The 64,663-nt window shown below is 41.1% G+C and overlaps 2 protein-coding genes across 2 annotated transcripts; both read left to right on the plus strand.

The window, feature by feature from the left end:
- The first annotated feature begins 1,180 nt into the window (after nucleotides 1–1,180).
- Nucleotides 1,181–4,811, plus strand: pcdh8 (protocadherin 8). The gene is made up of 4 exons (XM_061724445.1): nucleotides 1,181–3,616; nucleotides 3,743–3,813; nucleotides 4,046–4,179; nucleotides 4,335–4,811. The coding sequence occupies exons 1-4, from the start codon at nucleotides 1,259–1,261 to the stop codon at nucleotides 4,664–4,666; spliced, it is 2,895 nt and encodes a 964-aa protein (XP_061580429.1). The 5' UTR covers nucleotides 1,181–1,258; the 3' UTR covers nucleotides 4,667–4,811.
- A 16,905-nt stretch (nucleotides 4,812–21,716) lies between these two features.
- On the plus strand, nucleotides 21,717–38,631 carry LOC133445901 (protocadherin-17-like). Its single transcript, XM_061723425.1, has 4 exons — nucleotides 21,717–25,327; nucleotides 26,464–26,522; nucleotides 26,684–26,853; nucleotides 36,650–38,631. Exons 1-4 carry the CDS (start codon nucleotides 22,859–22,861, stop codon nucleotides 37,225–37,227), a joined length of 3,276 nt encoding a protein of 1,091 aa, XP_061579409.1. The 5' UTR covers nucleotides 21,717–22,858; the 3' UTR covers nucleotides 37,228–38,631.
- Nucleotides 38,632–64,663: the final 26,032 nt, after the last annotated feature.

Raw genomic sequence — 64,663 nt, forward strand, 5'->3', positions numbered from 1 at the left:
CACAGTAACTAATGTCAAATTAATTAGTAACAAAGAGGTTGTGTGATTTTTCAGCATTTTTTAGAATTTATAACCAATCATGAAAAAGGAGCTCAGCACCTTCATCTTTTATCCATACCCACTTGAGATGCTATCTTTCAAATCCAGGGTCACATGGATCTGCCAGAGCTTATCCCAGCTATCTTCCATTAATTTACAGATATTCATTCTCCAATCTTTCTTTATTTAATTCTTTATTAATGTAGGATACACACTCTGTTCTCTAATAAGTCATCATTAATTAACTAATAATTCATTATTAACATAACTCATCTTGATTTTCTATCATTATAGCCTATGATTATTTAATTATTTCCCTATGGATAATAAATGATTTAGATATAGTGAATCCTTCCTCACTCATTTCACATTTAACTGACAGTTAACTTGCCATTAACTAATAATCGTCAGCTATGTGACAAAGCTGGTTTAGGAGTTCCTCGTGTGTTAGGAATCAGTGACTCAGATTTGTTCCTCGTTAGGTACCATGTAATTAAATAAATGTATTTGCCCTTTTTGTTAAGTTTTTCAATGTGGCTTTAAAAAAACAACTTCTGAAGGGTGGTTTTTACTTAATTACTTTACATTTGGATGATACATTCTTTAAATGGCTCAATACTTTCTCAAACACTATATTCACACTTTTTAAAACAGCATCAAAGCAAGGCAGAGTAACATCTAAAGCAAATAAATCTCATGAACGTTCAAAATCCATAACCTCTTGGTAACTTTTGCAGCAGTTCTGATAACACTGCTGAGTTTTTCCTCCTTTTTGCAATGATTTTTTTCTTTTTTTCCCCAGTACGTTTTTCTACATTTTTCGGAATAGATCTCAACTCCATCAAAGCATCTTCTATTACACATTTAGACTATTAGACTACAATCTCTGAAGTAATTCTGTTAATTGGCTGCCATGTGCAATTTAATTCAAGTCGTCTAACAGCTTTATCTGCTTGGTCAAATCAGTTTATCAAATGGGCCATTTGCACCAAAAAGCAGTAAGCTTGAGCTTGTTAAAGTACCAAACGCCTTCCTTTTGGTGCACCTCTGGAAGGTCATTGGTCGAGTGGTCAGACTATTTGCATATCCTAATGCTTATAGGGCCCCAGCTGAGTGGGAGTTGAACGCAGTCCTGATTCGACCTGACTTAGAACAAGAGGTCTCTCATATCATATGCTTTTACCACCCTTATTTTTGCTGCACTTTTTCCTCCTTCAGCATGGGATTTTTTAAGCTTTTAAGTCTTTACCTGGCCCTTCCTGTATTTTTACACACTGTTGAGTGTACAACCACCAGGTATTTCACATATGAGGAAGATGCACCAGGGACGGAGATAGGCAATCTATCTCAAGATCTTAAAATTGATCCTGGCGACGACCCGGACACTTCTTTCCGCTTTATGCAAGAAAGCAACTCTTCTGTGATCCACATGCGGGAGATTGACGGACTGCTGAGCGTCGCAGAGAGGATTGACCGTGAGGATCTGTGTCCCAGGTCCCTGCGCTGCTACATCACCTTCGACATCGTGGCCTTCTCCAGGGAGAAGTTCCAGCTCATCCACGTGGAGATAGAAGTCAAAGACATAAATGACCACTCTCCTCATTTCCCAAGCAACGAGACAAACATGGACATAGTGGAAAACGTTCCACTTGGCTCCAGATTCCCCCTGCAAGTCGCTCTGGACCAGGACGTGGGTGAAAACTACATCCAGACCTACAACATCTCCCGCTGCAGCCACTTTGCCGTGGAAGTCCGCGATGGGGAGAACGGGGTGAAGTTTGCAGAGCTGGTGCTGATGAGGGAGCTGGACAGGGAGGTGGAGGACTCCTACGCCATCGAAGTGACCGCAACCGACGGAGGAGAGCCCGCAAAGTCCGGATGCATGACAGTAAACATCCAGGTGTTGGATTTTAATGACAACAGTCCGGTTTTCGAGCACAGCTCCCTGAAAGTTGAGCTGGATGAAGACTCTCCCGTGGGGCACCGAGTCGTGAGAGTGCATGCATTTGACCCAGATGACGGTATTAACGGAGAAATCACGTATGCTTTTGACGACGGGGTGTCAAAGGAAGCGGTGCGGGTTTTCCACATAGACCCGTACTCGGGGGACGTGACGCTGAAGGCGCTGGTCGACTTTGAGAAGAGGGCGCACTACGAGCTGAGGATCAAAGCCTCGGATTTAGGGGAGAACTCTGTGCCGTCCGTGTGCAAAGTTGTGATAGATGTTGTTGACGTGAATGACAACCCCCCGGAAATCAGCATCAAACCCATGACCTCCAGCAGTGATGGAGTCGCGTACATCACAGAGGCGGCGGCCGCGGAGAGTTTCGTGGCTCTCATCAGCACCGCGGACAGAGACTCCGGCTCCAACGGGTACGTGCGCGTCAGCCTGCTCGGGCACGAGCACTTCACCCTGCAGCAGGCCTATGGGGACACTTTCATGATTGTTACCACTAACACTTTAGATAGAGAGAAAGCCCCAGAGTATAACCTGACTGTAGTGGCAGAAGACCTGGGAAACCCACCTTTTAAAACTGTCAGGCAGTATACTATCAGTGTAACAGATGAGAATGACAACCCCCCCCTCTTCAGTAAGTCGCTCTATGAAGTTTCAGTCCTGGAAAATAACATCCCAGGTTCATATGTTACCACTGTTGTTGCAAGGGATCCCGATGCAGGAAAAAATGCCCAGGTTTCATACAAACTCATAGATTCAGAGGTGCCCGGCGGATCCCAATTGTCCACCTATGTTTCCATAGATTCCCTCTCGGGGTCTTTGTATTCTTTAAGGTCTTTTGACTATGAGACACTCCAGCAGATTGAGCTGGTCATCCAAGCAGAGGACAAAGGCTCCCCCTCTCTTTCAAGCACAACAGCGATCAGAATAAGAGTTGTGGATCAGAATGACAATTATCCATACTTCACCTTCCCCGTCCTCCTGAATGACTCCGCTGACATTCCTCTGCCCTACAATGCACCCTCCGGCTATCTGGCCCTGCGTGTTTCAGCTGAGGATGAGGACGAGGGCGTGAACGGCGAACTTTCCTACCACATTGTGCAAGGTGACCCAAAGCTGTTTACAATGAACAAAGACACCGGAGAGATTGCTTTGAAACAATGGCTGACAGCTGAAATTGGGGACGTGCTGGAAATGAAAATCGCAGTGAGTGACAACGGCAGGTCTCCGCTGTCTAGCGGTGCCACTATCAGGTTTGTCGTCTCAGACACAGAGCCCTCTGAAGACCAAGTCGTCATTGTGCTGCGGTCAAGTGATGAGGAAGGATCCAGCTTTGATGGCTCACTAATTATTATTATTATGCTCAGTGGGGGTTGTGCACTGCTGCTAATTGCAATTGTAGCTGTCGCTGTCACATGCAGACTAAGCTGTGGGGGGAGAGGGCGTGGTAGCAAGAGAGAAGTGTGCCAGAGCCTGTTTGATGGCAGGCCCCTGCCCATGCTCAGTTTAGCAGAGCCAAACATTTACACAGGCCAGCGTGGATTCTTCCATGAGAGGACGTCTTTGTCTCTGGATGACTCCTGCTTATATGAGGAGAGGAGCGGGGACTCAGACACAAAGGTGAGCCAACTCGTATCTTTCAGGGGTTTTCATCTTTTAGTTTCATCATCTTCTATAGTGTTGCAGTGATCTTTGTGCCAGAAATGGAAACTAAGCCTTCCTTTCTCACTCTGTTTGTTCTTTCAGATCTTCCTGCCCTCCAAGCATTTCCAGCCAACGTCTGTGTGGCAAGGTGACAGATACTGCTTGCAAGTGAGGTAAGATTTCTAAAGGACCTTTTATTTTTTCCTCTGATGTAGTGTGCTTTATTAACAGTTGAATCGAGCAGAACAGGAAGTGCACTTTTCGTCCTCCATACTTGTAATTCACTGTTTGGGGCCTGCCCGTAGAATTAGGTTAGAGGGTCATGCCATCGCTGCATGTGGAAAAATGAATATCGATAATCAAGCTAATGTGGTGTAGTCCTCATACTGTATTTGTTGATTACAGTGGCCTCGGCAACAATGACCAGCTGAGCGTGAAGGACAGTGGTAAAGGGGACAGCGACTTCAATGACAGCGATTCCGATATCAGCGGCGACGGAGGAAAGAAGAACTTCAGTACCTTTCAGCCACGATTCAAAAGTAGGTTTTTCATTTGGGAGTTTCATACATCGCTGTATCAAAAAAAAAAAGAAAAAGAAAACGAGATGACTTAAAGGAACAATGGCGTCAACGTCATATCTACACCCAAAAGAAAAAAAAAATCCTTATTTTTATTCATGTCACTTTTATTTCAGGTGCTGCTACGAGCTTATCTGGGGATTGCCAAGGCACCTATAGTGTGATACCATCGCAGAGTTTCCGAGCCCCCAGAGAGCACGGTTATACAATAGGCTTCTCCCCGGTGCCCGTCTTCAACAACCCTCATAGCAACAGGAGGAACTGCGGTTATGGCACAAATCAGCCCAAATCGCGAAGCAGCATGCAGACCTTCAATAAGTCTGGGACTCTTCCTTCCTACTTCACTCAGCAGCAGCATGAGCCTGATGTCGGAGGAGCAACGGAGCTCAAGCACAGTCCAAATATTGTAACTGTGGCTACAGAATTAGAAGTTGCAACCATGTTTTAATGAACTGTGTAGATAAAGTGATTGAGATGTACATTGATGATGTAAATAACTTCTCTTGAGAGCATTAACCGACATGTGTACATATTTACTTATAGACAGATTATCACAATTTTTCATTCATGTTATTTGTATTTCAGTATATTATTTCTATCTCACTTGTGTGTCTTTCTAATAAAAGTCAGACTTAAATTATGAATACTGTCCCTCATTTTTTTTAAATATGGTGATGTGATTAAAATTAATACAATTTGACGAATGCTCATTTTAATTGAGGAAAATTAGATTTTGAAGGCGAGGTAGTGATCCCATGCCACTTTAAACCACCCTGTATTTGTAAACATCGCCCCAGTTTGAATCTTCAGTACACATGATCAAAACTGCAGTCAGAGCTGATCAGATGTAAAAGCTGCCGCTCCTCCATTACCTGCGAGACTCGCTTTGAAGGCTCCCAAGGTTGCTCAGTTAAGTTTCTTGCATGCAAATGAGAGAGTAGGGCTGGTACTCTCACGGAAAATAAAGTAGAAACTATTATTCTGAGAAAACCATGCTGGGTGCTGTCATATTACCTATTCAAAATAATTTACATCACTGTACAAAGTGTAGCACAATCTATTTAGGTTGCTTTACAAATTCCTAGCTGTCAGTCGCTGCTGTGAGGGGCAAAAATTCAGTCTTTATTTAAATTAATCTGAATTTGCATAGTAGACGGAAGACAATATACGATGAAATACAATTTCCTGATACAACCCCTTCTTTAATGCTATTGCACTTGTGAGGGACACCTGATTTTCCAGCTTTACTGTCAGTTGCAGAACCAGTTGCTGGGTTTGAGTTTAAATCAACTGTGAGCATGCAGAGAAAGCGCAAACTGTCTCTTGTACCAAATGATTTATTGATGAGACGCTGATGAGTTTTTAAATCCATAACCAGCACTGGTGACAAACAACACTCTGAATTCTGATAAAGAGTTGTTCATCTAATTGTGGGACATACAGACTCACCAACACTCCACCGTATATTTGTACTTAAACTTGAATTTGAAAAAAATAAAAAAAATCAGGTTCAAAGTCTCAAGAATCAAGAAAGTTTGCAACTAAAATATACAAGACAAACATTAGTTTTATTCATCTTTTAATCATGAACCATGTCAGCCTGGATGTGGGTGTGTTTTCACCAGCAACTTCAAATTAACAAGTTTGCTTTAACATTTCTTCTATCTGCATTTCTTTGGCTTGATTTGTTCCTGGCTAAGTGTATCTGACAGTGAAACAAGAAATGTGTATTTTAAAACATGTACACTGTTTATTCCTGTTGGCCTTCATCTGCTCTTGTATGTTTGTCAAAGTATTCTGTCTTATCATTTTTTTAAGGTCCATTCAAATGTGTGTTTGATTTACGAGCGCAAGTGAGAATAGGAGGCTGTTTCAAATTACATAACCTCCTCGTAAGGAACAGATCCCAGGGGAAAGTCGTTTCCAAACCTTTGGCAGATGAAGAGCTATCAGTGGAATCTGATGGCACACTGAGCCTTTACTTTTATTATTATTTTTATTGTTATTATTTCCAGTTTTCTGTTCATCTGCAGGAAATGGGGGCTAAGAGCAGTGCTCATTTGCATGATCATAAATACACGCTTTTTAAGCTTTTGATTGCTGTGATAAAAGCTGGAATGGAGTGGATTAGACACCTTTTACATAATTGTAAAGCACTAAACAGAGTTCTTGTCCGCGTCATGAATAAAACAGATTCCAAATCTGAGCTGTCCTGCTCCCGTTGCTCATTTAACATTTCAAAGTCGCTACGGGTTGAAAGCAACCGAGATATTAACTTGAGGATTCAATGCCACCCAAAAGACAGTAGAAAAGACAAAGCAATAAGAAAGAAGGTCATATGTGTGCCCCTAGTGATGTTCACAGGTCTGACAGATAGCCAATTGTACACAGAGGGAAAATGCATTTATCAATCAATACAATATGGTTCCCACTGTCATTGCTTTATATTCTCCTTGTAGGTCACAAACGCTGTGCACTGACCTGACAATTTATGCCACAAGGTATATTCATTTACACCAGTTTGGAATAAAATGTGAGTCCTCTGTCGTTGGCAGGCACCATGTTCATTAATTTCCAAATGGACTTCACATTAACGTCCTCCAGCGGCTCTCACAGCACATTTGAAACCTCCCCAGGTAATAGAAAGCACTGTTGAACGTCTTTACAGCTCATCAGCAGTCCGCTCACAAATGAGTCGGGTGTGCTCACGTCATATCCCTCTGCACCCGGGATGTTAGCTTATTTATTTATCTGTTTTTATATATATATATACCTTCTTCAACAACATTCAAACAAATGGGGTAGTGTGTCGAAACTTTTGGTCTGTACTGTATATATGTACTGTATAGGACTGTCTCAGAAAATTAGAATATTGTTATTTTCTGTAATGCAATTAAAAAAACAAAAATGTCATACATTCTGGATTCATTACAAATCAAGTGAAATATTGCAAGCCTTTTATTATTTAAATATTGTTGATCATGGCTTACACTTTAAGAAAACTCAAATATCCTATCTCAAAAAATTTGAATATTCTGGGAATCTTAATCTTAAACTGTAAGCCATAATCAGCAATATTAAAATAATAAAAGGCTTGCAATATTTCAGTTGATTTGTAATGAATCCAGAATGTATGAAATTTTTGTTTTTTTAATTGCATTACAGAAAATAAAGAACTTTATCACAATATTCAAATTTTCTGAGACAGTCCTGTATATTACCTTACAATAAGCTGCCTCTTTGACTCTGATTGTGTTGTTAGAGTCTTTTAAGACCTTAATTTTGAGACCCGGCTCCCCGAAGTGCAGAGCATGTACAGATGGAGCCTCCTTTTAATCGATGGCATGAGGTGCTCCAGGCCCGTTGTACAATGCAATGTTTTGTACATCTTGCTGCTACTCTTCATGTTTGTTTGAAATGCCAAGTGTGAATATTGACTTTTTGGTTGCTTTGAAATGTGTGGTGTGTTTGGAAATATAGCTCTGTTTGTTTTCCTTTGGACAATTTGTCTCAAAGCTTTGTCTTTGTTCATTTACCATTAGGATGTCAGCTGGGTCACCTATAGGTGCACTTCATCAGACAAAGTTCACTCGCGCAATGATGCTCGCTCCCTAAAACACACGAGTACCGGCATAAGCAACAACTTCTGCTTAATTATAGGATGTTATCTAAGATGCTTTGTCATCCCATAGTAATTTTCTCCCATGAATACAAGGGCAGATGGAGCATATCCTCTCTGAGGATCTGTTTTTACTACCTAAGCCTTCTATTGTGTTATAATATGCGCGTAAGTGCTGCAATTAAAGAGAACTTAAAAAGACAAGTTTGTGTTTCATGATCAGTCGGTTCACTGACAAATAAGACATCGCCTGAATGAACCATTATCAAGTCCAGCTCGGATGTTCAAAAGAACCTAACAGCACTAGTGTTGCATCATGTGAAGCACGCTTCTTTGTTCTCCTGTGAAGCTCAGTCCTGCCTATATCTGTGTAGTTTGTTAAGTTAGAAGAGAGTAAGAGAGAGAGAGAAAAAAGGCAAAACAGCCACCGTGTCTCTGAGGTTGTGTGAGGTTGGAATGCTTGTATGCGATTTCAGGAAGTCACGGTTTTCATACCTCAGATACATGTGTTCCAACAAAACATTTATTGCTGCTTTTGTTTGCTTCTTGCTTGAGCCCCTAGAGAGATGCTTCAAATATTTTGATTAAAGTCTGTATTGAGAAAATTGTTTTTCACTATGAATAGCAAGCTCAAGTGTTCAAGTTAAAAAGTTCAAGTATGGACCTTGGTGTCAAACGTTGGATCTCAAGCACTGCGCTGAAGGCTCATGGGAAAAGATGTCAAGATCCGTAGGTTTTCTGAAAAAAGCTTTAATTAATAGCAGGCTACATGTTCATCCCGTAGGTTCATAAATAAACTTAATAGAGAATAAAGCCAGCAGCCCATGGAGAAGGGGTTCCATGACTTAAGAGAAACTCCTGATGACGCGCCAAACGTGGGTTCACCCATCATTAATGTGAGGAGAGTTCAATACTACATGTACAGTAGTATAATATTAATACCCCGAGCGCCTCTGTATATCGATATTTAGTTCACACAATAAACCATTTCAATATAGTCCTGTCACCTGACCAACCAGCAGCCGTTTCAGTGATCAGGAGCTACAATACGTTCTGCTCTCTGCTGGATTAGAGAAGTCACATGATCACGGACTGCTGTCCTCAGGTCAGTGCTGCTGATTCTGCACACATTTCTTTACTCCTGTATTTAATTTAATTTTAAATGTGCAGTGAGTTGTTTTACATTCACATTGTCACCTTCTAACACACGACTTTGTTCATATCGTGTTTTAGATTCATGTTAAGACTCAAATAACACTTTGAAAAGCTATAATTTGGGCTCCGAATAACTCAGTCCAGTTTAAATCCCAGTGTATGACTCTTTGCACCATGTCATCCCTCCTTTCTCTCCACCAAAGTCTATCCTCACTTTCATTGAAGGGCACAAGAACCCCCAAAAGTGGCCCAAGTTGACATGCAAGCATGTTAAAGGACCAAGCTGATTTAATTGTATTGTTTACTTTAGATCAGTCATAGTTTGCATTGGATTCCCTGTGTTATGTCTGCTGTCAGGCAGAGATAGGAATAAAGTACAGAAATGATTTAATGCGAAATAATTTTAGATAATAAAGAACTTGAGATTATTTATCCGTTTGAATTTCCTTTCATCCATCGTAACTAGTTGAGTATGGATATTTTCAAATTCACAAATCTACAAGCAGGGAGGAAATGAGCAAAAACATTTTGTCATTGTCCAAGCAATTTAAGGGAAATTGAGATATTTCAGAGAGATTGTATGCAGGTTGTGTAAATTTCCCTCTTTTATGGACAGTTACCATTAACTGTTTTGTTTCTGTGTTTTGTGTCTCCCAAGCTGTGGAGTAGAAAAAATATAATTGTCTGTTTACAAAAAAGGTTTTACGCCGTTTGTATCCTACAGCCCAGAAAAAAGAGCAGCAGGCCTTCTGTTTTAGTTCTTATACCACTAGGGGGAAACATAATGCTATGAATGCTTATTGAAATTACAGAACCTACAAACATTATTAATACTTGTACAGCATGGATTTAAATATAATGGCCTGGCTGGGTTGAAATGAAAGACATAATATAATAGAGTATTTAATGTGACACTGTTGTAACTGGTTCCCTGGAACTGGAAGTTATTTCTTTGGAAAAAAAAAAAGGGAAGTGTTATTCATGAGCTCTTGCTGTGCTTTTTACCAAACCTCTGTTTTTAATGAAATTCCACTGAGTCTCACAGGAAGCTTCTGTTCGGCAGTAACGCTGCACGATGTGGGAATGATATGTGAGTATTTTTCCTCGTCCTCCCTGTCATTTAGCTTGTGTTCCAGCCCTGTGTGGCTTGGGCTTTTCATGATAAGTTCGACAAACAGAACTATTGTCCTGCTTGGATGCCGTTGTTAAGGGCTTGCTATGGTTTAAATCTCTCCATTCAGTCTGGCATCATCTGGACAGCCAAGGATGTGTTACATTCACGTCTGATGAACAAACAAAGGATGAGTGCATTTTGAGAGCGTTCAGCAATCAGATCATGGAGAGCTCATTTTCGCTGAAGCACATCTGCAAGTAATCCGGTGTCATGAATTCCACATTCATCTGTTTCATCCTTATCTCAAACAAAAACCGTGAACGAAACCCACTCGCAGTATGGAAATACACTGATATTCTGTCTTTTTGCCTTAACTTTAAATCGCATCCACAACTCAGGAGAAACAGCAGGGGGCATCTAATTAACATTCCTAGTGAGCATATTTATAACCTACAAAATAAGCTCAAATCTCCATTGGGTCTGTATTCAGGAGGAGCTGGTATTATCCATCTCACAAACAAACATTGGTGCATGGCCGTAAACAGAATACACACTTATACCTCAGTGACAAAACAATGCAACAAGACATAACAATAAAGCCAAATGAGCTTATTTTAAGCGTCTTAAGGCATTTACATTAAGCATTCCAAAAATGAAATGTTCCATCTGATGCCTGCCTACAACTATTAAATTAGTACATCAGCGAATAAACGTCTGCTTGAATTGACTGCTGCTTCTCCTCTTCGGTTCCAGAGTGGTTGACCTCCGTCTTAAACAGTAATGGCACTCCACGCCTGCGGTTCTCTATCCGCAGTGTGTGAGCTCACACATAAAAGCTCTGGTCCTGAGCTGATGATGATAAATCTGTGCCAGTTGTTCACCAGTTGATTGTAGTTTACAGCCGAGCAGGGAGAGTGTCTCGTTCGTGTCAGTGTGGGCCGTCATGGAGACAGCTGCCAAAGGAAAAACAGCTTTTATGCTGTTCTCTGCTATATGGAAGAACAAATTAGGAACCGAGAGGGGAGAGCGAGAGAGAGAGAGTGAGAGAGAGACAGAGAGAGATATTGAAAGGGAATGAGAGAGAGGGAGGACAGAGTCATATGTTGCATCAATCAGTCTAAATGACTTGCCTATGTAATTAGCTAACAATGTTTTGTTTTTCGACTCCCTGAAGTTATTAGTGCTTCACAGTTAACCTTGAAGTAATTGGAAAGGCTCTGTTGATGTTCTCCTATCTGTATGGGACTGACAGTTTATTTTTCTTCTGTGGATGGCTTCCCTCCTCTTTCATGTCGCTACAGTATTTATAAATTAGTTTCCTGTCACTTTACAGTACAGCCTAATACTAATTGGTAGCGAGATATATGGGTTATTCACATCCCACTAGGTGCCATGGAGTCTTCCTTCCTTCCCGACATTAACATGACTGAAAATTGTCGAAACTAATAACATGGTGTTGCTCTGGTAATGCCGCTCTACAAATTACACCTTCCTTGAAAATGGTAAAAATCTCAAACATAAATTTAAACACGTTAAAGACTCTGCAGCCACTGCCTCTCCAAGCAGCCCCCTGACATTTTAATTTGATGCTTCATCTGCAATTAGGCATGCACTGCACAGACACTGGCTTATTTTTGTTTCCAACATTCACTCCGGACTCTCACTTAGGTTGTTAATTTAAAAGGAGTGACTGAGCCAGACTCCCTGCATGGGTTTTAAACTCAGCTCTTATTAAATATTGATAATTTGGAGGGAGGGGGGGTGGTGTTTCACTGAAAAATGAATCCAGCTGTCATGTTTGTTGATGACTGCCCTGTCAGTGGCTGGCTGAGACACAGTCGCCACAATGCTGGACCTGTTGTCAGTGAAAAGCCAGGGTGGGGTGTGGATCTGCTGGGATTCGCTATATTACATGAAAAATCATCCCAAAAGACAAGAAACTAGTCTGTCAGGAAACATTTTTTTTTTCTCTCCTTAATTTTGTTCTACTTCAGTTTAATTTAAAATTTGGTGCCCTTTTTAATTTTCTGATAGTCCCTTGGCTCTGTGGGCCACTTTCCTGGACAGATATCTGCAGAAGAAGGTAATTTAAATGCCTTTTTGAGAATGGTGATTGATCCGTTGCATACTAAGTATCTTCCCAACCCTGAGATAAGGTGCCACTGCAGAGGGAATAAGGAAACGCCAGAAGCTCTCCCAAATCACGCTCCTATTCTAAATCTAAATGTCTGTTGTTATTGTCTTCATCTAATTACGTAAGCGTTATTCATTCTGTCTTTTCCCTTCCAGTAATCCCCTGTAAGTCAGCCCTATGTATCTTAGAATAAGTGTATTGTATGGTTGTAATTCATCGTGTGCTTTATGCTTTCAAACCATATAAGAATGAAACAGCACCGGCTTGTTCTCATGGTTTTTGCTTTTCATGGCGGTTGGGAGAGGATCATCGAGGCTGAGGCAGGTTTTCTTTTGTTTACCAGAAAGATCACAGCTTGGGTCACATTAGAGATGTTTACTACTCCTGTCAAAGCATAAGTTGTAAATTTTTAGCTCAGAGGAAATGAAAGATGTGGTGCCACGCTGAGTACAAACACTAAAGTAATGTCACCTTGAGTGAGCACTTCTCTTGTCTGGATTGGCAGGCGATATCAGAGGATAAACTCCATTTTGACCTTGCGTTCACTCGTCACAACAAAAACAGAGAAAGAGCAGCAAAGACAGAGAGAGAAAGCGAAAAAGAAGAAAGAGGTGGAAAAAAAAAGAAACACCTGTCACATTTCTAATATTATTGCTCCAGTCAGTTGATATCGCCCCGTGTGGCTGCAGATAACTCTCACTTCATCCTGTGTGGAGTTATGCATGGCTGAGCTTGATGTTAACACTGTTTATTAAAAAATGCAGAGAAAATCAACTAAACATATCTCCATTAATATTCACTGCCATGGAGGTGTGATTGATTCCATCATCAACCAAGTTATTTCCACGACTAGCATGGCAACCTCAAACGCCACGACCTCCATTATTTCCCCTTTGAAATTGCATTCACTTTATTCGCCTCCGTGGCTCTTCAACACCTTGAATCATTTCTCCTGGGAGGTGGTGTTTTTTTTCTAACCTGCTGCTTCTCTGCCAGTCCTAAGAGCAGTATAACCGCCAATTCTCTAACACTGTATGTGGGACACTTGAGCAAAGAGGGAGACGAGGCAGCTGCCACAGCGTCGGGCGAGACGGTGTCTGAAAACCCAGAAACAGAAGGACAGAAGTATTATTCCTCCTCTTGATAACATGCAGATTGTTTCACGCAGGTACCAAACTCACACTTTAATTCTGAACGGGATTCAAGATAAAAAAAATAATACAAAAAATAAGCACAAATAAAATTAAAGATGTACATGTCTTAAATATTATTTTAAGCTTGAGTGCTTCCCAATTCCAGAGAAATAAATTGGAATAAATGAATGCAATAGAACATTCTGTTTGCTTATTTTGCAAGAGCTCAGTGAGAAGATCGTTAGGATCACACTTGAGACACTGCTTTAAGGGTTTGAGGATGCTAACTATGCACACAGACTTGATACTGTCAAATTCATTTCAAAGTTCAAGCAAAGTTCAATACATGCCAGCTCACCTAACTTTTCTGGTTTGAATATTTCGTTTTTTGGAAAATATAAAACACATTGATAATGTAAAATAGTCAAAAGTGAACTGTAGGCAAACTAAATGCATACAGGAACAGTTCAAATGAAACCCAAACAGTTAAAATGTGTCCTCTCTTTACAGAAATGGAAAAGTAAGAGAACCCTGGGAGGTAATAGCTGTTTGAAGCTCCTTTGGCAGCAAAGATATCACGCAAGCTCATTCGGTGGCTCCAGATCAGATATGAGCAGAATTCAGGGGGAAATTTTGACAGTTTCATTTCACAGAACTGATTCAGCCCAGACACATTGCTATGATGTCTACTGAGAATGGCTTTCTTGCGGTCATTCCACAGCATCTCGCCTGGGTTAAGGTCTGGGCTTTGATGGAGCTCCTCCAAAAGACAGATTTCCATTTTCTGAAACCATTCTGTGCCGGATTTACTTCTGTGCTCGTGGTCAATGTGCTCCTGCATCATCAGTTGGCCGACGGCCACCCTGAAGTCATCCTGAAGGATACTTAGGTAAGGTTCCGGGTTTTGTTTTTTTTTCTCCAAGCGATGCCAGCGCTAATGCAGGGAAGCAAGCCCACATCATGATGCCCCCTCCACAAATGGGAAAATACTTTTATGTTGGTAATCTGTGGCATCTTTGACTGATGCTAAGTGCTATTTTTCTTCATTCTTTTCCTTAACGTAACATTTCCCAGTAGGGGTTGTGAATTCCCAAGATACTCTCTGATAAAACTTCAGCATGCATTTATTTATTTATTTTTTCCTGCAGAGACCCTCAGCCTCCTCCCTCGTCCTCTGGACCCTCTTTCCTGTGCAACAATGCTGGTAACCACCACACCCCTGTGCTGCTCCAGAGCATCCAAAACAAACAAATGATTTGGCTATTTGCATAGAAACAACTGCCTGTTGACTCTTTAAAAAACAGATTAAAATTCAAAATTCAAATTGAAAAATACTGCATTTATCCCTGAAGGGAAGTTAATTGTTTCTGTAGTCAGTAAATTATACTCTTATCTTCACCTCAGTCTTTGTTTATTGATAAAAAACAAATAATATAAATTGTTTTGTTCAGAGATATTTAATTTTTATAGCAAAGCTGTACTGTACATTTTTACTTGACTCTGCTCCTAGTGGATTTTATGATATTAACAAAAAAAAAAGACAGTTCTTTTCAATCAGTCATTTCCAAAGTTCCTACAAAAACTCCTACAGTCCTTGAAGCGAAACAGCATCTTGTATGTAACATAAACAATGCGGACTAATGCACTTCAGTCCAAACCATGAATTCTCCCTAATCTTAACTGGATAGTTTAGTCGCTTTTATCTTAAAAAAGACTGAGTGAAGATGAAAGACGAGAACGTGATGTCGGAGATCGCTGCTGAAGTTGAGTGTCCCTGAGTGACAGCTCTCAGACTTCTCCTGTCAGGCGAGGTTGCAGGCTTTGTGATGAAACAGTGGCGCCTCTTGTTCTAGATTTGCTCTTATGCGTCATCATTCGGGGTGCAGCTATAAAATGGCTTATGAGGAGGTTCTATCTTGCAATGAATTTACATGATTAGAGTGAAGGCAGTCTTTTCTGAAACATCTGCAACAGTAAGGCTGATAAAATAGTCTTGGGGCGCTGGAACTAAAATGGCCTTCTTACTTGTTACCTTTTTTTTAAAAACGCCCTTGTACTCTTTCTTTCTATCTACACGGCCGAGTTTGCTCAGCTGTCATCATGTTGGCTCAGTTGTCGTCGAGTGACGAAAGTGTGTAACTTATGGCATCAAACGCATATGGCCTCATTCATCTTACTCTAGCTATCTAATAACTCCTGGGTGATGACCTTTTCCCATTTTGATTTTGATCTAGTGTCCACTGTCAGCAGATTTTATCTGTTCCCAGTATTCATTCGGTCTTTTGTCCTCCGTCCTTGCAATTGCATCAACACAGTGTTCCCCAGAGCTGTCTCATGGAACATTAAGCATCACTTCAATATCTAACTCCAGGACTGCCCCCTCCTCTTGGCTGTTCTGAACTTAGAACCATATTTGGGTGGAACCTCCTTATAGCATTAACTTGTGCCTATGTTTTGACAGGACGATAGGTTTTAGCTCATTCGAGCTTCAAAGATACGTTGAAAGCTTGAATCAAAGTCCTACATGCAAGAAGTTAATGCATATATGTTTGGCTAACGAAGACTGCGAGCACTGGTTGGAAGCTTGTTCTGAAATGTGAGCGTTAAATCGTTACTAGAGTCCGTTAAGTTAGGTGGTTGATTTCAGAGGGCACCAGTCTAACAACTTAGGACATGAGGTCATTTACAGGGATGAATAATCAATGCGTCGTTAGTAGGGGGGTAATTCCTCCTTACGCTTGCAGTTCTGCAGTCACCGAAACTCAGTCTATTTACAATTATATAAGTAATTTGTTTAACAAATTCCAGATTCCGTTATAAAATGTAGTTGATTAAATGGTAAATAGTATGGATTTGCAGCTTTATTCATAATGCATGAGTGCTTAGTCACGCCGACATCACACAGTATATTACCATCTTTCATTGGTGGCTTACCTGGAACCAGAAGGGAGTAATTGGATGTACTGTAATAGGGTGTATTTTAATGCCGTGTTAAACAATTTCAGGCGATCTATGAAGTAATAAAGCAGGAGCTATTCTTGTGAATGGCAGTAAAAGAAAAGGAGAAATGTCAACCAAGTAAAGCCTCGAAAAACCTTTCCAATATGACACACTGGCACTTTGGTTTACTCAGATTTACTTACGATCACTTCAGAAATATGTTTCGGGGCGGTTTTTTGGCACTAACTCCTGAACAAAACTGTACGTTTAGACTTTTACATAGTTGTTGCAACTGAAGAAAGTGAAAATGTGGTTGTCAGCCCTCCTGAGGTTGCATTCATGATTCCTTCCCAAAAGGTTTTATGTGAAAGGAACGGGTATCCTGCTCAAACTACCCATTAGTTTAACAATTCTGATGTGTTTTTGTGCTCGGATATGTCGTGTGTTTCATGCTTTTTTCCCAGCCTCATTGATGCGAAGGGAATTTGAGAGATTTAAGGTGAATATTTGCCCGGAGCATTTGAAATGTGCTTTTTACACACAAACAGTCACTTTCTTAGCTCCTTACCACCATAATGCAAAATTGTGTTTGGAATTTCTGAACGAGAAAAGCGACAAAAACTACACTGAAGTCCAAAATGTTTTCAGTTCACAGGTAAAGTGTTTGGCAGAGATTTTTCTCGACTGCTGGATTCTTTAAAAGTTTCTCTAAAAAATGAATGCAAAAGCATTGACCCTTTAACCCCTACATGCTGGTGAGAAAAAGCCTGACTCCTGAGTTTTGATTCAGAATTGAAATGTTGCAGAACTGGCACATTGACCCTTGAGAAGGTGCATTTACATGCAAATCCACAGATGGTCTGTAACAAAAAAAAAGAAAGAAAGAAAGAAAAATATTTATCCCACGTGTATTATGATATCAAAGCTTTTGAGATGTGCGAGGCGGCTTTTGTTGCACACAGAGGCAGGGAAGCAGTCCTGCTATTTAGCTGGATTTGAGAGCTCCACATGACAATTGTCACTTCACAGAAATGGAAGAAGAAGGGCCAGAAATGAAAAGTCAAGATATGGCTGTGCTAATGTATTCCAATACATATATCAACAAGCAGGCAATGTTTCTATCTTTAATCCATATTAAATTCCAAAACACGATCAAATAATATTTCAATTCCTTTTATGAGCTTGCATTTATTCTACAAGTGCACCCCGAAATAAGCAGAGAAAATGATCAGGGGAATTACAGGAAACAGAGAACTGGCAGCGTCCCCTGAATTTTAACACAAGAGCTACTTTTAAGACTACCTGAGGAAAAATAGCATTTTCTTCTAAAAGATCTGTATCTAAAAGAAACATGTTGAACCTTAAGGAACAAGATATTACACTTGAATGACTCGCCTATATATCAATGTGTACAAATAATGGAGCAAAGTATATGGAATATGGAAAATATGGAACAAAGAATTAACCCAACAGTTTATTTGTGGGAGCTTCTTATAAGAAAATTATCCGGGCAAGAAAAGGTAAAAGAAATATGACAGATATATAAATGACTTATAGTTAAACTCCTCAGTTTAACTACATTGCACTTTGTTATCATTTCTTTTTTATGATTGTACTCCATCTAATACCTTCGCACACTCTCTCCTCCCACTGCTGTTGCACAACACCTGTGCCTCCTCCTCACCGTGACTATCACAGCCGCGTCACACACCACATTCAGGACAGGCCTTTTCTCTTTCTTTCCTCTTTTTTTTTCCACCCCGACTGCGAATTGAGTCTCACCAAGCTAAATAAATAATTATCACACTTTGAATCACTTAAATGGTATTGTACTCGACATTTGTGTGCTCAAAGGCAAACTCCCATAAACTGATGCAGCAGGGTGACTGTGACTTTTTAAATACTGTTAGTACCAATTTGATGGCAAAACGAGTTCTGCGACAGGTGCTAAGTAATAGTTAATATGTGCTTGGAAACCTTAATCCTGAAACAGGAACAAATCTCTTCCACAGCTCCGTCAATTAAACTGCTGCTCTCCACAGTTTATCTGTGGCTCGCCTCCTGTTGCTTAGATGCTTTTATGGTATCAGAGGACCATTTCAAATGACCTATTTGGGCGGTTAGATTGGAGGACTTGTTGATAAATAGGGCATTTCTCGGGGACTATCTTCAGCTGCACATTAATGCACATTTGGCATGCCGGCGAATTATGACAGCAGGGTGGCGTATGTGGGATTGCCTAAAAATAAACCGCTCCCATGTTCCTCTTAATGAAGCAACATGCCATACAGTGCAACAGTGTCAGCCCTGTCTCCTATGAAAATGCATCTATACACTACTAATTACCAACAGCAAAGATGTTTTGAAGGAAACGTAAAGCTGCGTGGATTACAATTCCTATTAATGTAATAAGGATTTTTTTTTTCAAAGAAGGTACTTAGCTGGATGTACAAATGTTCATACTGAGCCTATCAGTAAAATATTTACAGTGTATTTAATATGATTTGATTTGCAACAAATTATTTACCCAGAGTGTCGACAGGATTATTAAACTGTTGTATGGCTATGTTTAGGCACTTGATTAAGATTAGGGGATCAAGCCTATCTTGTTTTGACACAAGAATCACAGTGACTTGAGGCACAGCATGGTTAGAAACATCAAATGAGACCATTTGATGGTGTTTTTTTTGTTTTTTTTTCTCCCCCCTAGCCTTGAAAAAAGTGTATTTGTTGCCTCAATCCAACCAGAAATTGGACTCAAGATGCAAACCTCACTGGAGTAAAAATCCAGTGCTTTGTTCATCTGCTGTACACCACAACAATCTCTCTACTGGACGGATACGGTACCCAAATGAGGCAATTAATTTACTGAGAAAAAGCAAACAAACAAAAAAAAAAAAAGGGAAAACATTGCCTGTTATATTTCAGGCAACAGTCGTTTGTGGGATCAGTTAATTGTCAGTGTTGTTCTTTTTCTCGGATGTGTCGGCAATAAGAAAACACTTATCCTTTAAAAAGAACAAAGTCTACTTCAGAAGCACTTAGAAAACAGCAATAAGATCGTTCTCTACACCCTCTTTCGAATAATGTTTGTTGTACCCGCTGCAGTTTCAAAGATGTCTGCATCCACCCTTACAGAGCAGAAGTGACCTGAATTTTGAATAGTACATGCCAAAGCCAAAGCATCTCTCCCAAAACAATATCCTGATCTCTCCGGAAATATTAACAGTCTTCCATTTCCACAATCTCATCATACTGTGCAGGAACAAGAAGTGTAGAAATTACAGAGGCAGACTTCTCAAAACCTTGACATATGACATTTTTTGCATAGTCAGTTACAACTGTAGGGGAAACGTTTTTGAGGGTAGAATTAATGACGTGTCCCTTTAAGACTTGCACCCTGCTGAGAAGTCATGACACATGGATTATGCAGAGATAGGAATCATTATTACGAGATAAAACTCACATTATGGTGGAGTATTGGAAGCTGTACAGAAAGTTTTCATTTGTCATTGCATTAAAATAGTTTGTAGAGCCGTGCATCCGACTGATCTGTTGTTACGCTTCTGTTTATCCGTTTGCGTCTTGTATTTATTTTTTGCTGTAATACAGCTTCTGTGTGTCAGTATGTTGACGTTTCCTGTGTAAAAGTTTACAACCCCTTTGTTAATATGCATAATTACTATGTTTACAATGTCTCGCAGAGACATTTGTTTACAGCAGCACTCGTTTTTGCATTTATTTATTCTGCAGCAAGCTTCAGTGGTTGGTGCTGATCATCATTCCCACTCACCACCATCAGTATTCCAGTGTGCAATTTGAAGTGTGCTGCAACCAGCGACAGCAGGGGGGGGTGGGGAGAAAAAAACAGAATGATAAACATTTTAATCTCACCTTTAATCATGCTTGTGCAGACTGGTAAGTGAATCACATGAGAGAAATGCCAAGATATTACAAATGTGCCCAAACAGAGTGTCGAGCTGCAGTTTGTCTTTTCCACCTCAAATGACAACAGGTGTGGCTTTACAGGAAAAAAGACTAATGTGCTTGGAGTTAAAATAATAATAGTGATAATAATAATTAAAGAACTAGTGCATCCATGTGTTTTAATGGGCAACAAAGCAAAAGATCTGAGTCCATCAGGGGCTGTGGTCTCATTAGAGAAAGTTATCCATGACAGAGTCATCAGCTTTTAGAGGAACAAGGCAGCCGAGGCCTCACATTAGGTTTTGGCCCATTTATTAAGGACATGAACCACCCCCTCATTTAGAGTTCAGATCATATTAAATAGTATGACTGTGACTATTCAGACACAATTGTCAATAGCAGCTCTTTCCTGAGGTTTTAACATAGACTGAATGATAATTAGTTTCCCTTTGTTGTCCTTATCTCTTACCTGCAGAAATGGGCAATTTATGCAGGCTGCACCCCAGCTAGCCAAAGTTGATGCTCCCCAGAGGAGGAAGGCAGCCATGTTTCAGACAATGAAAATGAACTCAGGAGCAACTCAAGGTTGATTTAGACCCTTGGCTGCGTTGAATTAAACAAGGAAGCGGGCCACGGCGAGCTCGCCCTGGTGTTGACACAGCTTCCTCTCAGAATCACTCTCACAGGGTTCCTGCGTGGCTGAGGAGGCCCGTATGTGTTCCTGAGATCTGGTCAAGTGAGAATAAAAATGCAAATGTCATATTGTTGAAATGTTGAGTGAACTAAATGTCAGTTCATCTTTTCGGTTGGAGATATGAGATTGATATAGATAAGCTATTGAAGGCAAATGTGATGGCTTCATGAGGCAGGTTATAACAACACCTGTGATATTTGAGCTGGGAAATAAGCCTTGTTTCTTTCAGAGGAATAGGCAATCCTATTTTGTCCTTTACTGAGATTATTTAGAAAACACAGTCTGTTTTTTTTCCCTGCCTCTCCTTTATTTTTCTTTATCTTGTGATTGAATTTTCCCAGGACCAGTGATAGAACAAGGCACACGAGACAGGTGCAAGCCTATTGTTTTTAATATTTGATAAGAACTATTGGTCCTGAATACCGAGCTTCATTGAGACTGAGAACATAACCCTGCCAGATACTCTCCAAACATTTTGTCAGCTTTAATATTATATTTTCCACACTACGTTGGCCATCTGTTCCACTTCTCCAGCCAAAAAAGGGACGACTTGTCAAGCCCTTTTTGCAGCTTCTACTACGTTCCAGCCAAACACATTTCATCGATCTTTTATAATCCCTGTAGTTCACATCCACATGTATTGGAGGCAAAATCAAGCGGCACGTTTTTTCCCTGTGATGATGATGATGCTGCCGCTCGGTGCGCTCGCATCAGTAAATGAATCACGTAGCACTAGAACAGCCCTTCTTCATGCGATCTTGCCAGACCTATTGGAGAAAAGCCCCCGAAGGCAAGATCTGTCACTGCTCACTCATTTGCTGGAAGACGATCAGAAAGTATGTTAAATGCACCAAGAAATGCGCCGGAGTCTGTTATAAGGGCGTCGAGAGGTTTGTGGTCAGATCTGCTCTCTGTGAGGAGGGGAGCAGGTTTCAACAGTTGACGCGGAGACAGAACTGAGCGCAGGAGAAGCGATTCATTTTGATTATCTGAAATCTTCCGGCATCCCTGCCCTTTTTTTTCTTCCTTTTCTCCTTTTGTCCTTTTTTCCTCTCTTTCTTTCTTTCTGTTCTTTTTTTTTTTTTGGCGTTGTCTCCCAAACATTTACGGGGGCAGTGCGGAGCAGCATTGTCCGAATGAAGAATGCAAGAGCACCAGGTCCAATTGGACTGGATTATGGGATTACTGGACTGATTATTGGACAATCATCGGGCAAAAGTCGCAGCCGTGCAGTAGATGCTATTGACTGACTGGAACACAAAAGGTTGGACAAACGGGGGTATCAGCTCACCCTCCACATCCTGCTTTTTCTCCCACTTTGTGGCGTGCAGGGGCTGGCGAGCTGAACGCATATGCAACAGTGTGCCGCAAAGGAGAAAAAAGTAAATGCGTGCTGAATGGTAACATCGGGCAATGCTGCATTTTGAATGGCCATGTCAGTATTTGCAGTAGCCTAGGTGTAGATGTCGCATGAGGGCAATGCGCTTTTGTAAGCCGCGGTCTAACCTTCATCACAGAGATTCAAACGCTTTAACCTTGGATGCGGTAGGGAATATTCATACTTTCCGCCTACTGAATAATCATTGATCCGTCACCTTTTTTGGAGAAGAGGAGCGTTTCTTCTGCACTATGTTGGATTTGATGTTTAATTTATACATCAGGTGTCGTCGGGCGGTCATCTTTGTTTATAGAAAGAGTTCCTCGCAGCCGCACGGCATGTGAAAGAGGTTAGGATACTGATTAAAAGGAGACAACGGTTCACAAACTGGTTTAATGCCTAATTAGTGTGATATTGGACCAACCACGCGCCTGGTGTGGGTTTAGTTCTCTAGGTTTTGCCGTAATCAACAGGTTGAAAGTCAACGAGGATTTTTTTTCTTCTCTTTTTTTTCTGTCTATCCCCACTGCACTACTAGTTGAAGGGATGCGTCTCTCTATATCAGTTTTCTTTCTGTTGTGGGTTAAAGCCCTGACATTGAAAAACCTTAATTACTCTGTCCCAGAGGAGCAAGGACCTGGAACTGTTATAGGCAATATAGCAAAAGATGCCGGCTATGGGACCATTGAAAGGGGGAAAAAATCTAACTTTCGAGTGCTGGAGAATTCTGCACCACATCTGGTGGACGTTGACCCCGAGAGTGGACTTATTTTCACCAAACAAAGGATTGACAGGGAGACGTTATGCAGGCGCAACCCAAAGTGCCAGCTGTCTATGGAGGTGTTTGCCAACGACAAGGAAATTTGCATGATCAAGATTGATGTACAGGACATAAACGACAACTCGCCCAGTTTTCCTTCAGATCACGTTAATATTGATATTTCAGAAAACGCAGCTGCTGGGACACGTTTCCCTCTGACTATTGCACATGACTCAGATTCTGGGGAAAATGGGATAAAAACCTATCAGGTAACACGAGATGATTTCAATACTTTCTCCTTGGATTTAAAAGTGAGGGGTGATGGGACTATATATCCAGAGCTGGTGGTTCAGAGACCTCTGGATAGGGAGGATCAGAGTCATCACACCCTTCTCCTCACTGCAATTGACGGTGGGGAGTATCCAAGATCAGGCTCCATGCAGATCAACGTCAGAGTGACTGATTCAAATGACAACAGCCCGGTTTTTGAAAAATCTTCCTATGTGATAGAGATTCCAGAGAATTCACCCCCTGGAAAAGTACTCATAGATCTGAATGCCACCGACCACGATGAAGGAAGCAACGGGCAAGTTGTTTATTCCTTCACTGGATATGCATCTGAGCGAATACAAGATCTGTTCTCAATAGACCCCAATACTGGCGTCATCAAAGTCCAGGGGGAGATTGACTTTGAGGAGAATCCAATCATCGAGTTTGATGTACAGGCTAAGGATCTGGGGCCCAACCCAATACCGGGCCATTGCAAAATTACTGTCAAAGTGCTCGACAAAAATGATAACTCACCGATAATAAGTTTTGTCTCCGTCCGGCAGGGAGCCATCAGTGAGGCAGCTCCTCCAGAATCTGTCATAGCACTCGTCCGAGTGACAGATAAAGACTCTGGGCGTAATGGTCAACTACAGTGCCGGGTGCTAGGAAATGTACCTTTTAGACTGCAGGAAAACAATGACAATTTCTTCACTCTGCTCACAGACAGACCTCTGGACAGAGAGATGAAGGATGAATACAATGTAACAATTGTGGCCAGAGACAACGGGATTCCCTCTTTGAACAACACCAGGTCATTTACTGTGAAAATCTTAGACGAGAACGATAACGCGCCTCGCTTTACAAAGACATTGTACGTCTTACAGGTGCCTGAGAACAACATCCCAGGGGAATACCTGGGCTCCATTTTGGCCCACGACCCAGATGTGGGTCGAAATGGAACTGTGTCGTACTCTATTTTACCTTCACATATCGGGGATGTGTCAGTGTACACTTATGTGTCTGTTAATCCCACCAACGGAGCCATATATGCCTCACGCTCTTTCAATTATGAGCAAACGAAATCCTTCGAGTTCAAAGTTCAGGCTAAAGATGGCGGCTCGCCTCACATGGAGAGCACCTCCACAGTCAGGGTCAATGTTCTTGATGTGAATGACAATCTCCCAGTTATCATTTTACCCCTTCTGCAAAATGACACCGCAGAAATACCAGTGCCTAGAAATGTGGGTATTGGATACATTGTGGCCACGGTGAAAGCAGTGGACCATGACCACGGAGAAAGTGGCCATTTAACCTATGAGATCTCAGAGGGAAATGATGACCACCTGTTTGAGATGGATCCAGTGGGAGGAGAGATCAGAACTACCCATGCTCTTTGGGAGGAGATTTCCCCAGTAGTTGAGCTGGTAGTGAAGGTAACTGACCATGGCAAGCCCCCCTTATCTGCCGTGGCTAAGCTGATCATTAAGGCGAACACAGAAACAGCAGCAGGAGGGGGTTCCAGCGCGAGTGGGGAACAGCAGCACTGGGATGTGTCCCTGCCCCTCATAGTTATCCTCTGCATTATCTCTGTCATGCTCTTAGCCGTCATGACCGCCATCGCTGTCAAGTCCAAGCATCACGATAAGGAGACTGGGAATTATAACTGCCGCATGGCTGAATACTCCAATACTCCGGTGGGGAAAGGAAAAAAGAAAAGGATCAACAAGAGTGACATCATGCTGGTGCAGAGTGAGATGGAGGAAAGGGATTCTGCGAGTCGGATGAATGTGGTGAGCAGTCCTTCTCTCATCACCTCACCAATATGTTTTGACTACCAGAGCCCTCTGCCACTCACACTGCCCAGGTCAGAAGTCATGTACCTGAAAACCACCCCGAACAGCCTGACCGTTCCTAGGTCAGGCTGCCACTCCAGCTTTGCCGGGCTTAGCACAGACACTCCAGCAAATAGGATGTCAGTGATACAGGTAAGGAGGATGCTCCACTATGTTCTTTATCTGTCCATTATTCTCTCTTATCTGCACACAACGCTTTGCCATACAAATCTGACAAAAGAGAAGAGACTGAGAAAAAGAGAAACTCTGGCCTGGGAAAAGACATTATTTTCACTTCTCCCTCTCCCTCTTATGAGACTATGATATATTCTCTGCATATTAAGTGTGATGTGGCAACCTTGCGTTGAACTGTATTCATACATTTTAAATGGCTTTTTTTTCTAAAAGAGAGCCTTTCTTCTGTCTTTATTTGAGAATCATTTTCAAATTTCTCCATTCTGTCTCCTCTTGCAAAATAGCACAGTTGGTCTTCATAATCTGAAAGTCTACTGTGAGTTTTGAACAAGGCCCCTGTGACCCCACCAGTTTCACTTTTTTTAAAGAGTGAAAGAAAAGACCTTGCCTGGAAAACGTGGGATTGGACAGGTGTTTGAGCAGCTTGTCCGATCGCATTACTGAACCGATGTGCAGCAGACAGCTAGATGCACACAGCATAACCTTACAATCGTTATTTTTTTGCTCCCCCCCTCAAATATGGGCCAGATCCACCCATCCGCATCTGAAGTTGGCACTGTAGGACCATTGATGGGTTCCAGCCTTGCCTTGTAGCGATGGCGGGGTTGAGTGCGCGAGCCAGCTAACATGCTAATTTGACAGAATGGGCGTGCGGTGGTGTTTAGCGCAGCAGAATTATCTGCTGTAAATGATGTAAATATCTAGGTCAGTCTCACAGAAAGTCCAATTTAGAGACGATAACACAGATGACAAGGCCTGGCACTGTCACCAGTCACTAGGGTACGTGGGTGTGATCAACAGAAACACTTTACTTCCAAGATAGAATGGGAAGGATGCTGATGACAGCGGCCAGAGCATTTTCTTTGCCTTTTCGAGGAGAACACATATGGTCACAGTGCAGATTCGGTCTTATCCTGTTGCCACCACTGGCAGGTGCCTTGTGTTTCTTTTCTTGTTATCTATAGATAACAGCAAAGATTTTAAGGGCTCAATCCAGATAAAAGCATTTCTTGTCCCGCCTGAACCTCACATTGTCCTTGCTCTCATTATGAATTTCAACTTGATCAGTGAATAATATTGTCTCCCTTTTCTAGACTGAAAATTTCTCTACAGAGCCCAATTATGCAGGCAGCAGGCAGCCATTTGTTCAAAGGTAAGAACAGCGTCCAAATACTTCCTGACCAGTGCATTTTTCTTTTTCATCTCTGCATCAAGCCAACTGACTTTGGCTATCAGAGAGAGGTTTTCACACAGAAGTGGAGCCAAGTAATGTTTCATTTCTCCCTCTCGCTCTCTCTTTCTATTTTGCTGCAGCTCAACATTTAAGGATGCAGAACGAGCCAGCCTAAGAGACAGTGGCCATGGTGATAGTGACCAGGCTGATAGTGACCAGGATACTAATAAAGGCTCACACTGCGACACATCTGCCAGGGAGGCCCTCAAGATGAAAGCAGTGGCAGTTAATGGCCAGACTTTTGAGAGGGGTGAGTGGACATCTTCAAGATGCCTAACTGACTCTTAGTCGCTGACATTGTTTGTACCTAATGCAGTAAGAATGATCCCACAGGTTGCTGGTTTTTAAATGGAGGTTCACCCGCTTCTTGAAACAGCCAATGCAGACATTTATATCATCAACATTATTTAAGGCTCTTGCTGTCCCATGTTACTTTGTTTCACTTTCAACCGCAGACAGCTTAAGCTGCGTTTCAAAGATAACACGAAGGCAGTGGTGTGAAAGGTAGATGGTAGTTTAAAAGGATAAAAGAGTCCATCAGCTGAAAGTAGAGTTTTCAAACACCTTCTGTCTAATTCAGCCATCAAACGGACTCATATGCATGAAAAAGTGTACCACAGTCTGTAGGTCTTTTGATCATGTCATTTGAAGACACATTCATCGCAGGCATGTCTTGAATAACATGACAAAAATGAGAATGTGTGAGCGACAGTTTGCATTGGAAAATGGCAGCTATTTCTGCTGCAACATGACAGAGTGTTTCCTCCTTTTAACTTGGAAATATACCCCAGTTATTGGTTTTGCTGTGGTTACACCGTTTTGAGAGGTGCCTGGTTTTAAAGCTGAGAATGTAAATGTGAAATATTATTACATGTGTTTGATATGATCCAGTCTGCCAGCAGTATTACCACAGATGACTGTCGATCATTTTGCAACCGGACTGACCTGGGCGAGACTGATTATATTTAGCTGCTGTGCATATAAACCGAAAACGCAAAAGGAGATCTCTGCGGAAAGATAAAAGATAATTGGGAACTTGAGTGAAGTGGTGTTTTTCATTTCCTTGTCTGAGCCTTGGAAGGGAATGACCGTGGTCATCATGTCCCCATGCAGCACTTTCCACACCATTTACATTGCCATGAACTGTTTGTGTGCAGCATTCTCAGGAAGGCAGAGATGGAAACACTCTTGTGCCTGCCAGAAGGATGTGCGAATCGCTCTCCATCTCACTTTTATATATGTGTGAGTGTGTGTTTGTGTGTGTGCACTGCAAGGAATTATGGCAGACCAAACTTAACTCTGTGGGAGGTGTAAATTCAATCAAATTTCTCCTCTGTTTCTTTTTTTTTTCAGTACTTTCCAGAATCAGATTCAGCCCAAGTCCTGAGTGCAGTCACATGGAGAGATATTGAAAGAGATGTTTTTGTACATGCAAAATGGAATATTTACTAGTGCAGCACTGACACTTTGTTGACAGCGATGGCGGTTAATTTATACGCCCGCTTTTGTAAGATAAGAGAAATAGAATCAAGTGGGGCATTGCTTTCAACACCAGTATGTTTTGCTAATGCCTTTTTCTGTTTGTGCGTGAGAGCTGTAGTTAAAAATTAAATTGGTTTCTCCCTGAAGGGGTTGGTCAGTTGAAAATTAAATGGTGTCAGTGTCCGCTAACGACAAGATGGAAGACCTATGTTTTGTATTATTCCTTTAGACTTGATGATATAGGAACAAATCCACATGCTACTTTAGTCTCCGTTTCACACACAAATACAGGGAGATATAATGAACAACAAAGCCATTGTATTTCAGATTTAAACAACATAGTGCCATTATCCAAAATAGAGATGCCAGACATTTTTTTTTGTTCCAAATGCACCAGCACAAAAGCTTGCAGGTTAAGTAGAATTGCTTTCATGTTTTTACCTTTACCATCTCTCTAGTCTCCTGGCTGCTTTGATACAGGTAATATATCCACCTGTGCAGCTTCCACTGTCATGCACTCTGAATATTTATTCACTCTCACAGACGCCAGATGCACGATGGGTATGTTGCTAGGGTTTCTCTGATTCTATTTATAATGGGCAAGCACTTTCTTTGCTTTTGTTAATATTTCATTCCACAGTTGCTCATAATATAACCGATATGTGCCTTTTTGTCATCATTTGTTTATATGACTACATAAAACCATAGTGTAACGCTGTCATTTTTAGAAATCTTTTACTAAGGAAAATTTTATTCAGACACAAAATGTAAAACGAGGATGGCAGAAGTAGAAAGAAGTACATCTATATCTAATTTAGTATAATTCCAACAGCTATTGTGCTTAAAGATAAGATTATATATATATATATATATATATATATATATATATATATATATATATATATATATATATATATATATATATATATATATATATATATATATATATATATATATATATATATATATATATATATATATATATATAAAATGAAATGACAAAGATTACAAACATTTAGTTAATAGTTTGCAGTAAGCTGAGATGTAAGCAGAATGAAATGTAATATTTTTGTTAAACTATCCAGCTGTGAGCACAAATAACTGGAAGCTTTGTGTATTCACCGAAAATGAATGGCAATATTGCAAAATATGTTATCTTTTGTCGTGATGTTGAACCAGCAAACAGTAACAGCCTTTTTAGGTGTAATTATAAATGTTGTCAGGTACAATGCACGATGGTCGTTTATCGGTTTAAATGCATTACATTTTATACCTCAACGCTAACCGTTAATGCAAAGTGTTACACTATTGTGAGTAAAACTTTCTGTAAAGATGGTCTTTAATTATGTTTGCTTATTTATCGACAAACATTAATACAAATGCCAGATTTACCTCCTTCTGTGGTAGCTCTACCTTCTTAGCACTTTCATGCTTCTGGATTAGCATTACCTGCAAGCTTCTACACAGACAGCTTCCATAGAAATGAATTCAGCATCTGCTTGTTTCTCCATCCTTATGCTTATTTCTATTGCCTTGTGTGTCTGTGCTTGGAGAGGAAAAAAAAGGAAGAGTCTTTTCTCTGTTCCGCTATAAGAACGATGGAGAAATACAAATGCATGAGGCACAGTGCAAAGCACACAGGATCTCTGTTGTGGTCGTGCCAAATCTAACCATCACTAATGCTAGTTCTCCTTTGAAAATGCATTCAGAGATCAAATGCGAATTTCGATTCTCAGTAAAGATGTTGTATAATTGGTTTATGCATAGAATTTGTCAAATCTGAGCTCTCACGATGTCTTACACGACCGAAAATATTCACTCCGTGCATAAATAAACTGCATTTGTTTTGCAAATCTAAGAGTAAAGTTGTGTTTAATTAGAGACAGTTACAGTTTGGTGCACAACATGGTGACGTCGTTGATAACCGATGGTACTGATGTCAGTAGCCAAGTAATTATTTATGAAGGACGCAAGCTCCATGACGTTAATAATATCTCCAAGTTGTTCCACTAATTACTGAACACAAAATGAAGTCAAATGTAAGATTTAAAAAACAAAATCTAATTGGAAAAATAGCATTGTTACTACAACAACAATAATAAATACAAAACAATTCTGCAATAAAAAAAAACTGTATTACACTAACAAACACCACGATACTGACTTAAAATTAGAAAATAAACAATCACTTTACATAAAATTAGTAATACCCGTGTTCACGCCATTTTCTGTGCATAAAAGGTGTAGACTGTGACGTCAGCAGTTAACTTTGTACTACAAAATACTGTACTGTATTAAAAGTGGTTGACTTGAAGACCTGAGCATATAAACCTCATCAGGAAAACAATCGTGAGAAAAATGTGAATAAAACATTTCCATGTGGATTGGCCTCGGGAGTTTTTAGCTTTGGACATTGTAGGACTTGTATTTTAAGTGTTGTTTGAGACAACAGTTTCCTTTTGCATTTATTTATATGTTTCTGTTTATTCTCATTCTCATTCTCATTGAATGCACACGCAATCACATTAACCTGGATAAGAAGCCGCCTTATAAACCGAATTTTCTGATGACCTTATCATCACATCATGTCGCGCGGTTAAACAAAAACTTCACCAATCTGTGAAGAGCTTTAGTCATACCCTGTAAACATGTATATGCTTCAAATCGTCCCTTCATCGATTAATGTCCTCAGTTCTAGTCAGCGCAAAGTGTGACGGCTGCACAAAAACTTTAAGGACAAGTAAAGACTCAAGTATTGCTTCTTTATTTAAGAAATATGGACATAATGCATAGACTGGCGAGCTGCCAAGCGTGTACGCCTGCCTCTCGCCTGTGGCGAGCTGGGATAGGCTGCGGCAGACCCCCGTGACCCTGCACAGGATTAGACGGATATAGAAATTGATGGATGGATGGGTGGATGGACATAATGCGGTCTTGTGTTTGACATAGAAGTATGAAGTATAAAGAGGAGTATGATTTCAATCATCCATCCAATTTCAGTTCGCGCTTCACCCTCTTCCGAATCACAGGTGGGGCTGGAGCCCATCGCAGCTGTCATCAGGTGTGAGGCAGGATACACCATGTACAGTGAACAGGCCTGGGATGCTGCTATTTGCTATGATAAATAGGAACATGCTCGGAAGATCTGATGTGCAAATTATACAAGCACCTCGGTCCTAGTATCTTCTTTTGAATATTTAGGCAAAATGTCTGAACATTGCTTTTCATGTAAATGTGACCAGTTTTAGGTTTAGACACTAATTACTTGTCTAGATTTAGGAAAAGATTTTAAGTTCACGCAAACTACAACTACTGGACATATACGACTGTGAAGGAGCGGCTCTGCCCCCTGAGAACTGACCTGTGGGCTGAGAGAGCTCGCCTGTGTTGCCTGTGATAACGTCAGTATGTTTTACATGCTGGCGGCTGGGCTGAATGGTTGATTCCAGATTATTTAATTCAGCTATATTTCTTCACAATTATTTGGACGCTGTGTTCATCCTGTTGGGTACAGATACAAAAAAAAACAGGGTTGCGGCACAGGAATGGAAAAGCCTTTCCCTGCACTCTGAAATCTGCAAGCTCCCAAATCTTTGAAGGTCTTTGTCTGAAAAAAAATTCATGTGAAGAAAAATAGTCTGATTTCACAAGAAAAAGTGAAAATCCTGTTTGGTGAAAAGAGGCTATAAGATGATGCCTATTAACCTGTAACACTTCACTATGCACACACCGTAAAAGCAATGTCCTAAAGAAATGGCTGTAACCCGTCTGACATTGTAATATTTTTCATAGAGAAGCGAAAAACATATTTTCCCTTTAACTTTCCAAACCATTAACAGCTCTTGTGTAAAAATTAACATCACATTTTACATCTCTCCAGTCACAGCATAATTAACAGTTTCACTGCATCCTGTGGCTATGAGTGGGTGCTCTGGTGTAGATGTTAAAAGACTTGAGCAGAAGTATGTGGTAGCAGTGGCTTGTACTTTGCAAATGAGCAGGCATGCAAGGCGCGCTGGTGCTGATTTTCACATCTCTTGGGAGTTGTGGCACGGAAAAGGTTTCTGTTTTGTTTTCCTTGGTTCTGTGTGTCCTCCAGCAAACTGGCCAAGGCCGGCACATGACAAAGGTTGGACAGAAAGAGCTCCCCACCTCTTCTGAGAAGGGAACCATTTACTGTTCCAGGCTGACATACTCGTACTCATCAGAGCCGGGTTTTAAAACAAGATCAAATGCCTTGTTCAGGCAGTCACTTGCTTCTGGACTTTAATATCATGGCATGACATGAGAGCAAGACAAAGATGGGCTGATCAGAGCAACATCAAGGGAGTGAATGAAATACTGTGACTGTTTTAATTACAAATGGTTGGATGTGGTTGGAATATTTTGTGACTGTGGATTTATAAAACAGAAGAGATCTCAAATGTTATCTCCTTATGAGGACATTTATATGTTCTGCCATGGTATTCTATTACATTCTGGGTCGTGTGGATGGATGCATCTTGTCAAAAACTGGGGCGCAGAGATATTTATTCATCACTTTGATATTTTAACAGCAAAAAATTCAAATGCATGACTAAATTCAATAAATCCATTCATTATTGTTTTCATTTACTTGAGAATTTAGTCAAAAGCTGTTGCACTCCCATAGAAGTCAGAGCAAAGAAAACACATTTATTAAAGTCAAATCAGCAGACAGTACAACAGGAGGAGGAAACCGCTGTCTCATTTTCAAGTATAACAAATGAAGGAAAACTATTATTTTCCACCAATTTACAAAGACATTTCTGACATTTTGCTTCATGGTTTTTTGCAAAACACCTCACTGTATGATTGTCAAATTAATTTTGATAGCCGAGTGAAATAGCCACAGAGAAGAAAAAAAAAACAAAAAAAAAACACCTTCTACATCACAACACTGTGGAAATTGGCTTTTGGTTTGTGTGGCTGTCTGTGTGCTTATGCTGTGCCTCCAGGATTAGGTGTGCTGTAAAATCTGAAAAAACTGATTTGCAGCAAAAAGATAGTCACACTCATTTTAATGCTTCTTAATACTGACAATTATTTCAAATATTATACATGCATATGACGTCTCGTGTTTACCCCAGTGACATAAACAATCTGATAACAGTAAAGATAACTCCTGCTGCTCTTTCTCACTAAACACACACTTAATAAACATCCTTCAACAGAGAAGCTAAAAAAAAAAACAACAAGAAATGCAGCATTATTCTGAAATATATGCCCTGGAATCCTTTTTAAAATAATAAACAATCAGAAAAAGTGGTTAAAGTAAAACCATGGCATGTTTGTGGTACAAATTGTATTCAAAGTATTTTATTATAGTATTAATCTCCCATGGTTTTATTGCCTTTTTCAAATGTCAGCTGGAATATGCTCCATCGAGGGCGGGGTCAGACTCACCACTCCAGCCTTATCTTACATGATTGCGTGTCTCTTTGAAAAATACCATTATATTGCTGCGATTTCCACTTCCAACGCAGATGCTGCATGACGTGAAGCTGGGGGGAAGTTAAACAATGAGGCTGCTGGATAATTCTGCTCTGATTATATATATATATATATATATATATATATATATATATATATATATATATATTTGAGTATATAGTGGGTACAAAACCCGCTATACTAACTGTCACAGGCGTGGAGGATAGGACCACGTTGCAGGAGACCAGAGGCAATAGTATCAAAAACACTGATTTATTAAATTAAACAAAACCAAAAACGCTGCTGAGCAGGATTGCAAAAAAACCAGAACATGAACATTACAACATCCAAAAACCAGACCTGAAACATGGAGGGACGAAACAGTACGGACCAGCAGGGAGCAAAGGAAAGACAATATATATACACAGAAGGGTTGAAGAGACACAGTTGCAGATGATTAGGGCAGATCGGAACAAGGGAAGTCAAGACAAAACTGAAACAAATACATGGGTTTCAAAATAAAACAGGAGTTAAATAACAAAACTGTGACAACTAACAATACCACTCCCTGACATCAATGAAATACTTTGAGACTCAGCTCCGAACCGCTACAAAAGGCCTTTACATACGGGCATTTCTTTACAGAACATTTCACCCCTTTTCCTGGTCTCGGTGCCTGTATGTAGGAGTCACTTTCTGCAAGGCAGAAAGGCGTAAAATCTGATTCCCTCTTCTTTCTACCTCCCAGGGTAGAAATAAAAAGTTATAAAAAAAGGAGAGACTGCTTGATTATGTAAGGGACATCCCCCTTTCCTTAATTGAGTGAGAAGTGTTTTCTAACACAACTAACTTGCTCAAATCCTTGTTTTTTTTACGTTGTCGTTCACGTCATCATAATAATGCAACCCTAAGTTCTGACTGCGTTCGGATATGGATCCGATTTAGGACCACATATGAAAGTGGCCTGGGTCAGATTTGAAAAAAATCGGATTTGCGCCGTTCAGACTGTCATTAAAAAAAAAACGATCTGGGCAAAAAGCCAGAATTGAGGCTACCTTGGTTGTACATGCACGGCATCTTCACAGTCGACGTAAAAAGAAAAAAAACAGGAAACGTTTTGTCTGCACCGTGCATTATTATTCACTAGCTAAAAATATTACAATAACAATTCTGAAATGGGGAGAAATAATAAGACGCCATCCTTTCATGTCAAGGAATGGATGATGTCACCCATCGTCAGGCTGCAGAAGCCGTCACATTTATTCAGTATGACATTAACTTGGTAAGAAAACGCTGATTAAATCTGCACAAAGTAAACATGAAGAAAGCTGAGGGGCATCGCGTCCCCTGCCATTATTGCTCTGATTTATTGTCATGCACACGTACGCAGTGAACGTGATGCCACGTTTCACACGCACAAAGTTGCGTTGCACTTTGTTTCCGGGATGCCGGTTTCGTGTATGTAACAACATACACATCTGTCTTCCCTGGGCCGGTATGTAATGGCCAATGGAGTAAAATTAGCGGGCCACTTTTACATATTACAAAATGCCAGTATGAAAGTGCAAAAAGTGACAACGGTGTGTCATGTTATAATGTTGATGTAGATATCAGGTCAGACACCCAACTATAAGCTCTAAATCACTGAAAAAATATATTATTTTCACAATATGTGCCTTCTTAAACTGGCGCATAATTTGTGTTCACAAATAAACCCAAGTGAATTATATGAAAGCAAAAATCAGAGCAGTAAGAAAAGTAATATACGAGGAACAGAAGCTTTGCAGGGACGTGGCTGGAAAGTGTTGACAGAGTCAAGCCAGCTGATGTGGATGATGTACCATATATAATTTTATACCTCTGGACTTAAAGGTGCATTAAATTTGCCTGTAAATACCTGATTGGACCCCATTAACCATCAAAATGTTGATAGAGTCTTCTCATCCTCCGCGGCTGCCCTCTAGGCCACATAAACCATTTGATGGACCATTCGCTAATTTCCAGCCAGTGAGAGGAAAAGCTGTCGTCTGCTCTGATACCCATCCTAACAGTGGCAGATTATTAGAGCCCATCCATTTTTACTAGTTTGTTTCATTCTTGTTAACGTGAACCCATTTGTCATCTTCACTGTGGCACGAGTTATCAGAGGCTCGACATGCCTGAATCCCAAAATAGTACAGGAATAGCAAAGAAAATTTGACACAGTGCAAGAACTTAGTGCACATTAGTGTGAAATGAGATGCATATCTTTACACAGATAACAAGCTCGAGTTGGAAAACTGACCAGAAAACTTTAAAGACAGAGCAAAGAAGGAACAGACACACATGTATGCGATTAACAAAATAAAACTGTAAAAAAAACTAAAAAAATAAAAAGTTCTCAAAGTTTGGAAATGATGCCAGAGGGACACGGAGGATCTCTGGTGGGTGGAATGAGTGAACAGGAGAGTCAGCCAAGGAGGATGGCACCCAAAACCGTGGCGAAATCCCTCCAGTGAGCATGAACAACATTGAAAATAATCTCGTCTTGACTGTCTCACCTGTTTGTGGATAGAAATCTAAAAATAGTCATGTACATTTTGGATTAGTCTTCTTTTTTTAAACACAACCTACTTCCGATTGAAATGTAAATGAAAAACATCACTTTCTCTGCACCAGCTGATATTTTCCAGGAAACACCTACACAAGTTGCTGATAATACCAGAGGGAAAATGCCTCATAAGTAGGAGGAATCATTCATGTGCTACATATACAAAAATAATAAGATGGAAAAAAAAGGAAACATTCGTTTTTTCAATGTTGACGTTTTCTGCAGCCGTAGCAGAGTTAATGATAAGGATGCATTCATAAGCAGGACAGATATACTCAAAGAATAAATCATTTTGAAACCTGTTATTACATTAGGTTAATGATGGACTTTTTATACCCAAAATCAGATTAGAATATACAAAATAAAATAGAATAAAATGGGAAGGATTTTAAGGAAAATACCCACGTCTTTGTTATGCTTTAGTATTACTGCTCATCCTTCAAAGTGTCATCTTCATTTTCCTCTTGGTTGTTTATACTTACCCCAGCAGGCTCCAATAACAAATGTTTAACTGTTTTTGCAGAGCAAGACAAATCAGCCCACTGCACCGATGAATGTCGTGCACTGGGACATTCTGACAGATGCTGGATGCCAAAGTTACGGGTAGGAAGCCAAGCAGACAGCGCAGATAATCGCACCAACCTTTTCATCCCTGTGGGAATGGATGCCATGGTAGAGACAGAGATTTATGGCACCATCAGCTGCAACAGCAGAAAAACCCTCAGCACGTTTGGAAAGGAACAGCGGGACAGCACAATCCTTGTGGCCAATGTCAAACCTTACTTAAAATCGCAGCGTGCTCTGAGTCCACCGCTACAGGAGAGTCCGTCCACATCCACCAGTCCCACCAAGAGCAGCGTGCCGCTGGACTTCGCCAACCAAGAGTCCAAGGAGGAGAGGGATGGGGGATCAGACAGCAGTGCCTACGGCCCTCCAGATGGCCAGTGCTCCCCGCAGCACACCGAGCTGGAGGAGCCCTCCTACCTGACCCGCGAGCTCAGGCCCAAGTCCCTGTCAAGCAGCCTCATTCACAGCTCTGTCATCAGCCAGGAGTGCGGGGGGTCGGATTGTGCTCTCGACCCGAGGGACTCTGGTAACTGACAGGTGAGCTGATCACCCTCTCTCTCACCTGCCAGGGGTGTGATGACGATATCTACAGATTAATGGCCAGGAGGTGATTTATTTTGACCCACACAAGAGTGTTCAGACATGCATTGTATAACCAAAAACCATCTGCTTTGTATGTTTTTTCTTTTCTTTTCTTTTCTTTTTTCTGTTTTATTTTGTTGTTTTTCTTTGGGTTCGTGACTTGTTGTGTTTCAGTGAAAATATGTGTCCTTGACTGCTGTGAAGGTTTGGGGCGGGAAAGGGGGATTCAGAGCTTACTTGACTTCAAGTGTTTCCATGGTGTACCGTACATGTCATTTTAAATGTCTGTATTTTACACATTTCAAACTCCAGTTTTGTGAGGCTGTTGGAAAAAAAGAAAACAAAAAACTTGCTACTGTTGCGCTATTGAGTCCTGTCTGCTTTTGTACAGTGAAGCTTTCTGTCCCCATTTAGTGTATTAAGGAGCATCTTTTTGAAATATCACAAACAACTGAAATACATATCAGTCACGTTACATTCAAAAGTGAAGTGTCTTATGAACTGTTAATGGTGGTACAACAGGGAATGTCCCTTTTCATAAAAACCATTTGAAGTTCCTATAAAAAAAACAAAAACAAACAGTTTTTTAAGAATGTATTTGTAATTTTATTGTTGTCCTCTCTGCTGTTTATGTGAAAACAAGCTGACCTTACACGTGAATGTGGGCTACTGTACTCGTTGTGTACTTTATTAAATTTGTATACACTGTGTGCACGGGAGGCGGTTATTTTTGAGCAGCGACAACATCTGAAGATGTCCTGTTTATGTGAGAGAAGTGCATTGATGTGTATCAGGTGCTTTTATGTGTTAATGACAGATAGCACTAGTGACTCTGCAAATGTGCCAACTTTAGATCTACATTGTGTACCAGCACATGTTATTTATCAGTATCTTAGTAAAACCAACTCCTAGAGAAAGTCTCAATCAACATTTTACACAGCTATTTATATTTAATAAATTCAAATAAAAACAGGCACTGTGGATTAGTGCACCCAACGGAAGATGAGTTGACTTCCTCTGCACAATGCTTTTATTAAAAGAATGCATCTCTGCCATGGATATGTTTGTGCTATTTTCAAATGCATTATCATCTGAGTTGGACTGGCTTTGTTTAAATCTGACTGTGTCTGGCGAATGATGAGACACGAAAAAGTTAAGGCTCGACTGCAACTAGCATTTACAGGCAGGGTCTTTTGAAAGAAATTCTTTGATAAGATGAAATTGCATTTTAATGATCCCTATGGGGGAAAGTAGGTCATCGAAGGAGCTCCAGATCGAACAAATTAAAGTGAATTAGAGGTTATGACAGAGAAAGCAAAAAAGAAAGTTGCACAGCAAATAAAAAATGAGAAAGTTTTGAGGCCGTCTGTCTCCAATATGTCCATCATTTGCCGTCAGCCTTATTAGATTTGTGGAAGTGCATGTGCGTATTTGCTGTTTGCATGCATCGAGTGCTGTTTACCATTCAATCAAATGCAAATAAGTTTGATGTGGTGACAGACGGGCCATGGTCTGCAGGCATATTAGAGCAGCTCAAACTGCTGCGATCCATCCATTTGCTCATTTCTGCCCACGTATAACCTGCTTTCCAAACATGGCTGCTGCTTATTCATTCCAGTAGGAGACAGGGATGTAAACACTGCTGCGATATTATTTAGAAGACCGAGAGGCTGTCCGGCACATCTGCTCTTCAGCGTGACATGTTTAAGTACACTCACAGAGGTCTGTTTGCAGAGCCAGATCATGAAGCTGAAGGATGCTGGGAATGTAGGAGCGATTTCTATCATCACTCGAACAAAATCCTGCAAAACTCTGCAGTTTCTTTTCATTTAGTTTAGTTTCGTTTTTCTCCATCTCGAGATAGTGACTTTTGTGCCCTGGCACAGGGAGCAGTTTGAGAATGCCTTGTTTTTCACAAGCTTTGGATAACAGAATCCTGTCATCTACAGAGAGCAGACTATAAGTACGACTCCGTTTCTCCTCAGGGAAAACACATTAATTTGGATTTTTGATTTGCATTTGTTTTGGTGCCGGTATTGACACAATTCCAGACCTAGATGTCTCATCTCAGCAGGCTGCTCTGATGAGCTCATCTGCATAAGTTGAAATACTCTTTGAGAGGGAGATTGCGTGGGTCACAGCAACTCATCCCACTGAAATGCAGACAGAAACATCACATCATTTTATCTGTATCAGTCCCCGGGTTTCAGAACATGGCGGATGGAGACAGGTGAGCAGAATGTCAAGTAGAAAAAGGGGTTGAACCGTTTGCGACATTTACTCCTCCAATTATTTACCACCGTAACACTTAGGGATGTAAAGCAGGTTAAACTTCTGCTTCTGCCATAATTATGCGAAATCTGCTTTGAAGCCAAACCTTTTTCTCTTTTTTTTAATAAATTAACACAGAGCCACAGTACAGATGCTTGACAAGAGGAGTGCAATGTTGTTGAGGGGATCTGAATGCAGATTAAGCACCAGCACGGGCTGTTGGGTGAATATGACTGTCTCTCAGAATGATTACAGTCACAGCAAAAAGGAATTACAGACAATGAAACTGATCTGTGTAATACCTTCATTCTTCTACATTTTACATACACAAATGATCTATTCAGATGAAAATGGAATGAGCACTGTACCATTCAGTTGTGAAAAATTGACATGCTCACCCAGAGTACTTAAGCTTTTAATTCAATAATTCAATAACACAGGCGATTAAGAGCTTGTCTTCCACCTCCACTAAATTCTATGGGAGATGGTTCCACTTGGCTGAGAACTGTTGGTGAGGAAACAAAAGTAAACACAAAACATAAACAATACTGAGAGTGTAGTTTTCTTTTTAACTGGGAGATGTCATTAAACACTGCCTGCGTGGCTTTGGTGAGACTCCTAAAATGCCGCTCTCAGGTTTATTTGCGCGTTCATTTCAAAATGTTCCAAACATAAATAGCTAAAATTGAATGCCATTAGGTAAACCAGGTTTTATGCCTATTTACTTGCTAAAAAACATCAGTTTGAGGGTGACTTTAACTGCATCTGTGGAACAGATGGAGAGTTCATGTGATGTGTGCATTCGTTTTTGATCGGAGAACTGAAAGCAAACCAGAAACAGCGACGGAAAGGATATCCATGTGATCCGGAGATGAAACCAAAAGCAATTTTCTTGCTTTCATGAAGTTAAACCTTGCTTTAAAGTATATTCTGAGGGAACCGCTTGCTTCCCAGAAGTCAGTTTTGATGATAAATGCAACACTCTCTCACATGCATGGGTAGTGTGACACTATAGCTTGAAGCCATTTAACTTAGCTCCGCACAGAGACAGAAAACAGACCCTGGACCTCACTTTGGTTGCAAATTATGCCAACCGCTCCCTCCTGAGCCCTCTAATTCACACAAAATGCCTGTGTTTGTGCTAAATTGCAGAAAAGATTGAAGGTTTCTGTGTCGGGTCTGTGTTTTCAATCTTTAGATGAAATACCTGGCTGCTCGCTGCACTTTTACCAAAAGATCAAAGCATTAAGGATCAATACTCCCAGTCAGACAGTGCAGTGAGTCATATATGAAAACACTAAGATATGATATGCTATAGCTACGTACTCCTTTAAGTGGCCAGCTACTCCCTTTGATTGTACGTGAGTGATCTAAACACCACTCTGCAGTCTAAGACCAAGGAGCACCATCCAAGGATGGTTTACTGATCAAATTCTCCTCTGCCGCCCCAAAACCCCGGTCTAAGCTGTCAGTGGGTTTTAGAAAGCAGAATGCGAGATTAAGAATATTATCCAATATTTTAACCGGTGGTGGAAATCACAGGGAGACAGATGGGTGTCGATCTCCCGCTCTCAGAGAAAAAGAGAGTTTGTCCGTATTTCATGCCAGAAATGTTTAATCTTTTGACGGATTTCCTTCCCTGTTTACCCACCTCATGGCCCAAATTTCTGACTGAAGTCTTCACTTGATTTTTTTACCCATGCAATGTTAATGAGCTAATATAGGTTACCATAGAAATCTGCAGATGAATACTGAACATTGCTGCACCCATTGCTGCTTAACTGGTGTGTTTGTGTTGATGCCCCATGTCCTCGTGTCATCGGTGGGGGCTGAAAACGGTTTTCGGATTTTCAGAAAAACTAAATAGAGCCAATTTTCTGGCTCAACTAAAACTGGCTAAAGGAGATAATTATTCAAAACTTTGTGAAAACACACGGAGAAAAAAGCCAAACAGCATGCCAACGTGATTAATGTCTTGTTAAATTTTTACCAGGCAAAGTGACATGGAAATAAATGCACATGCCAACTTTCACTATTCAGTAATGATTTTCTTAATTTTGTTTTAACACGGCGCTGTAATGATATGCATGTGTGGAAGCAACTGCACTTTCACAATCTGTTTTCCTTTAAAAACAGTAGACAGACTTGACAGTGGTGTCTCCAGGGCTTTTTGTGAAATACTGCCGTTTAAACCATGCTACCCCCATACACACACACACACCATATGTGCTAAATTGTTGACTGCATTTAGCTTCCATTCAGCCCCTCAGTTTACACCCCTCTTTTCCGACCCCTTTCTGACAGAGCACCCCCAACTACCCAACCATCTCATTTTAAGAGCTTGTTAAAAAGGTGTTACTAACCTCATTTTCCTCTGGGAGGAGTTCAAATACACACTAATCTGTCAATCATGATTAATGTTTAACACCAAGAGAGGATATCGCACGAGGAAGTGATCTGGCAGGACTTCACACAGGTTTTTTTGCTATGTGTTACTGGGTCATGACATACTTTCCTCACTTTGAATTGGGCAAAAATAGTCCTCTACGTGCCTTTTTAGTGGCAAAGTGGGCCAATATCTGCATAAAGTGGAAAAGCTAATGCGCTCTGTCATATGCTCAAGAGTCCTGAGTCTAAAAAGCTTCACCCTTTAAGTGCTTTGTCTGCCATCATAAATAAGATGAAAAAGAGAGAAAAAGGCACTGAACGGAGCCAAACAGACTATAGACACCGGCCCAGCCTTTTTAGATTTAATAGACAGTTTATTGAATCAATACACAGTTATTGTAGTGCAAAACCTGTCTTCTGACAAAAGTGGTAGATGAATAAGATAGCAATTAAGTGTCACAAACAAGAGTGAACCATCCTTGGGCTTTTCAGATGCAGCGGGCTCTGCACTGTTGAGCTCTCTGACATTGTTACCGCGGCAGTGAAGGTAAGGACGTCATAAAGCTTCAGTTGAGCACTTTGAATGTTAAGCTTCACGGTCTGCTTTTATAGCTGTTAAAGAGCAGAAGTCTCATTGGCATTCACTGTAAGTTAGCACTGCAGTTAATGATACAGCCACCTTGGCTGGAGGTGGTTTCAGTTTGAGTTAGTTGGATTTTTAAGTTTGCATAAGTTTGCATCTCATTAGCAGACATAAGTATGTGGAGCCCTTCTTCCACAGAAAACCTTTATCTTCTTTCATTTCTTCAGCCGGCATCGTCAAATCTCGTGTCTTTGTGTCTTTCTTTTTTAATTGCCCGTCCATTTTGGTTTCTGTGTGCTTATTAAAGCCATGTTAAACACGCATGACCGTTCGGTTCTGACTGATGCTCCAGAGGCGCACGTTGTCGATGGCACATCGGCCTAATAAAGATGTAGCTAATAAAGTGGCCCATGAGTCCATAAATCACATCGTTAAGCCCGTTATACAACCTCGCTACAAATGCGGACTCTTTTATCATTTATGCATTCAAGTTTCCTAATTCCAGGTCAAATGTGTACGGCCATGTCTAACTCCTCATCATAGCAGGCACTACGAGGTTTACCAGGAGAGAATATTGAGAAAGCGTAATGAGGTGCTTATATGGTACATTAATCTGTCATTGAACACCAGCTAGCATCCACAATGACCTTTCTGAAATGATCCGAAGGTTTTTACTCCTACATCACATAAAAAGGGACGCTCCAAAAGTCAGCTACATTCCGGATGGAAGGTGTAGGTGGAATAAAAGTCTTTATTTACCTGAGATATTGTAGTTGGCCACACGTTGCCCTAACGTTTTCACGCTTTCGACTTGAGGTGCATAAACATCATTTTGAATTGTCTTACACCACTACCTACCCATCTGTGATGTGCAACATGTACTCTCTTTTTGTGCTGTTGCTTTCAGTGTCAACTCACATTAAAAAAAAGAACAAAAAAAAAGAAAAAGAGCAATGGGGTTAGGAGGAGGATTGGTGCAAAGCTACACTGAAAAGTTTACTATTTTGCAGCAGCTTTATTAGTATTAAAGCCCTTAAACACCCATAATCCACCCACACAGATGTTTTCACGTGTTTTAGCTGATTAAACCTCCCCTGAGGACTGTGTGGGTGCGTGTAGATGAGTGCTCAACTGACATCTCCCTCAGTCTCCCGTTAGCTTTACAGTATCTGTAGAGTCAGTCAATTTACACCTTTATAATTATCAGTACACAGAGTTTGGGGACCTCATGCAATTACCAGCCAGGCTCTGGCCATTAGAGGTGTGATACATCAGGATAACAAAAAAATATCTGTTTAAAGACTTGGGAACGTTATCATGAACAAATCATGAATATAGACACAGACCAAACTTAATTTTAATTATTTACCTATCAAGAAGAAGATTTGTGTAAACTGTTATGTTAAATTACTGAACTGTTAGTACTTGTTTTATTTTAAGTTTGAAAAGATGCTATAACCTCGACCGACTTAAAAGGCTATAATCACATTTTGCCTTTGATTGTTTAGAATAGCGGTGAACCTTGAATTTTCCTGATTTACCTTTTTGCCAACAGTCTGCCTCTCTGTTTTGATACAGGTTTTAAAGTAATTTACTAATTTGATGTGATTTTTCTCAGGAAGTTGCAACATGTGTTTTCTATTCTTTATCTTATATATATATATATATATATATATATATATATATATATATATATATATATATATATATATATATATATATATATATAGCTGGATTACCTCAAAGTAAACAGTTTATATTGGCAACCAGGAATTAAACTATGGAGGACAATAAAAGCAGAAATGTCCTTATCTTTATTCGTACATTTTCACGAAGAAGTATATATATTTTCTTTTTCCTCATACAAACATTCCTTGTATTTACTTTTCATACACACACTTACATTTACATTACATACACCTACACTTTACATTCACAAGCTTATTATGGTTAACAAAACACCAAGGACTGTTACGTCGCCCGGATCGGCGTCACCTGGGCCCCTCGATGGAGCCAGGCCTGGGGTTGGGGCTCGAAGGCGAGCACCTGGTGGCGGGGTCTTTGCCGCGCTCAGCCCGAAATGGCGACGTGGGCCCGGCCTCCTGTAGGCCCACCACCCGCAACGGACCGTGATGACCTGGTGCCATGTGGGCTGGGTAGCAGTCGTGGCGGGGGGCCTCGACGACCCAATCCCTGGACTAAAACCCTCTCAGTAGGGACATGGAATGTCACTTGCCGGGGGGGAAGGAGCCGGAGCTTGTGCGTGAGGTTGAGAGATACCGGCTAGAGATAGTCGGGCTCACCTCCACACATAGCTTGGGCTCTGGTAACCAGCTCCTTGAAAGGGGCTGGACCCTCCACTACTCTGGAGTTGCCCAGGGTGAGAGGCGGCGGGCTGGTGTGGGCTTGTTTATAGCCCCTCAGCTCAGTCGCCATGTGTTGGAGTTCACCCCGTTGAACGAGAGGGTCGCTTCCCTGCGCCTTCAGGTGGGGAAACGGTCTCTCACTGTTGTTGTGACTACGGGCCGAACAGCAGTGGGGAGTACCCGGCCTTCTTGGAGTCCCTGGGAGGAGTACTTGATAGTGCTCCAACTGGAGACTCCTTTGTTCTACCGGGGGACTTCAACGCTCACGCGGGCAATGACAGTGATACCTGGAGAGGCGTGATTGGGAGGAACGGCCTCCCCGATCTGAACCCGAACGGTGCTTTGTTGTTGGACTTCTGTGCTAGTCACAGTTTGTCCATAACAAACACCATGTTCAAACATAAGGGTGTCCATCTGTGCACGTGGCACCAGGACACCCTAGGCCGGAGGTCAATGATCGACTTTGTCATCGTTTCATCTGACCTTCGGCCGCATGTCTTGGACACTCGGGTGAAGAGAGGGGCTGAGCTGTCAACAGATCACCACGTGGTGGTGAGTTGGATGCGCTGGTGGAGGAGGAGGTTGGACAGACCGGGCAGACCCAAACGGATTGTGAGGGTCTGTTGGGAATGTCTGGCCGAGCCCTCTGTCAGGGACATCTTCAACTCCCACCTCCGGGAGAGCTTCTCTCAGATCCCGGGGGAGGCGGGGGACATCGAGTCCGAGTGGACCATGTTCTCTGCCTCCATTGTCGACGCGGCGGCTCGAAGTTGTGGACGCAAGGTCTCCGGTGCCCATCGTGGCGGCAATCCTAGAACCTGGTGGTGGACACCGGAAGTACAGGATGCCGTCAGACTGAAGAAGAAGTCCTACCGGGCCATGTAGGCCTGTGGGACTCCTGACGCAGCAGATGGGTACCGGCAGGCCAAGCGAGCCGCGGCTCGGGAGGTCTTGGAGGCAAAAACCCGGGTCTGGGAGGAGTTCGGTGAGGCCATGGAGGAAGACTTTCGGTCGGCCTCGAGGAAATTCTGACGGACCGTTCGGCGCCTCAGAAGGGGGAAGCAGTACTCTGCCGGCACCGTTTATGGTGCGGGTGGGGAGCTGTTGACCTTGACTGGGGACATCGTCGGACGGTGGAAGGAATACTTTAAGGATCTCCTCAACCCGACTGATATGCCTTCCAATGAGAAAGCAGAGAGTGTGGACTCTGGGGCGTGCTCATCCATCACCCGGGCCGAGGTCACTGAGGTAGTTCTTAAGCTCCTCAGTGGCACTGGGGGTGGATGAGATCCGCCCTGAGTACCTCAAGTCTCTGGATGTCGTAGGGCTGTCTTGGTTGACACGCCTCTGCTACATTGCATGGAGGAAGGGGACAGTACCGCTGGAGTGGCAAACCGGGGTGGTGGTCCCTCTGTTTAAAAAGGGGGACCGGAGAGTGTGTTCCAACTATAGGGGGATCACACTTCTCAGCCTCCCCGGAAAAGTCTACGCCAGGGTACTGGAGAGGAGATTACTGCCGATAGTTGAACCTCGGATTCAGGAGGAACAATGCGGTTTTCATCCCGGTCGCGGAACACTGGACCAGCTTTATACCCTCCGCAGGGTGCTCGAGGGTTCATGGGAATTTGCCCAACCAGTCTACATGTGCTTTGTGGATCTGGAGAAGGCATTTGACCGTGTCCCTCGTGCCATTCTGTGGGGGGCGCTCAGTGAATATGGAGTCCGGGGCCCTCTATTAAGGGCTGTCCGGTCTCTGTATGATCGGAGCAGGAGTCTGGTTCGCATTGCAGTAGATCAGACTTGTTCCCGGTGCATGTTGCAGACGATGTTGTCCTGTTGGCTTCATCGGACCGGGACCTTCAGCATGTGCTGGAGCGGTTTGAGGCCGAGTGCGACGAGGCAGGGATGAAAATCAGCACCTCCAAAACCGAGGCCATGGTTCTCCACCGGGAAAGGGTGGCGTGCCTTCTCCGGGTGGGTGGAGAAGTCCTGCCTCAGGTGGAAGAGTTCAAGTATCTCGGGGTCTTGTTCACGAGTGAGGGAACGATGGAGCGTGAGATTGACTGATGGATCACTGCAGCGTCCGCAGTTATGGTGAAGGAAGTCTGGGCATCTCTGTTGAGACTGCTGCCCCCGCGACCCGGGAACGGATAAGCGGAAGAAAATGGATGGATGGATGGATGGATGGATGGATGGATGGATGGATGGATGGATGGATGGATGGATGGATGGATGGATGGATGGATGGATGGATGGATGGATGGATGGATTGATGGATGGATGGATGGATTTACTTTCCCTCGTCTCCTCTTTCTATTTTATCTTAGGCATTTCTGCCTTATTATGCAAATGAGGAGGGCCAGCTCCTCTACTATTGGTCAATAAACAGGAAGGATCCTGCTTCTTCCTGTTTATAAAATATATATAATACACTATATACATGTCATCATGAAAATTCACGTTTAAGGAAAAGGAAAAACAAAATACAGTATATATATATATATATATATATATATATTCTGCTTTTTAGTTTTAATTATGTCAGTTTTTTTTGTCCATATAAAATAGCATTACTTTTGTATCAAACATTGCGGCCAATAACACGTCTCACTGTGAAAAGTAAAAGCATTTTTAAGGTCTTCTGTAGTTTATCAGTATGACCGACAAGAAATTCAAACTAACTTGCTGAGGACCTTTTCGACCTGAAACACCACTACTATGCGGTCTGTTTTGACCTTCTATCCCTTCTTCAATAACCTGTATGAGCTGTTTTTAAGCAGATTTGAACCCTGTGATCAGGAGCACTCTCATCATGAATGCAGCAAGTATGAAACTATCCACATCCAACAACATGCTGTTTCTTACCCAAAGATGGATCAGTCCTTTGGTGCAAAATGAAGTAGCTGCCAGCACCCTTATTACAGCAAGTCAACCCTTAGTCAGAAAAACAAACAAACTAAGATTAAGATTTATTTAACAATGTTATGACAACTGGTTCCACACAGATGCATTAAGTAGTTTTTCAGATACTTTTTAAGTACTTCACATCGCTTAGTCTACATTGGATTCATTTATTTATTTTAAATATCTTAACTCTTAAGTTTGACTTTTTTTGAGTGAACATAATAGCGAGAGTATTTGTGTAAATGAACTTTTATGTGCCACTGGTTACAGCCGCACACTGAGTCAAAACAGGAAGGGAAGAGATTCTCCTTGGCAAACCCCGTCTGGCCCAAACAGGGGTTTATCGTCCCGGATAAACCCACAGCAGTGACTAGAGTTATTGCTGGGGCTCACATTATTGTGGCCTCTCTGATTATGTGTAATCTTGTGACTCGTTGCTCTTGAATTTATGTACACGTATTGATGAACGCTGTCATTTTTGTTTTTCATTTTCACTGGCAGCTGTTTGATGGAGTCTCACAAAAGGCATTCATCAAAGATAACACAAAGCCATGAGACCCACAGGAGGAACGTGGCTGTCCTATTGCACTGCTTCTTCACATGCATAGCACCTTTATTGATGTGCAATGGGTTCATCATGAATGCCCAGTTGTGGTAAACTGGAGCCCAGAGCACTCTAGCATCTTATCCTTTTTACAGCTACAGAAAAGCATGTAAATAGTGTGACCTTATAGCAGGATAAAAATATGATTTGTTTAAAGAAGTGCCATGACAAGGTGCCATGGCACTTGAGTGGATTAGTAAAACCCACTGGGAAATCATCCATTTTCGGCTCTTGTTTTGGTTTGAACCTAATTGCATGCAATGCTATAATATCTCGCTCTTTTCCATATTGCTCATGATCACTGCATCCTCTGACAACCCAGATGATAAAAATGGATTAGCCCCCTGTGTAAGCTTGCATGGGCAATTAAAAAATAAATAAAGAATTGTTCTACCTATATTTAAATAATTACAATTTCAGGTTGCATATTATTGGGATATGTTAAAATCAAATGCCAGAACATATCAAGAAATGTTCTAGCATTGAGAACACCAAGCAAAGAAGCATTTCAAGTCTTTTTTTTTGTTCCTTTGTTCAAGTAAAAACGCATTAAGGTGTGCAACAGCACACAGTCGTGGCTATCACTGTTTTCATTTCAAAATTCTTCTCACATTCTCCCTCGGTGACATGTCAGGAATACAAGCAGGCCAGTCTAACATCCATACCCCCTTTTTCCTCAGCCGTGTATCTTTTTAATGTGTTCAGAATACAGTTTTGCGTTGTCTTGTTGAAAAATGCATGGAAGGCCCAGTAAAAGGAGTCATCTTTGAGAGAGAATATAATGTTCTAACATTTAACACTGTCCTCACAGAAGTGCAAATAGCCTTTGCCAAGGGCACTGACTCAACCTGTACCATCACAGGCGTGTTTCAGATAACAGTCCGGATGGTCCTTTTCATCTTTGCACTGTTTATTAGGTTAAAAAAGGTTTTGTAATTCTGGTTCATGTGATCACACCACATGCCTCCACTGTGGGGATCATGCTTTATGATTCCTCCAGTGCATTTAATACAATTCAGTTAAACTAATGCCTCCAATGCCTCTACAACCCGCTGTATACCTGACTACAGTTTGAGACTGGAGGGTTGTATGTCTGACTCTGTGGTCAGCAGCCCAGGAGCACCACAAGGGCCTGTACTCTCACCATTTCTCTTTACTTTGTACTCCTCAGACTTCTTGAACAAGTCTTGGCATGTATAAATTTCCTCAAGTCACATTTCCATTGGACGCAACAGAAAAGCCAAAGGTAGTGCTGCGGGGGAGCAATATTTTTTCTCTGTGAACATAAGTCCCTTATAGTTCTCTCTCCATAACTCTCTGTATCTCGTCCCATGAGATTTCTCTTCAAAACAATGAAAAAGAAAATCTCAACTTTGAAGAAGATGGACAAAAAAATGTGATACGCCCCCAGGAGTTATTTCAGGCAGCAATCTCTGCAGTGCGTGCGCCTGCGTATTTACCCCTCCGAATGGTTCGTTCTGATTACTCAATTTGTTCTTTGACCTATTCAAGGACCAAGGAGTATGCGTTCTTAGATGCCTTCGGATGTCTCACCTACCAAGCTCGCCGTCAATCCCTTAGTCCTACACCCCAGTATTTATGTTTAAGCCTGATAAACTATACTTAAATGTAGCCTAAATGCCAAAGCCAAATATGTGTTATATTAAAGTGTTTCAAACCTACTGCGTGCGTTGTCTGATGGAAATTTGAATTTTGTGTTTGACAAATTATTGCAATTGTTGTTACCGCTGTCGAAAAAATAGTCAGATAATGAAGGCAGTGGATGATCATTCAAATGATTATTCAGAGGCAAAACCCTTATTACAAAAAAAAAAAAAAACAGCTAGAAACTAGAGTTTGGTGGTTTTAGATTGACTGGCTACATCACATTCAGCACTGCCAGTGACGTGGAAATGCACAAAAAGCATTGCCATTACACTTTTGCGATAAACTGGTTTCTGGAAACGCCTGAAAAAACACCTAATGAAAGTGTAAAAAGGCGTTCGTGATATTTGGGAGTTTTTTGGGAATTAGAGCAGTTTCCATTAAAAGTTTGCTGTGGGTTTTTTTTTCAGTATTTGGGTTTTGTGCAAATGTAAGGGTAATGGAAATGCGACTTCAGATGACTGCAACAAAAATGACAGTCAATATAAGCATGGAGTCGGGGAGGGGGCAGCGCTCTGTCAGAATAAATTGGTATTTCAAGCCTCTGACAACACTTAAATCTCTGTGCATTTGCTGCTACATCGTCATAAGTCAGAACAAGATTACCCCTGATTGTGCCCAAAGTACTGTCAATAGACTCAAAAAGAGGTGGGTTTGTGGCCTCTGCTTTTAACGTTTGCCTATTTTGTCAGAAAATTCTAAGTACCCATCCAGTTATATGAAGGCAAAGGGCTATGGATTTCCATTCTTTTCTACCTGTTGGCAGTAGTTTGTGTGAATTTATATCGGACTTCTACAGACTTATGATGACTTTGCAGCAACAGTACAGACAAACCTGCACAAACAGCCCTTTTTCATTTTAATTACCTCTCTTTGTCTGTAGGGACTCTATCCACACTATCATTTAAGTGGAATGACATTTTTGAATCTTGTCAGAGGCTTGAAATAGCAATTTATTCTGACACTGGTAGACTGCCCTCTGGGCTAACATTTATGGCTATTTTGCTGCGAACATATATTCCATTCTCACTCAAAACTGCTTCCCATCAAGTAGTTTTAGTCCCAATAGGAACGTTTGCATTCCTCACTATCTAATAATCGACTGACGGTTCGTATAACACCTGAATTCTCCTTTAACAAATTAAATAAAGCTCAAGAGTGAAGAGATCCAGTATCTTGTTTTCATACTGGCTGCAATAAATAAAACTCACAGCGATATATAACAATCATTGAAAACCCATGTTTTTAAATCAGCTTTTAAATAATGTTTTGGCAAACAATGAAACGAAAGAGAGATGGTTCAGGCAATATCAAAGTTTTAAGTGAGTAAGTGGGAGAAATAAAAAAAAAAAGGCATCACGCTAATGATGCTAATGACTTGAAGCTGGTACAGAGGGGGAAAAAAGAAATGAGAAGAGTATAAGGGTCAATTTGAAAAGATCCAGTGCCCTCTGTGTTCATTGTGAGACGATGGTAATGGTCCATAATCAAAGTAAGAAGCCGCGGTGCTTGTACGGTGCTGCGGCGAGGCTCATTATAGGTAAGGCTGGTCTCAATATTGACCTGAATGCTAAATTTGAGTCAGTAAGACATAATGAGAGCAATAAAACATAATCAAAGAACTTGCTGACTGACAGGCATGGCATGCCAAATGCCACCGCATCAATCATTCAGAACATCTATTAACAGCAAGAAAAAAAGAACACTTTTGTCATTTTAGGCAATAGCTGTGTGCAAATGTGAAGAAGTAAATGTTTGGCTCAGTGGGATCGCTTGGATCAAAACTGTTTGTATTTAAGTCAAATCGCTGTTCAGTATTGGCTCAAGAGCCATGTCTGCATGAGAGCCCCGACAGTTCTGTTTTGTTTTTTTTTTACCCTATCTGGTCGATCTTCTATTAGAGTCAGCAAATAAGACATTCCTTAATTACATTTTGCCAGTAATTCTATGTAGGATAATTACCCTGTCAAATATCCAAAGTCAGATCCTGTAGAGTCTCTTTATATTTACCTAAAGTAAACAGTAAACAGCCAAAGCCATAAGAGAAGCGGCACAAGAAAAATATACTCAGACTGGATTTTAAATCAGCATGCTTTAACTGACAGAATGCACAGCAGACGATGATGCAATTCCTTTTATCCAATCTACTCTCATTTTAATTCTCATTGTGCTCTGCCTGTCTGCAACAAGGACACAGCATCTAACCATGAAAAAAAAGAAAAGAAAGATAACAATTGCTCCAAATTCTAACCTTGGTAATTAAACCATTGTCCCCTCAAGGTCATTGACGAAGCTGATTAAAAAAAAAAAAGGAAAAAAGGAAAAAATGTTTTAATGAAAAACATCTATCAAAGCTTCACTGAGAGATGCATGTAGATTCTCTATCCCTGAACTTTGTTTCCAAATCCTGGCCTGGATTTTATGCAATTTGTGAAGGCAAATATGTTCTTTCCACTATTGGCTCCCCTGAAAACTCGACATGTATGAGTGAAAATGACAGCCAAAATAGAGTTTCATCGAGACTTAGATGAGGTGAGGGAGCATTTACATTGCTTCAGTGCCCCATTTTTCTCTCTTTAGTGAGGGATGTGAAACATAACCATCCAGCACGACTTTAAATCCCCTAATGAAGCAGGTCCGTGAACCCGCCTGCTCGTCTAAACAAAGAAGTCGTGTTGCTGGATTAAAAAGTCTTAAATTAATATACGATTAATTTAACGCTGACTTCATCTAAAGTAGATGAAACTGGAAGGTCTGTCAGAGGGATGGGAATTACAGCCGGGGCAGAGGCAGCAAGCCTGTTTCCAGGTAACTTGATTTGTCGGCAAGCTACCATACCGCTTCAGTGAATATTCACCAAAGGCACAATAAATGAAAATCTGGGCACAGTTTGAGCAGTCTTGGAGAGAAAAAAAAAAAGAATGTTTATGAGGAGTTTCCTTTGGGGATTTAGTTCTTGCACCAGAGGGAGGAGTGATTGCGTGGGCTCTCGTCATCTTTTTTTTCAATCCATTTTAAAGACTCTTCCGTCATATGTGATCCTTTCCCTCCATCATCTTGAAAAAGGAGATTAGAGCAGGATCTGAAGAGACTCTAAAGCACAGTTTCTTTTTTTTTTTCCATTACCACTTCTCTTTGACCTTGAGAGAGACGCATTACGGGGTCAAGAAAATGTGAGACAGAGAAATTCCGTGTTGGTTACAGATGATCACGATGATAAAATAATCAAATAAAACAAAATGAGCATGATAGCGGAAAAATTGTTGTAATCAGCAAATGGAAAAGAGGTTATGGTTGGGCAAGGACAGATGGGCCCAACAGTCTTTTTTTTTTTTTCTTTTTTGTTGCCGGAATTGCTGGAAATGAAATGAAGATATATGTGGCAGCTTTTTAACATTCTTCACAATGGATGTGAATTATCATCAGGCCGTCATCAATTTCATGTAAGTTAACACTGGGAGTCAAGTACCAGTAATAGGAGATAAAATATTCAACAAAACAGAGCTGGAGAAGGTGAGATGAGGTGCAGAGACGATCAGCCATCACCTGTCACTGCAGTTGTGCTTCTGAGCTGTTTGATGTTCCATCGACGTTTATGATTCAGTTGCTCGTGATGTGTTTTATTCACCTGCGTGTTCAATCCATTCTCATGAAAGAACATCCCTCAGCAATGTTGCTCAACAGTAAAAAAATGTTGCTCAATATGATAAAGACTCAAATATTGACTGCCATTTACTCATGTGTTCAAAGAAAATTGGTAAAATAACAAAAAATACTCCTTTTTCTGCATTAACGTCTAGAATTTGCAAATTAAATGGTTTAATTTTAATGGAAAAAAAGGCATGATGAGGTACAGTAGAACCTCCACTTACAAATCCTCCTGAATGATTTCAGTTACAATCTGTCGCCCAAGCAAAAATTAGCATGTAGTACGAACTTATTACCTGTTTTCCAAGTGGTGGTTTTGTGCAGGCTCAGCATCGCTCTGTCACCTGATTCCTTGGTCAGTTATGCACTCGGTACGAACCAGATAACACAAACATGGAGATGTCTCGCAGTCTTTTTTAGGTGCTTTATGGCTTTGGGATAGTACAGTGTGACAGTAACCCATCCCCCCTCACCGTTCCTTGCACGCAGAGAAGGCCTGCGGACACGGCTAAGTAGATTTTACCATTATTGTCAACATATTTTATGCTTTATTATTATGTTTCTCTTTGATTAATATCTTTATACTGTGTTCAAATTGTACACAAATTACAAACATTAACTTTCATGGCAAAAAGTAGGAATTTTGGCAAAGCTGGAACCAATTATTCCTGTTTCCTTCATTTCTTGTGGGGAAATTAGCTCCCAGATATGAAGTTTTCACCCTGCAAACTGCCTTCGCAAACAAGCCAAAGTAATTACTGTATTTATTTATAGTAAAAGGTTGCTATGGCGGATGTATGAGGATTTGACCTTAAGCAATATATATGGTACACATTTGAAATAGTAAAGATGATTTCCAGGCTATTTATGCAGCCCTTACATCTTTATCAGATGATGGTGATGAGCTAACTCACTTGCAGTAAAGTTAACTTCAGCAATGCAATACTGACCAAAGTATTAGCTGGTTTATATCAAAATGATACAAACCAGAAAGCTAAATGCCCAAAAGGCTTAATTTGTGATGGTTTAGTGAGTAGCCAAAACACTTTGGTGGAATTTAATATACTGGCATCACAGTTTTGGCATGGCGAGTACACATATGCGCATATGCAGGCACTTACGCTGCCCCACTCCTCCCCGCTTTGCCATCATGTAATCACTCTTAACCGATTCAGCTCCTCTCCGCTGCTCCTGCTTCTCCTTTCCTTCACTCTGACCTTCATAAGTACCCTTCTCCATGTCCGTACTCGTCAACACCAGCTGTCTTTTGCAGCACAAATGTCGGCGCTGCTGACGATGTGGAGACTACCGCTGTATTTTCAGATGCAGTAGCCCCTACAGAAAACATGTCATCTAGCAGTATATTAACTTAAATCTATCGCAGGTTTTGTAATGCACTCTTATGTTTGAGTCTATTTTAGCACGAGAAATGAAGAAAGGTGGTGCGAGGCACTTCTGGATGCCATATCACTGGCCTTAGTGAGGAGGATAAAGCAATAGGCCACTGTCCCTGCATGATGGGTCACCACTCGCTGCAGTCTTTGGCAAGAAAAAGAAAATACAGACCTCTTAACTGTGCTGATCCACTGGAAAAATGTCAAGTACACCCCACTGCCAGCCTGCTCCTTCAGCCATGGATTGTGACAACACTGGGGTTGAATGATATGGACAACTTACCTATTACAAATTTTCTTTATAGACTGAGCTGGCATGTTGAATTAATATCATATGGGCATGGATTGATCTGAATTAAAGTTATTGTCAATTCATTTATATTTGTACAGTGTCTATTACTAAAAACCTTTTCCTTACGGGCTTTCCAGAGAGCTTCTTCCTGTAGTCTGGCTTCTAGTGATGCAGAAAAATTGACCCACATACATAATTTCCTGAGATCTTCATGACATCCATGTGATAAGGTTTTTGGTCAAAACGCTAAGAGTTATGACACCACAGCTCCCTCTCTGTATCTTTATAACTCTGCACATAGCAATGAGTTTTAGTGGAGTGTGCCTGTCTTTTAACATCATTTGTACAGCTCTGCCATCCATTGCGAGCGTAAAATTGGACATGAATTATATTCAGTGACCCGAGAACGGGGAGGCCCAGTTCCAGTCCTGCAGAGCTGGTGCCCTGCATGTTTCAGATGGTTAAAACACTTGATTCGTATGAATGGATCACCATCGGCTCATTATCAACTTCTGCACAAATTAATGACGCATTTGTTTAAATCAATTGTGTTTAAGCAGGGAAAACATCAAAAATGTGGGCGCCCCTGCCTGAGAGCAGCGGATACAGTATAAGAGAGCATCATTGTGACTAAGAGTCCCATAACGCTGACCAAACTATATTACTAAATATACTTTCATTTCCCTTGCCTGCAGTGTAGTCAAGGACGGTGGGTAGTAAGCCCTGTTTTATACGGTGGCTGAGAGCTCAACGACAACAAAAACGGTTCCAGAGGAACCATGAACAGTAACAGAGCTTTTTGTGACTTGCTGGCTGTTTAATAATTATTTTGCAACCCATCCGTCCCCTTCTAACATTTTGGTAGCATTTGTTTTGCATCTATTTTCATGCGAAGCATCTTTTTTGACCGGAGTTTGTGCTAATGGTAATGAGGCAGTGTTTGTCCTCGGCCCAACTTTGGGGTCAGACAGTCCACGATCTGCCAGCAGCTCGGTCCCCCAACACGGAGAAAAGGCTTCACTGTTGGCTGAATCCTAATTGTTTGTTTTATTTCATTTCTTTAGGCTAAAGTAAATAACACTTTCTCATTAAGATGTTATTTCACTGATGTTAAGTAGGTTTTTCTCTCCCAGTGATTCCTTTGATGCATTCAATACACGCAAAGAAAATAGGAAAACTGATCTCCAGACTTAACTCTGAAGTTGAATCCGATGCCTTCATTCATTAGTTGTTGGTGCAGTACGGTTTCAAGTTGTGAGTGAAGATGTGCACCTGGATAATCCGTGTCTGAGCCCGCTCCGTCAGGTAGCAGCATCCTGTAAATCTGATCCAGATCAGATTTCTTGTGATGTGCTGCTTCATTTGAATGAAATCATATGATGTGCAAATTAACAATAGACAACTGACAGACAAAGAAAAGTACCAGAAAACCAACAGTCATTTTGATATCCTGCACAATGTTCCAATGTGTAGTTGTTAAAATTAGAGATGTGTGAATCAATATGGATCCAGATCAGTCATCAAGATGTTTTGGCAGATTGCTGAATGCTCAAATCCCCAAAACTCTGCAATCAAGTCCTAAAACTAGCGCCGCTACTTACATCAGGGCTTTGAAGGAAGTACAAATATTTACACTGGCGAACATTTGATTGACTGTTTCTCAAGCATCCTGTATGCTACAGCATACACAACAGCGTATCAGCTGTTAGCTGTTTTATTTATTCTGTACAGCACTTTAGTCCGCTGTGGTTGTTTTAAAAGTGCTTAACAAATAACATTGGATTGGAGCTGATAGCATGTTAGTTGTACTGTTTTAGTAGGAACACGCCACCCACCAATCAAGGGGTCTCGCAGACATGAGATCCAGGTTGACTAAACAGGACACGTGTCCACGGAAGCATCTGAATCAAGTGCTCACCTCGATCAATGAGCACTCCCTGAAACACTGGATGAAAAACAGCAGAGTCACAATTGCAGATTTCCATTAAAATGAAGCAAAAAACATTAATTCCTTGGTTTAAACAAGCAAAACATTTTTTAAAAGCTTAAAAATGTAATAAAGCTTCATTTTATTTGATAAAAATACATGTTTGCAATCAACTTTTGGTAAATTTTTACGAAATTGTACAGAACTCATCAGGGTACCTAAAATCTACTCCAGATTGACAAACTTCATGTGGAACACGGATATTGATCGTAGGAATGTGTGCACATTTATGAAGGGCGATCGAGTGCAGGTTGGGCGTAAAGGTACGTCCTCAGTCTGCATGTCTACATGTGGACGTGGCGCACATTAAGAAAGCAACAGAGTGATGAGTGAAGGGAGAAGAATTTTTTTTTTTTTTTTTCTGACATGACAATGGGGGTAATTTTAACTGAAGTGGAGCAAAGAGGAAACATGTGGCATGTGTGTTAGATGGCTACGGGCGTGACAGGGACCGGAGAGCCACAGACCTGGAAAGAGGTGATTGAATGCCCATCCTCTGTTCAATGGAGCATTCAGGAGGTGAAGTGAAAATGGCTCGATATGACGATGGATAAATAAATAAATGGCCGTCATACTGATAGAGACAGACATGTGTCCACAGACGTCAACAGCAAGCTCCAAAGGTAAGTTTATACTTGTTATATTATGTTTTGCATCGCTATCACCGTGTGGCAGCCAGGCAGTGTATTGCTTTTAACAGATACTTTCAGAAATGATGGGCTGGATTCAAATTTAGGTTATGGTGCATTAATGTCCCTTAACTAAAGGTTATAGAAAGGTTTTGGCTCTCAAATATAATGGAGCCCCCCCTAAACCAATCTGCAGCAAAATGTGAAATACCAGTTCATTATTGTTATCATTATTATTGTTTTAGCAAGGAAATGTGTTAATTCAGATGTTTAGGTGGCCCACCACTGCTCTTTGAATCAACCACTTACCTTAGATCATTCTCTGGCATGAAGACCTCATTTCGTGGCCACAATGCGTGAGACACAGCATGACAATATTCTTCTGCGCTTATTCTCGGGTTTATGGTTCAGGGTCCCCGCCGCTCGAGTGCAAACACGACCACGTCACATTGGCGTCTGTCGTCAAGTCAATTTCATCAGCTCACTGACATTTAAAAATAACACCAAATACGATGCTTGAACATGTGAAGTGATCATCAGTTGCACCCGTGGAAAGTCCAGAAAGTCCAACTTCTCCAAGAATGGCAACACATGGACATTTAAGCAGGTTGAACACAAATTAATTCTGCTCACGTTTCATGAATGACGCCCGGTGAGTTCTTGTATCGCTGGCAGGATTTCTATATTTGGGGAGGTTTATTGTTTGTTTGTTTCACGGAGGATGGAAGTGGAATCAAAGGGGTGTTATTGGATCAGAGTTTGAGTTGTGACTGAGGGATCCTAAAGGACACAGATCTGTTCAAGGAGCCGGATTTGACTTTACAGGTTACAACAAACTACAGTGAATGCATAATAAATAAGTATTAAAATGCATCTCGGCTGACAGCATATATGCGGAAATTTTACATTGATTTATGCAGACTTACATTGATCCGACCACAAATAACTCCTCTCGTGGCTGCAAGAGTTTCCGAAAGGGGAATGGGCGGCAGAGCCTTCAATTATCAGGCTCCTCTCTTGTGGAACCAGCTCATCGTTTCTCTCGTCTCTACTTTTAAGATTAGACTTAAAACTCGCATTTTTAATAAAACGTGTCGTTGGGCTGACTCAGAGGATCCCAAGCCATCCCTTTAGTTATGCTGCTGTAGGCCAAAGGTTTCAGGGGGATCTCCCATGATGCACTAGGTATTTTCCTCTGCCTTGTCTCTTGAGTCTACATGTAAGCTGTATATGGCTTTGCTGCAGTTAGTAACGTTGTGTTTCTCTGTTTCTTTCCCCTGCAGCAGGTATCCCTGTCCTTACATTTAGTTTTTTCGTGTCTGTCCTGTCCTGTGTGTTTGTTGCTCTGGGCATTTTTGAAAGGACGGTTGAGTTGTCACTTATTTTTTCCCTTTCTTTGATTTGTTTTGTTTGTTCATGGTTGCTTTTTTTCCAAGTACATGGTGTTAAAATGAAGCAATAGGCTTTACATGAGAGCCTCGTTACTGCCTTCTGTACACAATCTGACAAATACTTCAACGAATGCATCTCTTTCCGGGAGTTTTATATAGAGCAAAGACGTTTTCTTCCCTTTTCGAAGAGAGCCTCTGTTCTCTCAGTCTCAGCGCTGCAATATTTGTTTTTTCATACTGACTTTTTTTTTTCCATAGCCTTTCTGATAAGCTGTAATTTGTTTGCTTTTTCTTTTTTTTTTCTGCCCCAAACCCCAAGCTAAATATACTCTTCTCCTTGCTGCTAAGATTTGATCACTACATTTTTTTTAACACTTGAATAAAACTGTAGTTTTGTCAACACGTCGCAGCCATCCACCCACAGTGAGCTGATCCCCGAGACTTGTTGCTGTCACCCTCCCGAGGAAACTGAAGAAACACACCACATTACACAAGCACGTTGTGGGTTTTAGTGGAAGTAATCTAATATAATAACATTTCATCTTCCAACATGCTAAAGTGTGTAACGTAAAATTATAGTGGCTTCACAGCTAAGATAAAGAAAGAAGAAAAGAAAGGCTGTAATCATATAATAATCATAATACATACTGTAGCTTGCAGCTACAAATAAGATTGTGATTCTTGTCTTTGTGCATTTATTAGCTTTTCACTGTGTCGATAATGACTGAGACATAAATATGGAGTAACACAAAAATAACATCCAGTCTCTCATCCAGCCATGCCACCTTGATTATTAGTCTCTCAGTTTCATAAGTTGTGAAGAGTTTTTATTTCGGTGACTTTTTTGTTTGTGCACAAGCTGGAACGGTGTATAATTCACACAGAACACACACACTCATAACATCATTTCCATCTGGTATCCCCTTCTTTAGATGAATTATCACACGTTTCATGCTGGATGTTAGCTTTCATGCCCATTGTGGAGGAGAAGAAAAACAGGGGAAACAAAGAAGAATAAATTATCTGTTGTCTTTGTTGTTGATGGTGCTTTTTTTTTGACTACTTCTAACTTAATTTTGCTTTATTTATCTGTCATGCTTCTTGTGGGAATCTGGGAGACCCCCTCCCCTCCCCTCCTGTGAATTCAAAGGAGGACAACACCCAGCGGAAGGTGTTTTTTACGACTGTGAAACGCACTTTTAGTGGCAGAGGGCCGTATTCAACTAAGAAAATAATGGGGGAAAAAAGGTAAATATATTCATCAGAGGTATCATGTTTTGAATTAAGTGATTCATTGAAGCCCATACGTGTTATTCTATTTGACATTCAGGTTTTGTTTAAGGCAGATTTCCGCATTCAGAGTGTGAAACTACTGTGGTACATTTGCTAAAAATAGGCCCCAGTATATGCTGCGCTGTCACTTCAGTAGCATAAACATCACCCAGCGACGTTAAGAACATCTCCGCTTTGACCTTGATCTGTCCCGGCGACCTTTGTTTACAAACCCGATCTGACATGTTGAGTGTCTTGAGTTACTCCGTGAATGGGAGTTCAATCATCACATCATTAATGGGTTTGGAGTGGAGCCAGACATCCATGATACCATGTTTTATAGCTTTGCCAGGAATCTCTGTGCAGAAATGAGAAGGTTGTACTTTCTATTTTTTTTTTCTTCTACAGAGCTATTTCCTAACAAGAGGGTGCCTTTGATTAATGGCTTTTTCCCGGAAAAGCCATTTAGGTAATCCAAAAGAATAATCTCCTCCTCTGTCTTTGAATCCTTAAACTGAGCACATTGACCGGGGCTGGCTGTCTCCTCCTTGTCAATTACCGATCTAATTAGTATTTATGTTTTTTGTCAGCCAAGGTGTTTTAAATAAATTGTTTTGTCTTCATGATTTCGCTTTGTGTATACATTATGTGTGCGTTTGTTATGTCAGAGTAACTCAAGAGCCTTCCTGGGATGCGGCAAAGCGACAGACACGTGGATGAATAGGTACTACACAACCAATAGCCTCTGGAGAGGCTTTTTGAATGATTATATTTACTCAATTCTGGTGGAGCCTTGTCCAACAAAAGCAATTTATAGTCATATTGATCATAAGTGCCATTTTATTAGTCTGCAAAATCAGAGTTTATCAATGTGGGATTTGTTTTTTTCCATCTTTTTTTAAAAAGTCAGGACAGTGTTGTTGACTGATCCTCATTTGCCCGTGCTCAGGTTATTAAAGTTATCATTTTCCATTTTTATTTCTTTTGAACGTCATACCTTATATCACTCTCTTGGCTGTCGTAAAGCTTGATAATAAAAGAAAAAATATATCCCCAGTAAGTAAATATAACTGCTTCCCTTCAAACGCCTGTTGAGTGCTTCTCTTGACTCACATCTTCTGGGCATTGCCTTGGAGACTTGGCCTGCGCTCTCCGCGACACGTGTTGACGCCAATTAAACCCCCGGCACCACCCTGTCATTCTCCGCATTCTGTGACATATGAGTGATAACACAGACCCTTACCTACAGCTCTCATCTGACACACATTAAATGGCACAAGACCCTTGCATTTCCTGACATTTTGCAGGAATCGATTGCAATTTAATCAGTGCTGCTATCAGCTATGCTCGCATCAGTTGTTTGGTTTTTTTGGTGCTTTTCTTTGTATGTGTGAGTGTGTCTGCACTGAGCTATCAATTCTCAAAAAGAAGAAAAAGAGAAAACATCCATGAAATAATCTTTACATAAACCATAAAAGAGTTCAAGATCTAACATCTAACATATCAAACTTGATAATAATGTTCCCTGACATGACGTTCCTCTGAGAGCATATTTCCAATCAATTTGCACGCTATTAGATTTATTGTCTACTTTGAGCACATTAGCCCCCCCTCCCACCACCTTTTTTTTTTGCCTGATGCCTTCTGTGTCTCCCTCTCTCTTTGCCCCTGGTGAAAAGTGCAATAATTATCCCATTATCCTTTGAAGTCTTCGGAAAATCCTAGGTCCCATAACAATCCCAGAGATGTGAATACATGGTCCTTTTAAGTATTTAGGGTCCTTTAAGGTAGGCTACCCCACAGCTGAAGTATTCTCTCTTTCAAAGGCAAACCCCAAAAGAACATTGTTTTACGGAAGAACAAGCACTGGGCGCCTCGTTTCAAGGAGCTCAACAGATACAAAAAATATTTTCTTTGAGCAAAGGCTGTTCAGAGGCCAAATTATACTTAAATTTTTTTTTTCTTTATCTGTAAAACTTCTAACAAGGAATGCTGATTGAAGCATCACAACATCACAATTTCTTACCGAAAAGCGCACAAATATGTACACAGATGCCTTTAGGTAACTACAAATAAAGTCTGGAGCTCATATCTGAGATTAACAGAATGGGCTTTCAGAGTGCGCTCAATACCAGTTTCTGAATTACCTAATGTGGTGATAATGAGCTGAAAATGAAAATTGGTCTCTATTTTCAGAAAACCTGCAGCCGTATTGGTGGCTGCGGAGCCTCACAAACGCGCGAGCATATGCAGACGCAAGTTATTATCCTCTCATCCTTTTGAATTTGCAATTAAGCATGCACAGACTGTCACCTTATAGAGATAATTTGGGGAAGATGAATACACCAGCACATGTTCCTATTTATATTCATGTCAGATGAAATATTGATTATGAATGGCAGTAAGAAATATGGGCTATTAATTGGAATAACATCTCACAAGCATCCCCTCTCGCCTTAATTGAGTAAAGATATTAACATGTCAGTGATGTACATTTGTCTGGGTCCTGCCTGCCACCAGGTATTACTCTGGTTTGCTGCCTACGGCTATACAAATGTGAGCTGAAAATGAAAGTAACGCCGCGGCCATTTGGATGGTGGATGGTCTGATAAACGTGATGGAAATACTCATGCTGTTTACGTCGTCTCAGCCAGTGCTCTCCCCCGCTTTATAACTAAATCCACAAGGGAGCACAAGAGGTGATGGTCAGCTGAATTATCATCGCTGGCGCAGAAAATGGACATAATACCAAGAGCAGCAGCAGCAGCACATGTTGCTACAGGCCAGCACAACATGAACTCAGTCTTACACCTGCAGCCATGCATTATCAGACAGCAAGACGCAACATGAACGCAAACACACCCTGCAAGCTAATTATGATGTGTAAATAAATAAATGACACATGATGTCTGCCATGGTGATGTATACAAAATGACTGGGACGCATGCCGCCCCGTAGAACTACGAATACACGGCATCGGCACAGCCCAGGCTGGATTCTATCAGGGTCGCAAATGATAATGCAAAAGATGTGTGAGTGGAGGCTGTCATTAAAGGCACAATGTGTGTTACCGTGGCAACATCATAGAGGCCTCCGTCTTTTTAATGTTGTGGTTAGGAACAAACGGCATTGCACCCAATCCCCATGTGAATTAAAGGCACATGGCTAAATAAAGCTCAAGTACCCTGCTGCCACACTTTCACCATCCGCTGTTTGTCTCGTCTCCGTGGGGAATTCTGTAACAACCTGTTTCTGTGGGGTAAAGCGGGCGAAGTGTCAACACTCCACAATCAAAGTAGCTCTCTCTTAGCCAGAATTTAATTTTGACACAGTTATTCCAGACGGAGAATCACGAAACCGTCAAAGCTTGATTGTCCCACTTCTAGGTTGGGGATAATTGCACAACACAAACCCCTTTCCGAATGCCAGCTGACTCTTTTACTGACTGACATGAGACAAATCAAAATTTCCTTCGCCGTCTTTGCTCTGGCTTGGGAAATAAAGTAAGTTCAGATCCTCACCCCGTTCCATTTCGTACCACAATGACCTCCATGACTAAGGTAATTACCTCGACTCTTGAGTCAGAGATAAACCCCACAGAGATCCTGGCATTAGATTAGAAGTGTGGTCTTTGCAGTCCTCTGTGAGCTGCAGCACATTTGTTCATTCTTGACTTGCATGATGATTTTTTTTTTCCCCTTCGCCTGTTTGTTTATTCATTAGCATTTGATCTGTCATCCAAGGAAAAGTTGTCTTTGGTTTACAAGAGAGTCTTGTCAGCATGAGAAACTGAGATAAGGTAGATCTAGTATTTAATTAAGAGGAAAGGAAGCCCTTCTGGTATCTGGATACATCCAGGCACCACACAGCAATTGACCTTTGTGAGCATGTCAAGACTTTATCTTGCTCCCATCAGCCCCAAGCAGGAGTTGTCAAGACAGTAAATAGCTGTGCTCTCACGCAGCCTTTTGATCTCTGCAAACAGAGTATTTGC

The sequence above is a fragment of the Cololabis saira genome, chromosome 6 (assembly GCF_033807715.1).
Source record: "Cololabis saira isolate AMF1-May2022 chromosome 6, fColSai1.1, whole genome shotgun sequence".
Taxonomy (NCBI): domain Eukaryota; kingdom Metazoa; phylum Chordata; class Actinopteri; order Beloniformes; family Belonidae; genus Cololabis; species Cololabis saira.

Excerpts from the sequence above, each read along its gene's own strand:
- pcdh8 (XM_061724445.1), top strand. The coding sequence starts at position 1,259 with ATGGGATTTTTTAAGCTTTTAAGTCTTTACCTGGCCCTTCCTGTATTT. Across the intron at positions 3,617-3,742 it reads GCGGGGACTCAGACACAAAG|ATCTTCCTGCCCTCCAAGCA; the intron begins GTGAGCCAACTC and ends TTGTTCTTTCAG. Across the intron at positions 4,180-4,334 it reads CTTTCAGCCACGATTCAAAA|GTGCTGCTACGAGCTTATCT; the intron begins GTAGGTTTTTCA and ends CTTTTATTTCAG.
- LOC133445901 (XM_061723425.1), top strand. The coding sequence starts at position 22,859 with ATGCGTCTCTCTATATCAGTTTTCTTTCTGTTGTGGGTTAAAGCCCTG. Across the intron at positions 26,523-26,683 it reads AGGCAGCCATTTGTTCAAAG|CTCAACATTTAAGGATGCAG; the intron begins GTAAGAACAGCG and ends ATTTTGCTGCAG. Across the intron at positions 26,854-36,649 it reads TGGCCAGACTTTTGAGAGGG|AGCAAGACAAATCAGCCCAC; the intron begins GTGAGTGGACAT and ends CTGTTTTTGCAG.